This window comes from Callospermophilus lateralis, chromosome 4 (genome assembly GCF_048772815.1).
Source record: "Callospermophilus lateralis isolate mCalLat2 chromosome 4, mCalLat2.hap1, whole genome shotgun sequence".
Lineage (NCBI taxonomy): Eukaryota > Metazoa > Chordata > Mammalia > Rodentia > Sciuridae > Callospermophilus > Callospermophilus lateralis.
The window spans coordinates 23,723,085-23,795,173 of record NC_135308.1 but is presented as its reverse complement, the minus strand read 5'-3'; the positions used below and the strand labels follow the sequence as shown (position 1 = coordinate 23,795,173).

Genomic DNA, 72,089 nt, shown 5'->3' with positions numbered 1-72,089 from the left:
ATCAATGAGATATCACCACATCCCTGTTAGAATGGCCAAAATCTGGAAAAATGTTAACAACAAATGCTGGTAATAATGAGGACCCACACGAATACTTATTCATCGCTTACAAGGACGCAAAATGGTTCCGCCACTTTGGAAGACAGTTCTGCAGCAACTTGCAGAACTAAGTGCACTTTTTACCATGTAGTTCTGTAATCTTGATCCTTGTTATTTACCTGAAAGGATTGAAAACACATCCACACAAAAACTGCACATAGATGTTTATAGCAGTTTTATGTTTAATCACCAAAACTTAGAAGCAACTAAGACTCTCTTTGGTTAGATGAATGGATGAATAAACTCTGGTATATTCATGCAAAATAATCTTCAGCCCTAAAAGGAAATGAGATACCAAGCCATGAAGAAACATAGAAAAACCTAAAGTGCATCTTACTAGCCAATATTGAAAATATTTGTATTGTGTGGTTTCTAATATATGACATTCCAGAAAGGGTAAAATTATGATGACTATAAAATAATCAGTGGTTTCATGGGGTTGGGAGTTGTCAGGAAGAATGGATGAATAAGGGGAGCACAGAAGATTTTTAAGGAAGTGAAAGAACACAAAGTTATAATGATGAATACATGCCACCATATATTCATCTGAATTCCTTACACAACACCAAGAGTGGACTGTAATGTTAAACTGGGGTCTTTGGATGATTGTTATGTGTCAAAGGAGGCTCATCAATTATAAAAAATGTAGCATGCTGGTGAGAAGAGATTTTGATGATGGAGGAGGTGATGGATGTATGGAGACAGTAATATGAGGCAAATCTCTATATTCTCTTCTTAGCTTTATTTTGAACTTACATCTGTTTTAAAATAGAATATTTAATAAAAATAATATTTTAAAAACTTATATAGGCCCCAATCTTACCTATGTTCCAAATTTCTCATCCATAAATGTGGAATAAAGTAATCCACTTCATAAAGCAATTTGAATGATTAAATCTAAAAATAAATGTAAATAACTAAGAGCATTGCTTCTTGCCTGACTCATAGTAAGTGCCGTATGTTGTTGGTTATCATGATCGGGATGTCCTAGCACATGAAGCTACAGGATAAGCTTACATTTCTGTATCATCAAAGAAAACAATTGCTCTGGATGGAGGTTAAACAGGTTATTCAAACTCCTGAAATAGAGGTCAAGATTATTGCTATAGAGAACAAAGACTGAACACCAGGAGAGATTTTAAGTACTAGTGTTGGAAGCTGTGTACCAACTATGAATTTTGTTTGAGCCATTAAGGCAGAGAAGCTGCTTTTCTGGAAACCCGTGGGTGAAATTCCCTGGTTTGAGAAAGCCCAGATCACGCTGGTGCCCTGTCTTAGCTCAGGATCAAGCACAGCAACCCAGGGATGGGCGTAACCTGCCAACCACCAAATAACTTGTTTTTCCTCCAGGAGCCTGCCACACGGAAACCTTTGAAGTATTTCCCTTATAAATAAAAAAGACTGGGGTCTTTTTCCGTTGTTCAATTCCAGTTCCTATCAGGGCTGAAAGACTTTTTAACTCAAACTTCTGTCTTTATCTTTTATTCCTTACTGATTATTTTCAAACTTTTTATTTACCCAGGCAGTTCACACCTCCAAGCAGGACTCTGCTCCCCAGCAAATATTAGGGTGTAGAGTAGTTGAAAAGTACAGGCAAATGTTAAGGGGAGGTTAGTCAATGTGATGAAATCATCTGTTTTTGCTAATTGACACTCAGAAGTCAGGCTGTCCGATTACTGCTCTCTGCAGAGACTTGGACAGAGGAGCCCTATTTTTCTTGATTACATTTCAGAGGGATGACTCCCAAGTCCTTGGGAAGACATTCCTGCCAAAAGGTGAGAGAAGATTTACTTCTTAAAGGAGCAGTGATAGGATTTACAATTACATGTTTTCTAAAGCAGATGCTCTAAGATAAGAAGGTCAGAAGACTGCCATTGTCAGGAAGGCCCTTTACAGTTCCATCAGGCTGAGAGAAGCTTTGGAGTCCACCTTGGGCAGCAACTGTATTGCACATATTCTTTATATCTGATTGTTTTTCAAAGAAAATTATTTCCTCAGATTACTGAAGATTCCAAACTCTTTACTATATCTTCATTCTTAACCAAAATTCCTCTCCTAAACAAAAAACTTTCTTTTTAAATTTTCTATCATTCTTCCAAGTTTATGATAGAACTGTGTTCAATTTCTTCTCTATATTTCTTTAGCTTGGTCCATACAAAATTATTTTCTTTTTTTATTTGATCTGATTTTTATTTTTGTATCAGCAGCTCAACCTCAGTTTTTACTTTCCCTCACTCTTATCTGAATACCAACCTCTCCTTTTAATGGTTTTCAAAATCTTGTAATTTACACCTCAGAGTACCTCACACACAGCTCCTCCCTTGCCATTTTAATATCATTACCTTAGTTCAGATTCAGTTTCCCCCTCCAGGCTCCACAAAGCTGTTGCCCTCCTTTCCTGATCCCCTGTCTATTTCGCCACAACACTATTAAGCTAAACTTGCAAACATCATATCCAATATTGTCATGCCTTTTCAAAACCTTTAATAGCTCCTTTGCTCAATTATTAAATAATTATCGCATAACATACTGCTTACAAAAGGTGGTTTTATTTTTCTAATCCTTTACTTCTTCCTTTTTTAACATAGTTTCTTCCTTTCCTCTTTTCTTTCTTGCTTTCTTCTTCAAGAACTTTACTTTTTTTGCTTTTGTGCCTGTCTAATATGGTATAGTGTGGGAAACATATCTGATAATAGAGACATGGTCCAGTCCTGTCCTCTTGTATAGTAGAGAAGGAAGCAGATTATATTAAGACTTAAAGCAATGCACGATGAATGCTGAGTCAGTCAAAGCACAGATGTCAAAGGAGTATTTTAACTAATTATAGCAAGATTTTCGTAGATGTCCCTAATAAAATTATTTAGAATTAGAGCTTAAGAATGCTTAATATAGGGGGTTGGAGCTGTTGCTCAGTGGTAGAACACTTGACTACCATGTGTGAGGCCCTGTGTTCCATTCTCAGTACCATATATAAATAAATGAAACAAACGTCCATCAACAACATTAAATTTTTTTTTAATAAAGAATGCTTACTATAGAATCACATAATGATAAAAAACAAACATGAAGAAAATTCTAGAAGGAGAGCATATGGTTCATAAGCAATAGGACAAAAAATAAAAGAGAACATACAGTATCTTATTATTTGAGAGATACTTCTGTGATTAGATATTGAAGGGAAGGGAGGAAGACATAAGGAATAAAGACTCAAAATTGTGCAGGGGGAGATGTAAGGAGTAAAGATTAAAAATTGTGCAGAGAAAAGACAATAAAAGACCTGTTAAGCCATATCTAGATTTTTGAGTTTTACTTTTTAAGGGATATTGGATGATACAGTTTAGATCTTGAGTATCCTCTGAAGTTCATGTACTAAAGACTGGGTGTCCAGGGTGGTGCTAATGGGAAGAGGTAGGACTTTTAAGAGGTGGGGCCTGGTTGGGGTCTTTAGGTCACTGGAGACATGTCTCTGAAAGAGATTGTGAGACCCCAGTCACTGCTTTTTTGTTTCTGGCTCCTGATTTGAGTGGTTTTACTTTACCAAATATTCCCACCATTATATGCTATCTCACTACCGGCCCGAAGCAAAAGGACCGATCAACCATGGACTGGAGCCTCTAACCTGTGAGACCAAATAATTTTTTTTTCTCTTTATATGTACATCATTTGAAGTATTTTGTTATAGTAATGGAATGTTGGCAAAAATGTTAGGAATAAATAAAGGATTTTAAATAAATGACTTATGTTCTAACCTACTTATGTTCTCACCTATGTAGCTTAGAAAAGCAGCATGACAAATGGATTGATTATGCAGCATTCATATACAAATTAGAAATGCATCTCGGATACCTGGCCTTGTTGTGCACATTTGTAATCATAGTCACTCACTCCAGCAGCTGAGGCTTGAGTATCACAAATATGAGGCCAGCTGGGCAACTTACTATGACCTGGATGAAAATTTTTTTAAAAAAAGGAAATAAACAAGGCCAGAGATATAGTTTAGTGGTAAAACACCATTGGGTTCAATGGGAACAGGGAAAAAAATAAGAAAAGTAAAACCCAACCAGGAGTCTATTATATGCCATAAAAGATTCTGGTGACCTAGATTTGGTTGCCATCCAGTACAGCAGACATATGCTAGAAGTGATTTAAAGGAGAGTGTATATGCCTTGCTAACTATCTAGTTCTGGGAAAAGGAAGAGGAAAGAGTCATAGATTTGCCTTAAGAGCACCTGTGAGTTGGTGGTATCACTTATTCAGAAGACACTCATTGGAGAATTAATTTTGGCATGTTGATTTTGAGTTGCTTTTAGACCTTGTAATATGTGCTGTTAAATGTCTTGGTCTCAGGACAGAAAACTTGACTGGAAAATTAAGAAATAAATTAAGAAAAAATGTACATGTGAAATCATTATGAAGAATATTTAAGAAAGGCAAGTATGCCCAAAGCATATAAATATTTAAAGTGTAAAGAAAATAACATTGAGAAATATTCACATTCAATGTGTTTTTGAGGTCTATTTGCTCCATACGTTAGGCAGAATCTCACAACTCACTTGGAACCACAAAATGAGGATTAAGCCACTTTGTACTTAACTTATTCATTAATAGGATTACTATTGGATCTTCAAGTATAGAAATCTGTGTGCAATCCCTGGATCATGCACCCTATAGCCCTGTGTTTTTTGAATCTGATCTATGTACTTTTCCACACACAAATTCAGCCTCTTCCACAATTTCTTGCTGGGTAGCAGAATTTAGGCCCATTGCCCTAACAGAATTGCAAGATCTCATTCATTATGAGGTCGTTACTGTCATCCATTTGCCTGTCTCTATAAGACAACTATGAAAACCACATCAATGGGTCTGTGCCTTAAAAACATTTAAGAAAAAGTGTCACTCACAATATAGTGAACAGAATGTCCAAATTATCTAAAATTGAAATAATAAATTATATTATAAATTATATGTTATTAAGTTCTCTAAAATGAGATTTAAACCTTTTAAATTTGTTCTGTGCATTTTATGAATTGAAATTATAACTATTCCTGGTTCTTTAACAGACAAAAATGAATTTAGAGAATGATACTCAAGGAGCTTAGAGCAATCCCTGGCTTATAACTGGAAAGAAAATGGATCCATCAACTCTATATTTGCGAAGAACTCAATTTTGCCAATAACCTGAGTGAACTGGGAAAGGACCCTAAACCTTCAATTAGATAACAGCCCTAATTTTTGCATGGATTTCAGCGTGGAGAAACTGAGCAGATGACCCAGTTACCTAATGCCAGGAATCCTGACCCATGGAAATTCTGATAATTTTTGTTATATTAAGATCATCTATTTGTGGTTATTTGTTACATAGCAGTAGAAAACAAACACAGATACTAAGAAAAGTTGTTTCAATCAAGTACACATTTAGAATGTCAAAGTTTAATGTACTGTGTAATTTCTTTAGAGAATCTGAGTGGATTAGTCACTTACCCCATCCCCCCCAAAGATGATAACACCATCAAATATATGAAAAGCATATAAATTCCAATTATGCTTAATCTTGTTTAAAACTATTTTTTTTTCCTGGAACAAATTCTGCTGACCGGCATCCTATGTGATGTTTTGTACTCAATACAATCCAGTCTTTGAGAGATCACTGTAATAAAATTGCAGCATCCGTATGTTCTAATAGGTGCATGCTTACAGCACAGGTGGGCATTCTACCCATTCTAAATCTAATTTGGGTTTTCAATAAGAAAATGGAAATTTTTTTATTACTTTTAACCTTATATGAAGATTCAGAACTCATCATGCCAAACAGATGACTAAGCAGCCTCATTTATCTTAATTAAAGTTCATCTTAATCAAGATACTGTCTTTCAGACAATATTTCTTGAAAAAGGGTTCTTAGTCTCATCATCATAACATCAGGCACAAGGGAAATATCATCAGGGGTACGTATTTGAATATACGGCTCAAAGTAAAAATGAAGAGTCAGTTATAACATCTTATGGAAGGAATTTTTACTTCTTGAATAAAACATGATAATCACTCAATTCAGATATGTGTAGCTTGATGTTCTAGCTCCTTTTTTTTTAATTCTCAGGGGTGAGTATGATGAGAAAAAAATCATACTCAGCTGATATATTTTGAAACTAGTTATGCTGACATTTCCCTGTTTCTCAATTTGTATTTGGGGTAAAAATGGAAAAGCATAACTCACATGAATCAAATGTATGAAAGATGAAAAAATAAAAAAATAAAAAAATAAAAAAAGAAGCATTATATAGAAAGAAATATGTAAAAGTTATTCTTGTGATATTTTAATTATTAAAAATTACTGATTAAGTCTTTGATTTGTAAAGTGCATCATTATTCTAACTCTTCACTCTTTCTGCAGTAATAGGAGTACATCATATCTTTGTCATGGCACTTGGATATATAAGTTGTTTTGCAATATGAGTGTTCACCTCAGTGAAAGTAGAAAGTATTTATATATTTACACTTATTCTCTTTGGCTTCTGTAGTCATGATAAAAATAAAATACATGCTATCCCAAACCATTGGTCCAGGGAGGAGGACCATAGACACTTGGAGCAGCATCCCCAGTTTACTCAAAGATAATCCTCAGTTTACTCAAAGCATGTTTGCAAATTGGAAATGTGGGGATGACTGTATCTCTACACAGATTTACTAAAATTGTTTGAATGTGAATCATTGAAAACTAGGGGTGAATTAAATGGTCATTTTTTTAAAGGGGGGAAAAGCAGAGCTAAGTAGTGTGTCTTAAAGGGAAGCTGAGCAAGCAAGGAGAAATGACCATTGGGCTATAATGGGAAAAGTATCCCCAGATGGGCAGCTGATTCCTGAGAGTGGCACCCATTCCATTCTGTTTTACTCTTCCTTAGTTTGGGAGCAAACTGAGTTCAGGAATGTGGGAAAGGGAGAGGTCTAATTAAAGCAGAGGGAAAAAAAAATGGGTGATCATGGAACCTCAGTCAAAATGAAGCTTTATAGTTCTTTTACCAAATGATGATTAGAAAGTGAATAACTCATTTTTAAAATGAATAACTTTTTCAGTAAATGAACACTAGTCAGGGTGTTGTTTCACATGCGCTTTGCTTGTAATAGGAATAAAATGCAACTGCAGACCTCTATCCTAAAATCTGTCAGAACATATGAATTTATACCTTATACCCAAACTAGAATTATATCAAATGGAAATCTTGCTTAATGTACTTAATGAAAATCTTGTTTTAAAAGTTGGATTGTGATTATAAAAAATCTATTAAAATATGTATTTATGCTAGAAACAGTGGCACATGCGTGTAATCCCAGGCACTCGGGAGGCTGAGGCAGGAGAATCACCAGTTCAAAGCTAACCTCAGCAAGAGCGATGTATGAAGCAACTCAGTAAGACCCTGTCTTTAAATAAAAAATACAAAATAGGCCTGAGGATGTGGTTCAGTGGTCAAGTGCCCCTGAGTTCAAACTGTGATACAAATATGTATATATATTTCCACCAGATTAGTAGGAAGCATTTAGTGACTTGTCAGACCCATCCTTAATTTTCCTCCCCTCTATCTTTCCTTTCCTCCCGTTCTTTCTTTTTTCAGTATAGGCAAGTGTTGTACAACTGAGTTACACTCAGTTCTAATTTTGTGCTCAAATATTAAAATGATACAGCTCTGCAACTATCAGTGAGAATCAGCTTTTTCTTCATATTTGTTTTGGAATATCAGCAGGTGATTCCATTAAACAAGAACAATGTTGATAGTCAAACACATAAAGGAACACAGCATGTTGCAACTTTTATTGGAATTAATCTACAAAATTTCCTGTGAAATATAACGTATCCTCATAGTATATTTCAATAAGTGAAATAATCATTGAATTTCAAACAATGTTTCATATAAGATAAAGCCAGAAGTAAGAAATATTTAACTAACATTATTGATTCAAGTTGGTGTCAATTTATTTTTTCATTCTTAGAAAATTGATGCAAACATAGAGAAATACATTTGAAATTATATTAATTTAAAACTTCTATAATATATTCAGATTAAACTTAAGTGTAGTATTATAATATGTTTATTTCAAGAAGTTTCATAGTTAAATTAATGGTTTTACCTCTTGAATGAAAAAGACCAAATCTTCCTTTGGATATCATAGCAATAGAGTACTTTAAAATTTCATCATTGTCCTAATAGAATATATTTCAAAACTAGTTAGATAATATTTTTCTTATACTTTCAAAAAGGGAGTGCCATTTAAATTATATAATGTATATTTAAATTAAGTAGACACTACTGAATACAGTTAATACTTAACAGGGATCAACTAACAACTGATTAAAATGTTTTACTCAAAACTAATTTTTTCCCAAATTCTTTAATAGCCTTTAAAATCTATTAAAATACAATACTCTTAGACAGCATATTGAATATTAGGCACAGATGCAGTTATCTTTACTTTGCATGGATAACTTTTATCCCATAGGAAATATTGACATCATTCTAATGCTGTATTTTATTTCTTAATGTATATGGTAATTTAATTTATATGTATGTAACTACTGAAAGCATCACAGTCTTTGATATTAGGATTTAAGGAGTCTATGTTTAGTCTTTGTCTCTAGCTCTTAGAACAAAACTTCCAAGACCTTTGCAACTTCTCAAGTGACAGGAGTAAAAAGAATGTCTTTTATTATTCATAACAAGCCTTTTCCAACCATATCTGGTTTTATGCTAATTAGATCACTCTTGGAGGATGGCAGTGGGTTTCTAGAGAAATCACCAGGCAGGTGATTAGCAGGTTGGAAGGTTCATTTCCATCCCCTGACCTCCAGGGAGGGAAGAAGAGCTAGAAATTGAATTCTATCAGCAGGGGCCAATGATTCAATTAATCATGCTAAGGACCTACCCTTAGTTTGTGTCCTATAAACTCTCTCCAGGAGGTAAAATGGAACAATTTTCAGACTCGAATCATGTTCTTAGGTCTAACAAATAACTGTCCTGTGCTGTCTACTGTCCAATTTCTAAAAACTCCCTTTCATGCATTTTGTCTGTGCTTTCATTTTATATAGCGAAGGGATGACTCCATCAAGGTTGAAAGCAGAAGTCTTATTGCCCAAACCAATAAGTTTTGTTGTTGTTGTTGTTATTGTTATTACAGCTTTTAATTCTGAACAGATTCAAATAACAGAGTATTTCACTGAACCTAAAATGCCATTGATTTTTAAATGTACTATTATTTTATGTACCACTAAAAATAAATAAGGCTTCCAGTTTTATTTTTATATCCCATCACTATGTGTAGATTTCAGAAGTATAAAATTTGAAAAAAAAATGAATACCAAGTTAATGAACTGTGATCACATTGACAATATATAGCAACCATATTATGAGATTAAAATTCATAAGAAAATTTTAGCTAGTTTCACCCTTTCTAGTTTTTATAATTAGATATAAATAAGTATTAATTTCTGTTAATAACTATTCTACTAAGCAAGCTCTTTTGCAGAGTAAGTCAATGCCTTTTGGGAACTGAAGACTATATAAAAACTCAGAGTTCATGGCATTAATTGGGTGTTTAAAAGCTTATGATATATCTCTCTGCAACAATGACAAACTGAGAATCTCTATAAATTTCTTATACAATTAGAGACTTTAAATGGCACTGTAGTGTTTCCTTAATCAAGTTTTATTGAAAGAAAATATGAAAAGGGAATAAAGATTATGATGAAACATAACTTTTAAAATCTTTCGGGCAAATGCTTATCATATCACTATTCTGAAATTGAATATTCACATTATTATATTTCCAGCTCAGTAATCCCTTACTGGGTGAGTGATGACATTCCAAGCTGAAATTCAAGTTTGAAATCTAGGCCAGTTCACAGGATCTTCTATAAACAAACTAAACTAACTTTCACAATTCCATGAAGCTTGGTTGTCTAAGGATATGTATTTAGTCTGTAACAAATAATTATCTGATACAAAATACAACAAATGAAAATGATGATTGAGACATCTATGTGAAGTTGACAAGTGCAAAAGAAAAACTACATTCTGATACTGTTTAAGTGTTAAGGGATTATCACGGCAGGTGGCAGGACTATCTCAACAAGGGAGAATAATCAGGTTCAACACAAGAACAAGTGAAGGTTTATAGCCAAGAAGCTGAGCAAGGAGGTATCAACAGATTAAAAATTACTCAGGGCTGTCAAATATCACTGATGGGGAAATAAATAATCTGATGAGTTACTGAAAGGGATCAGATATCACGGATGCATAATTCTCTCTAAATAGATTTAGCAGGAGTCTTGCTAAAATAGAGTGATATAAAGATGGACATAGAACCCCAAAATGGAAATTAAGGGCAGAAAAGGGCTTAGAGGATCCAAACCAAAGCCTGTTTAGGGAGAAAAATCTTATCACTCTCCTCTTTTTCATCCAGTCACTTTTTAAACTAAAGATTAAGCTGAATTATCTGTTGAGACTTGGTCATAAACAGTATTTCTAGAATAGTGCAAGCCATCAGGCACATAAATAATGGTCAATTTCTATAATAACAAATAAAAGCAAAATTTAATGGACCCAGTTTCTAGTCCAGAGGATCCCCAGTCAGAGCATATGGATATCTGTATACTGGCTTGCAGCACCTTCAAATGGTAGCATGAAGACAGCAGCAGCAACCTTACAGATTTCCTGGTTTTCAATTTGAATGTCTTTGCTGATGTCATAGACATCAGCATCAAAGTCAGGTTATTTCTCATAGCAGAGCCCAGAAGTGTCCAGCTTCAGCTGGAAGCGCCTTATTAGATTATCCCAGTAAGGATTGGAGCAGCCAGGTTTTAGTTCTCAGCAGGGTCAAGTCAAAAGAGTAGGAGAAAAAGTGAAAACATTAGTTTGGAGAGTTATAGCTAGCTATTGAAGAAAACTAGACCTGAGCAACTGGTAAGGACTGTCAAAATATGAAAAGACGCAGGATCCAGCTTACAAATAGATAACAAAGTAAAAGATAAAATAGCAATTCTAAGAAGTAAAAATAGGTCAAAGAATATGAAGAGAGGACCATAATGTAATAACCCACTAGGTTGCACTACAGTTTCTATTGAAACATAAAATTTCTATCTACTATCACATTGTTTAATTCTTGCTTACACAAAAAATGAAAGGTCTTATTAGGTTTGGACAAACTATTGATGTGAATATAGAATAGTTATTGACCATGTAGACCTTCTAAAATTTGCTTAACTGAAACTTTCATAAATTATCTCAGATTGGACGTTTAACATCTTGATGCTGGGAAGCAAAGCCAAGAACTGACCATCAGATTTCACCATCAGCTCCTACACATGCTTGGAATTCTTCTTTTCCTGAGGTCCTAAAATATACCAAGATTTCTAGGTTTGCCAGGAAGTAACTTTCTTAACTCATTGGTATCATATGTAAATAATATGAGTTTCTGAATTTTAGAAGGTCTATTAGGAAAACCAAATCAAACTTCATTTTTTTAAAAAAAAAAAAACCTTATAAACAAATACATTGAATATCAGCCAATATATTGACTACAGAAAATATTCCTTTTCCACAATCCTTCTAGAGTTTTCTCTAGCCATTTAGTTTTTGTCCTATCTCTTTTCTCCTCCTCTTTCTGGATCTCCTTCTCTTTTTCTGCTTCCTGTAACACAAAATTTTACTCTTTTCTCTTAACAAATAAGTCTTTTATTATACATTATGTATTTTTCTTTGTTGATAATATATCCTGCTTTACTTTACATTTTTTATAAAATGTTGTTTTTCTTACCATATTTCAGAACTTTACTTCATATATTGGTTATAATTTTATTTTATTTATGTTTTTTTGTGTGTGTGGTAGTGGGAAGTGAACCCAAGATCATGCTACCACTGAGCAACAGCGAGTTGCTCTCCCTGAACTTGCAATCCTACTGCCTCAGCCTCCTGAGTAGCTGAGATTATAAACATATGTCACCACACTTGGCTTATTGGTATAATTTTAAATCATTAGTATTTTTTTCTCTTACAGGAAATAAATAATTATGAATATATGTTATATCTCAGCATTCTATAGCAGCAGAGCAAATTTGCAAATATGCTATCTCATAATTTTGTGCTTCCTTACAGTACAGTTTTTCAGTATGTTAAAAAGAACAATTATTAATGAAACTTAATATCTTTAAGAAGTTTATGATATATAAAAATAGAAAGACAAAATTAGAGAAACTAAAACTTGTCCTTAATAATTAAGGTTTCTGTAGTTCATCTCAGACATTATCAGGAAATTATTGTCAGGCATATTATAACATTAAACAAAGGTAATCATCATCTCAAAATATTTAGCTGTTGATTTTTTATAAACAAATGCATATTAGACAAATATCACAAGATCTCAAAAGAACAAAAACTGAATATGTTAAGTACATTTTTAGTTTTAATACTATGCTTAATACACAAAGTAATCCATTTTGATGAATCTTTACTTGCATATTTATTCTTGGGTTGAACTTATAATTTTATAAAATTAACATGTAGCAGTTATAATTTATTATCACTTTTGGCTAATAAAACTAAATAGAATAAAAATGTATGCTCATATTAAACATAATATTGATAACAAAATGCAGAGTTGTTTCTATGAAATGAACATTATTAAACTTATCATGGAAGATTTACCCAAATTCTATAAAATCTAAAGTGATTTAGATTACTTTCTGGAGGTTTTAGAAATATTTAACTTACATGAACACTAATTTCTAAACCAACTTCAATAGACCTAATTAAGGCAATTTATAAATTAGTTTTTCTATACAGTCCAGAGGCAGAAAAATCCACATATATGAATTGCAAATATACATATAAATCACACATACATAGAGTCAGATACATATAGATTCCATGTAGCTCCCATTCAAAAATTTTAGCCATGAATCACATAAACAAACTAGTATAGCTCACTAGTTTATATGAAGTAGTTGACTCATCCTTTCTGCACTCTGTATTTCTTATCTGAATTATATTTCTTGAAGAGAGAACAAATTCAGTTTACCTACCTAATATAAGGTCTAATTCTTACCACCAATATTTACAGAGGAGACTTTTAGGATTTTCTTTGCCCTAATGTGTACTCTCACAGAGGTAGTGGACCACATTTAACTGAGAGGGTAAGGGCACATCAAGCAACTTTCTTGTCTTCTGCAAAGTTCACCTAACACCTAAGTGGACAAAACATCAAATCAATTTCCAATACCTTTTTATTTATTTATTTTTTATTTTTTGGCCTCAGGTGGTTACTTTTGTGGGTCCTTGAGCTCTCTTAGGAGCTCTGGTGGGGCAAGGGCCCGAAGATCAAGTGACTACAAGGAGATGAGGAGCTGATTAAGAAGGGAAAAGTCTGGCAGGGTGGACAGAGGATTGGAGGAGGTAGAGGTTCAAGGAGAGACATACCGAAGGATTATAGGAAATTGAAGGGAACACTGAATGTAGAAAAAAAAGAGAGAAAAGTGGAGATGAGAAGAAGAGAAGGTCTTAGAGGAGCCATCCAGAGATGGTGGTTTGAGTTGACTAAGAAGTTCCCACTTGTTGAACAAGTGGTAACTTTAAGCTATGAACAAGAAAACCCAGGACCCTAACTCAGCCTCTGATCCTTATTACCAGGCTCTTAAACACAGAAACCCTGAACCTTAAACTAGTCTGTTTGTCTGGGACTCCAACTGAGTTTCCAGGATTTAGTCAGAATCTTAAGAATCACAATCCATCCTTGTTATGCTTCAATGGACTCTCTGTCTTCCATTGCACGGGCTCAGGAGTCAGAACCACCAATGGATCACTCATCAATTGTTCAGAGCAAAGAAAAACCCTTTGCAGGTGCCAACTTACTTCCTGGGGTTCATCATGAGACCCTTGAAGTTGATCCTGTCAGTGACAACACCATAAACTGCTAAATAAAACCAGAGATGAACTGAACTTAAGGAAGTAAAAGTAGCTTTTACTCTGAAGCTATCTCAATGGGGGAATTGAGTTCATTTCTATCTTGAGGTATTTTTTCCTTATTATGATTATTCCTTAATAAAATCTGTTTTTACTGCTTTAGTTAGTGTCTAATGCTGGTTTTATTTGACACAAAATACTTTAAAAATGTATGTCCAGTCTACCACCATTACTAATAATCTTTAAAGTTAAGTACAAATGAATTGGGCCTTCAATAAGTATCATACCAAATCTGTGAACTCATAAAAGAGAATCACTGTGTTTTTAGCTTCCTTTATGATATTTGGATCATTCTAAGCACTTAAATAGTAGTACAACTGAGTCATCAATGAGCTGTAGAAAGGTAAACCTCTAATATCTGATAGCCACAGTCAAATTCAATGTTCACTAATGAGAAAACAGTAGGCTCCTGACTCTATTTATCTGGGATTGTGCACTTTCATAAAATGTTGAAATAAACAAATAGGCAATCATTACAGAGACAATTTATGATGTGGTGGAACATTTTATATCATGTTGAGGCTTCATCACTAAGCATTTTTGTTAATGAGGTAACTTAGAGTGGTTTAACTATAGTTTGTAGAAAGGTCACCATGAACACATTTGTGTGTATCATAAAATAAGGATTGCACAGTAATTAATTTTATGGTCCATAACTATGCAATTAAAGATATGAAGCTATCAAATTAAGTGTAACTTCAAGTGATCATCCCTAGTGACCATTTAAATTAAATACATTATTGTGCAGCTCTCTTGTATGACTGAGTGATAGTTTGGGGCTTTACCATAAATACACAGCCAAGTCTATATAGCTCCTTGCTAAGTGCATCACATTCCCATTTTTATGAGGGACAGAAACTTAAAATATTCAGAAATCAAAGTGGATTGCTCAGTATCAGAAGTAGAACATCAAGAGGGAACAGTACACAATTCATTAATTTATATTACATGATCTAACACATGGATTTGTAAATTTAAAGAGAACAAAAATTCTTAATACTTCTGTAATGTCAAATGTTCAAAAATCAACTCCTTATTCATATGAGAATATTCAATAAGTATCTGTGTTAGAATTCACCATTATTGTTGTTATTGTTGTCATCATTAAGCACACATGGAATAACAAAATACACTCCTTTCCTTGCAGAATATAATAGACTTGGGCATTCCTTGAATCTATTTACTGAAGGAAATAAAATTCTATCAAATTTGATATTGATATTCTAAAGGTTTCAATGGCAGTGAAGCAAATATCTGAAGATTTATGGAGTCATGACCATCATAATATATAATTATTAAAAAGGAATTCATATTGGAAGAAAAAAGTTAAAAAAGGTTCTCTAGCAAATCATCCCCCAAATCATGAAAGACAGATGGAATAGTACTCACTGCCAGAAATGGTCTTTTAAGATTTGGGGGTAAGAGACAATGACCTACCTGCCTGAAGTGGAAGTGCAGCAGATTTTAATTCACTAATGGTTATTTTTATCCTAGGTATCCACACATTTAGTAATAGTCATTGAATTTCAACTACAATCAATTTATTGCTACAGAAAAACTTTTTGGGAAAGAAAAGTATATAAATAATTAGTAAGTAACCAAAAGCTCCTCCAAGTGTTTTGCAGAGGAAGAGGCTTAAAATAGGAAAATTAAAGCTGAAGGGCTAGGGAGCTGGAATGCAGGTCAGAGACCCTGGAATTGCAGGAGTAGCAGGGATGGTCTTGGAGGTTAGCAGCACCCTTTTGAGACGTTTCCAGAGTATGCAGAACTGTTGGAAGTCAGAAATGATAGCATCCGCTACCAACATTATCAACATGAATAGTTAAGACACCATCCAAAAATGGCAGATCCATCACAATGTCTAACATCTTATGTTCTCCACTTGACTTCCCAAAGTCTCCACACAGAGATATTGGTCTGTCTTCCATATCTTTCCACTCTGCATTTTGCCATGCATTGATGGATACTGACAAGAGCTCTCCTGGCAGGGGAGTTGGGGAAATTAAATTTTCAGGCTGTCTGCCTTCATGGAGAAGGAGAGAAGCTTTGGAAATGGCACCAAATATGAACAAATATCTAGGTGCCGCAGTCTGGCTGGGCACAAAATAACCGAGCCACCACAAAAACTTGTAGATTCCAACAGCAACTCTTTATTCCTGAACTCTCACCAGCACTCTACACGCACGTTCAGGGAAAATATACTACCTCCACCGGGCTCTGCATACCAATTCTCTCAGAACCCCAGGAGAACTCAATGGGAACTCAAGGAGCGGGCGCCTGAGGCAGCAGGATACGCCCTATTCCAAGCAGGATCCACCCTAAACCTGGAGCCACCCTAATCCAGCAGGATCCACCCTAATCCTGGAGCCACCCTAATCCAGCAGGATCCACCCTAAACCTGGAGCCACCCTAATCCCTGAGCAGGGTCACCTTTCAACAAAAAAATGCCATGCATCATTCTTACTTGCTTATGGCTCTCAGCATCTAGGCTCTCCTTTTACCATGCTTTCATATCTGCCTTGTTAAATCAAGTAATTATATCTTGGTGTAGTCCCTTACATAATTATGAATGTTTGTAAAGTATGCATCTTTGACAGCAGTGTCTTGGGGTGATACACTCACTCTTCTTCCATTCCAGCAGCTGGATGCAGACCCCCTATTAAAATTCTTCCTGCTAATGGCAACAGCCTAGTTGGCAATGCTCATGGCACCTTTAAAATTCTTGTTACATTTTCCTCATCATGGTATTTGTAATTGTTCACAACCTTGAAGACCCAGACCCGTTCACTTGATCTTTGCTTACTTGACCTTTATTATTGACCTTGTTCCGATTCAGATTTCTATTACAACTACTGCTTTTGCCTCTTTGTGGCTCTGCTTCTTTTACCAATACTGTATTTTTTTCCCGAATCTTGTTTTCTTCTTTTTCAACTCTATAGATTATCTCTGTACTATCAATCCACCCCATGATCTCAGTGATGGTTATAATTCACACAAGTTTCTATATATACATACTCTCAAACTCTGACCTAAATAGAGATTCATAAATTTAGCTTTATACAGAATAACTCTGTTCAAATATAACACAAAATTTATAATAATCTTTACACAACAACTTCAGAACAGTTTTTTTTTAAAATCTTCTTTTCCTCCAGTGCCTGATTTGGTTAATAACTTCGTTATTTATTCAGGGAATTAAATTATAAATCTAATTACCTCATGGTCAGAGGCAAAGATGAGAAGTCTGTGTTACTTGTCACCATGGTTCAGAACACAGAACAATGGTGGCTAGGAAAATAAAATGAGATATTTCTCTAAACAAGACTACAAAAGATAGTATAAATGAAGTTGAGCAAATGACATGGCAGTAAAAATGTTCAAAGCATCATTTGATAGTAATCATTCCCCAAATCAGATCAACTCATTCTGATAGAAGTGCATGATGATGATGATCAAGATGGGAATACCCAGGGGTTCACATTACTGAATATGTCTTTGTACATGGATGAGTAATGTACATTTTTTTATCAAAGGGATATGCTTATCTCAAAAGTGCTTATATTAATAAAAGGAAATTGGCAGATTATCAAATGCTTGCAGAAAGAACATGGAGAAGACAAGTCACCTAGTTGAGTTGGTAAAGGGATAACTGAAAAAAGGTTGCAGATCAGGAAGCATACATGCAACTTGTATTTTCCATTTGCAGGAGACTCATATTAGTATCCTTAATTCAGACTTAGGGATTATAGACAACAGCATATCTATTCTAGCAGTCCGAAGTTAATATTCTTTAATATTTAAAGGCTCACCTTTCTTGACACACCAAATATGGATTGAGTGTTTCATGTCACTTAAACAAATCATGGTACATTGTCATAAATCAAACACCAGTTTTACCACCTACTGTACATTGAAATTACCTGGTTACTTGTGTGCCTTCATGTGTACAGGAGAATGTGCTCAATTTTGTTAGTTTCAGATAAATGTATATTGAAGCCACAACAGGAGGTTGCCATGCACTTACTAGAATGGCTTAAAAAATGGCAATATTTAGTGTAGGTATTGGAGAAACTGGATTTCTCATCATTCCTATCAATAATCTATGGTACCTCATTTTGATTTAGATTGACATTTCCATAATAAGACTAATATTTTGAGCTTCTTCTCTTCTGTTTTTGGTTATCTATGTATCATCTTGGAGAGATGTCTAGTCAAGTTTTTGCCATTTTATTAAAATAGCATTATTTGTCCTTTTGTAGCTACATTTTAAGTTATTTATGTATCCTGTATACTCTCTTTCTGTGAGATATATGCCAATATTTTCTCCCATTAATTTTTTTTATTTTTGTATATTTACTTTTTCATAATGTCCTTTTCTGCACAAAATTATTGAATTTTGATGAAGTCCTACTTATCATTTTTTTTTCTTTTTCTTCTAGTGCTCTACTATTATATCTAAGAATCCATTGCCAAACCTGGTGTCTGGATACTTGTCCTTGTGTTTCTTTTAAGAGTTTTATGGTTTCAGCTTTTATATTTAAGTTGTTGAATGATTTTGGGTAAGTATTTTATGTGGCATGAAATTAGGGTCAAAATTATTCTTTTATATGTGACTCACTAGTTGGCCGAGCACCATTTGTTGAAAACACTATTTTTTTCCTCAGTGAATAGTCTTGAAGCCCTTGTCAAAAATAACTGGCCATAGATGTGTATGTTTACTTTTAGATACTCCGTTCCGTTGCATTGTACCATATGTTTATCTTTATGCTAATACCAAAAATCTTTTGATCACCATATCTATGATGTAAGTTTCGAAATCAGGAAATATGAGTCTTTCAAATTTATCATTTTTCAAGATTATTTGGGTATTTGGGACACTTCCAATTACCTATAAATTTGAGGATGGGTTTACTCTTTGTCAAAAGAAAAAGGCCATTGGAATTTTGATAGGAATTTATATTAATCGTTAGGTTGCTTTGCTAGTATCAACCTGCTGAGTCTTCCTATACATGAACACTAAACGTCTTCTCATTTACTTAGGTCTCCTTTTGGCAATGTTGTATACTTTTTTAGTGTTCAGGTTTTATACCCCTTGATTAAATGCATTCCTAGGCATATTATTCTTTTGGATGTACCTGTAAATTGAATAGCTTTCTTAATTTTCTTTTGGGGCATTTATTGTTACTTTAAAGAAAAGTAACTGATTTTTTATGTATAGATCTTGTGTCTTGAGCCTTGTGGAATTTAGTAACTCTAGTAGTTTTCTTCTTCTTTTTTTTTAATGGGTTCTTTATGATTTTATCTATACAGGTTCATAGCTTCTTGAAACAAATAATTTTACTTCTTTCTTTCTAATTTGGACACATTTTATTCCTTCCCTTTCTCCTCATTGCTCTGAAAATGTACTCAATAAAAATGTTAAACAGTAGTAGTGGAAGTAGGATCTTTATTTTGTATTCTATCTTAAGGGGAGTTATTCAATATTTTACCAGGGAGAATGTTAACTGTGAGATTTTTGTTTAAAAATGTTCTTTATTATTTTGAAAAATTTACCTCCGAGGGTACTAAACACCATAATCATTATTTACGAACAAAATTTCACCTGTAATTTTCTTTCCTTTTGATGTCTTAATCTGGGTTTAGTAATTGTTATGGTTTGAATATGAGATGTGCCCCCAAACTCCTGTTAATGCAGGGATATTCAGAGGTGAAATGATTGGATTGTGAGAGCTGAGACTGTCCTAGTCTGTCCTAGTTTGAATGAACTGGGAGATGACTGTAGGCAGGTGGGGTGAGGTATGGAGGAGGTCACTGGGAGTGTACCCTGGAAAGTTTGTTCTTCTTGTGGCCCCTTCTCCACACCTCCTCTGCTCTTACTGACAAGAGCTGAGCAGAGTTCCTCCATTGGGCCTTTCCCCCATGATGTGCTCCTTCACTTGGGGCCCAGAGCAATGGAGTTGACCTTGTATAGACTAGACCTCTGAAACTTTTGAGTCACAAATAAAACTTTTCATCCTTTAAGTTTTTCTTGTCAGATATTTCGGTCAGAGCAGTGCAACAGTGGACTAAAACAATAGAAGTAATGTGACTTTGTCTTCCCTCCTCTTTTATATTTGGAGTGGTTTGAAGAGATTTGTGTTAACTATGTAAATGCTTGGTGATATTTACCAGTGAAGCCATCTTGTCTTGGAGTTTTCTTTGTTGGAAATTTTTTTGGTACCCTTGCTTTGTTTCATTGTTGCTATTATTGTTTGTCTTTCTCTAAAAGTTGCGTCTTCTAGCTTCTGGCAATTTGTTTTTTCATTGCTTGTTTTGGTAAGGAGTTGGGTTGGATGAAGAATTTTAGAGTTTCTAGATCCAGTCATTTCACTATTGTCACCTAGTAGTTTCTTAAATGTGATTCATTCATTATGTTTAAACTAACCTCATGGCAACAAACTATAAGCTCTAGGAAATGAAATTCGTTGGTTATCCAGCATCAAAATTTTGATTTCCAATGCTACTCTTTTGAAATAGGAAATTGGAATCCTTGAGGAAATCATTATTTCCGGGGATGCTTGAGGGGCTACCCACGATGAGCCTGGACTATCTTGCAGTGTCGGTAAGTACACACAGGTATGTACACACATTCACACAATGACATGTGTATGTTAAAGTGATCTAGGAACCAATTCAATTGTTGTTGTTGTTATGATTATTATTTTTGTGATGGAGATTGAACCCTGGGATTCTCATATGCTTAGCAGACATTCCAGGAGTGAACTAAAACTCCTACCTCAGAAACCTATTTCAAAGAGTTCCCAATGGCCAAAATTGGAATAATTTGAAGAATAAAATCAATAAGGGAGTGTCATTTCCTAATCTAAATTATGAAACAAAAATTTATGAGTCCACATGCATATCAATAATTGAGTAAGTAAATAAATTCCAACAAAGACAAAATTCTTATGTAGAGGGATTTCAAATAATTTATTTAGATATTAACCCTAAGATTAAGGGTGTAAATAATATTTCTTTTGTGATAGTATGTTTGGAAAGGAAGAAGAAAGGGTAACTTTACAGTGAAGAAATCTATAAACATCCCAGTCAGGTCTGTATCCTTGAAATGACTTAATGAAAATGGTGCTTGACCTTTGAGGTTTATCCATTTCCTGTCCTCCCACAAAGTTTCCTCCACCATAATTGATGTCTAACCCCCAGAAAAACATCACACCCACACTGAAATTACAGAACAATCTATAAAGTGTCTGGTAGAATTCTTCAAAACTATTGAGAAATTTTGAGAAACTGTCACAGTCTAAAAGCGCCTAATGACACACCACAAATTAAATACACTGTGGCATCCTGGAGGGGTCCTGGAACAGAAAGTCATAGTAAATAAAGACCATAGCAGTATGAATAAAGTTTGCCTTTTACTTAATAGTGGTATACAATACCGTTATTCCTGGGTGACCCTGAGGGATGGATTATAGAATCCTCCTTGTATAACAAAGTCCATGGGTGCACATGTCCTTTATATAAAATGGTATATAGTTTATACATAGAATCTACACATATTCTTCTGTATATGTTAATCTCCTCTAGGTTACTTACAAAATCTAATATGATGTAAAGAAAAGTAATATCTAAGACACCTAAATATCATATGAATTTAAAATGTTAACATCCACAAATAAATTTTATTAGCATGTATACACAACTAAGTTCATTAGTTTGTTTTGCACTTGGTTTTTTATCCATGCATGATAGTTAGCATTATATACTAATAATTAAGCTTTTTTCGCATACATTGCCATATTTCGTATGTAACTATAAAACTCTTGGATTAATTTTACCATGGATAGTATTAGAACATTTTTTCATTGAAGCAACCATTGTATAACTATGGTAGCTGAAGAGTTTTATATATGCTTCAATTCTCCTCTTAAAGAATATCAAACCTACGTAGATATAAGAGTTAACATTTTTTAAATAAATAATATTATACTCAATTAAGTAGAACGTTTGCCAAGGTCACCCGGGAATGTTCCACCCTGTTCAGAGAAGACCCACCCTCCCAGCAATGAGCTCATTTAAATCCTGCTCCTGACTTCATCCTTTGTCACTGGCTAAGACTCCACAAAAGATTTCATAGTTTAACAACTGGGGCCTCCAGTCAGAGATCTGAGACACACAGTCTCATGGCTGCAAACATCAAGAGCATTTTTAGGGAAAACTGGAATTATTTTTGTCTTTCATGCAAGTGTTTAATAGTCATGAGTACCATGTCTAACAGTACACTTATTACAACCAAAACCAACACATTTTTCTGCCAAGGCATTGTTTTACCTCCTAAGTACAAATATCAACACAATGAAAATCACGAAGAATGTCTTAACATTATTATGAAAAAAGATTTATCTTGAGAACTCCCAGAAAAATCTTGTAAATTGTCTCCTCCTTGTTCCTTACTCTAGAGATTTTGAGAACTGGTGTGTTAGATCAAGATAAGGAAATATGTGGCCACATTAAATTCCATTTCATTCCTTTTTATTGCTGAGCAGTATTGCATGGCATGGATATACCACAGCTTGTTCATTTATCCTCCAGTGATACTTAGATATTTTTAGAGTTTTGAAAAAATATGTGTATTGCTGCTATAAACATATGTGTAAACATATTTTTTTTATTTTCTCTATGTTAAACTTGTAGGAATAGAATTGTTGTAGGTCTATTATACTTAATGTTTCAATTTCTGAGGAATTACCAAACTGCAACATATTTTTAATTTTAATTAAAGCAACATCTGAAAACTGTAGTGAAAAAGAATATATCAGTCATGGTCAGTGATTCAGAAATTATAGATGTAAAAGGCACCATTTTGGTGATAGTTTGGGGTGATGACCTGTTTTGTATTCTGATTATGGTATGTTATATAAATATGCCTAGGCAAAAAAAAAATTCAATGAACTGTGTGTAATAAAAGAATCAACTTTATTGTATGTTGACATAAAAAAAATTAAAGCAAAACTAACTGATTGTGGGGGAGGAATTGAAAAACAAAACCAAGTGAAAAACAAAACCAAGACTTGTTTTAATAATGTTTTGTTTCTATTTGCATTGTTACTTCTTTGTTGTGGCATTACATAGAAAAATGCAATATATTTTATGATTATATAGAAACCAAAAATCAGTGTTTCAAAGTCCAACCTCAAATATATGTTTCTTTGAACTGAAACAGAAACAAGTGGATACAGGCATACTGCCATCTAAACAGATGGGCTTGATTCTCTGTCAGGCATTTAGATATGTGTTCATGTATATCAAACAGACAAGCATCCCTGTTCTTAAAGTCAGAATTTATGTTACTTTAAAATTACCCATATATTTTATTGTATATGTTACTGATGTAGTTATAAAAAAGTAAAGAAAATAATATTGTAAAGCCAGTTGATAGCTAGTATTTCCAGCAAAACCCGAAAATCTTTTCATTTTCTCCTTTCTTGGTATCCATCACTGCTTTATTTTCTGTATTAAAAATAGTCTGCAACAATACTGTATTTTGTTTTGTGACCTACAAATGTCCTTTCTCAATATGTTCTGAATATAATTTTAAGGGAATAAAAAAGCCCAGCCCAGGCTGAGATGCAGTATTATCAAATGTATATGAATCTCAGCCTTGAAATCAATTGACATAATGACTCAAACATAAAAATATTTCCTATAATAAAGAGAAATAAACAAAGTAGAACAACAGAATGGGTTTTCCTATAGTAAATGATACCTTTAGTGATTGCATAAAAGTGTCCTATAAATTATCTCGTTTGAGCTTAATGGCCAACCATGGAAATAAGTGAAAAGGTATATGATTTTCCCAATTCTAAAAGATAATGTAGTAGAAAGGAAAATGCCTGCTGCTCAATGATACCAAGGCCTAGTTTATGGAAACTTGTTTCATACCTTGCTTTGTGAAAGGGACTTTGGAAATATGGTTTTATGGATTCACTGTGCACCATCCCCCCAGGCCGCGGTATAGCTTCTGGGGTGGACAGAGCCTCATGCATGTACACAGGCCCTACCTGTACTGAAGTTGAGCAACACCCCAAAGCAGGCTGCCCTGGGTTTTCTGCCCAGTGTCACTTGGTGTGCTGGTCTAAGATGTTGAAGATGCTCTAGGCTGGTGCTGCAACAGAGTCCTTATTTATCTAGGAATATTGCAGTCCAGATGTTCTACAGCTATTCTTGAGAACTGTAAGTGAGAAAAAGAGAGTGAGGAATTGAGTCACTCTTAGGTCACCAGAACCATCATGCAAGTCAAATGGAGTTTTTTTTTTTTTTTTTTTTTTTAAAGACAGAAGAATTGCCTGTAAAGTAGATTGGCCTAAACTTTTAAATTCAGTATCTTTCTCTCATTCTCTCTGCATAGAGAGGCCTTCTAAGCTGACCCTATCCTTGACTGTATCTTTCCACTGGAAAATGGATTTGAGTGGAGATGTGGGAAAGTCTCATTTCATGTTGTGTTAAGTGCTGCATATCTGTGCGTTGTGTAAATACAATCAAAAAGACTTCACATTTGCTCATCATTTAACTTCCTCTAAAACTATTTCTTACTGAAATGTTTTAAGATGATATTTTGTTACCAACTTAATCTCTACTGTCTTGGGCATAGCAAAAATGTTGAAGTTTTTTAACTGAGAGGGCAATGTTGAATTCTTTGAGGTCTTTCGATCTTGATGAACCTCATCTGACATTCATTATCTGTACCCAGTTATAACTCATTGATAGAAATAGCTTCTCAATATTCCTCCTGGTTTTACTGCCCCAGTCTTCATCTATCACTTCTGCTCTGTTGTTCTTCAAGGGGGTTAAGTAGAAAGGAGATGTCTTACTTTTCTGTAAAAGTCTATTCAACGTGTATGGAAGCTATCCAAACTATGCACCTCAGAACAATGTCTTATATAAATTGTACTCCCTTCCTACTTCTACTTTACATAGTATATATATTTCCATATTATATAATGTTGGTTAGACTGTGGTTTTAAAACTAGATGAAATTGTCTTCTTCTGCATCTGTTCATCCTTCAAACCTCAACCCAAGATTCTTTACCCACCTATACTTGTCTGGATTCTCTAGAGGAACAGACTCAATAGGAAATAAAATTATGATTATTTAAAAGGGATTTATTCAATTGGCTTATACCATCAGAAGCTGGATAGTTCACAATGGCTGTCTGTAGGCTGGAGAGCCAGAGGAACAAGTAGCTGCACAATCCAAGATGCTAACACCTCAGAACAAATGGAAGCAATGATTCTACTCCAGTCCAAAATTTTCCTATTAAAATTTTAATAGGAAACTCCCTGAAGAATCAGAGTTTGCTTTGGAAGAGGAAAGGAGTGAAAGTCTGAGGTCTTAAGGTGATCCCAGCAACAATCAAGAACCCATTCAAGAAGAATCTAGCTTGTATCTTCAGCTGCTTTTTTGTTCTTCCAACTTTTTATTCTATCCAAGCCTCCATTCTTTTGGATGCCTATATGTAGGGAGGGTCTCCACTTCAATTCACAGTCTCACATGGCAATCATTCCTAAACACACCCCATTGACACACCCAGAAGGTTCTTTATCTTAAGCATTTCTTAATCCAATCAAGTTGACAGTTCAAATTAACTATTACCCTAACTTTGTCTGAGTCACATTTTTTAAACTTCTAGATTCATGGCATCAGTGGTTAGTAAATGCTCTTATTTTCACCAACAATCATAATTGATTGTGTGTATTTATTTCTCTCTATAAGACTATGAGTACTTTAAGCTCAGTGACTAGTACATCATCCAATTTCAATGGCTTGTGCCTAGAATTTCATACTATAGGGATTCAAGTGACAAATTAATTAAATTGTTATTTTTTCCTAAAATAAACAAAACCATTTTTACCTCATGCTCAGAAATGGTATCACAATTATAAATTGGTCAAGGTAACTGTAATTAATTAATAAAAAACGTTTGAAAGTTCACATGCTCAATCTAATTTTAGTATTATATTATTTTCAAGGTACATATTTTTGGAAGCAAACTACCTTGCTCATTAATAGATTTCTTTTTCTGGAAGAAATTAGTTTGTTTGCCCAGCAACATATACTTTTCACTTTGTTTTCAATTGGCAAAACTGCCACAGGGAAGAATTGACATTTTCCATCAATTTCTGGAAAGTGCAGTAATACCAAATGTCATCAGACTCGAGGTATACTGGGAATTATTTTGAACCACTCATGTACATGCCTGCAAATTTTAATGTCAATCCTAGAGGCATAACAAGTAGGGCAATCTAGTGTCTAGAGCACCAGATGAGCTCTAATGACTGAGTACTACATTCAGTTCAATCAATCAAGAACTTTTGGACACATTTTATGATGCTAATGTTGGACTAAACTCAGTGGGAATCAAAAAGAAGTTGGGGATATAGTCTTTACTGACAAAAATCATCAGTCTAGATAAGAGGCCAAAATAATCCACGTATAAAGAGTACTAAATAAAAAGTCCGAAATCTATTCTGTATAGCTAGGAAAAATGTGTAGTCCTACAGTAAGTGACAAATTTTTAAGGACAGGTGGTATTTTATAAATTATTGGATGAGTAGTTCAGAGAGTAACAGCATATGTTCTGGAAAAGTTTTGGATTCAAGTCCTTTGGAAGAATCATGTGGTTTTTTGGCTCAGATGAGAGGTTTGGGAATATAGGGTAAATATTACATGGGGTGGAGGATAGGAAATGGAAACAACATAATCAAAAAGATAGAAATAGGATTCAGCATAGAGTAGGCAAAAGGGGACCCATCTTCTTTTCCTACTAGCTAGTGTCAGGTTGAAGTTGAATCAGAAAACAGGCCTGGGCTACCATTTCTTCAGGTGTTGTAGAGGGAGAGGTCACCAACAATCTGAAGGCCAGTTTTACCTACCATGTCTCCAGCTTAGCTATTTCACTCTCTTGTGCAACAGTGACCTAAACTTTCAATTCTTGTTTTCTTTTTTTTTTTTAATATGTAAAGTAGAAATGACCACAAACTCTCAGTTTTACCTGGGGAATAAAAGGAAAGCAAGCATGCAAATTTCCCTGGCATAGTTCCTGAGACATACTATACAATTAACTATTTCCTTCTTGTCATGCAAGAAAAAAAAAAAAAAAAAACAAGAAACAAAACAAAATCAACAGTCAGTCAGAAGGGAAAGCCACCTTTTAATTGATTAGTTACTTTTACAAAAGCAAAAACAAATTACTTCAGGATCCCAGAAGACAATAGCATCTGTATAATATTTTAAATACATATATGCATACATACTGAAATATATATATATATATATATATATATATATATATATATATATATACTTGATAAATATATAAATACTTGATAAATATATTTATCAAGTATTTATACCTATAAACAATTCAATATGTGACATCAAGTGAATATACATTTTTAATTTTTTCCTTAAGTAGAATTAACCATGTTATTCCATTTTGTAAGAAGGTGACCTGACATATGTAAAGATCCAACTGTGAAAAGATAGGTCCAATTTGGATGGATTAATCTAAAATGTTATATAGCTATCTTGCCTAAAATTGATATTTTAATCTCTTAAACGCACAAATACAAAAATGTAGGCATTTAAAGAGAATTTGTTTTTAATTCTGCAGTGAGGTCGAGCGTATGCAGTGAGACATGAATACCTTCCCTTGAGACAACTATTTTCTTTTGAAATCTATGATTCCTACATGTCAGGGCAAGTGCTGCTTGGAAAGTGCCCTTCTTACCTGTAATTAGGGCAGTACACAGGAAGCACAGCACCTAATTTTCTTTGGCAGCAGCATGACAGCAGGTCACCACTTAGTATTCTCTGGACAAATGAAAGGGTGATGAAGCACAGCTATTCTAAAAGGCAACCCAAACTGGAAACTGAATGGGACAAATCTACAACACGTCAAAGAATAACTCAAGGAACACAGTGAAACTGTGTCAAGCATAAAGGGCTAGTAGAAACTCATAAAAAGCAAAAGAAGCTTGTGGAAAACAGTCTTTAAAGGTTTTTATTCAAAAGGTTTTGTGGGATAAGTTTTAGATTGCTCAGAACTTGTTTCTCATTTAGGAACACATTTGATTTGCTTTTACAAAAGAACCACAGGGTATGTTTTCTAAAGCTCTCTAACATATTGGAACAGTAAAATCTCACTCTAGGTTATGCAAGAAGATACAGGTTAATATATTTTTAAAAAAGCACTGTACAAATATTTTTAAAATATTACAAACTTATAGGTCATATTAGCTCTATCAATGCTCACAAATGTTTTTCATCTTAATTTCTATCTATGATTAATTAGTACCATCTTCCTGCTACTGTGTTGATGATTTTGATGCTACATTTAAGATCAGAGAGAGATGTGATGTATTAACAATGTCTGAATTGACATCAGATAAGAATGGTTTCAAACATATTATACATTTGGAGATCTCATTTTAATTGTAATGTATTAGAATTTCTCAATTCCAAAAAAAAAAAATTTTAAGAAACTGATAGGTTTCTTTTATTTAATAAAATTTTAATGAATATATATCACTATAAATCATACTATTAACAAAAAAAAGTGTTAGAATAAAGCAATCACAACAAGAAAACAATTTGCCAGTAGAGGTATTGCATTTCATAATTCCACCACACTGTGTCTTTGTATTACAACTTGCCATACTAGATTTTCTACTCAAAAAGGATTGTGAGTTCTTTGGGCTCATTGTATCATTTTCCATATATGTTAATATATTTTCTGTGATATGATTTGTCCTCTCAAATTTTGTTGACAGAAACTTGAAATGATAGAAGGATAGAAAGTGCCTTTCTTCTTCATTTTGGTCTCTTTGGGCCCCAAGCTCATTGGATGACACTTCCCTAAATTCAAGGGTGGATCTTTCCCACTCAGTCTACAGACACATATAAAAATCTCGTCTTGAAATGCCCTCACAGACACATTCAAAAATAATGCTTTACCAATTTTCTAGGCATTCGTTAATCCAGTCAATGTGAACCTAAAATTAGCCATACAAGTAGATTTAGAAACTGAGGTCCATAATATATTTAAACATCTTAGAAAACATATCAGAGGTAAATGAAGAGAGAACAAAACTATAACATTTTGTTTTCTTATTTATTTATTTATTTTTGCTACTCTACTATTTATTGTGCTACTCTACTATACTTGTGGAAGTATAATCCATCCATTTTTCCTTTGATGATTAGTATTTTATTCCAAACCAAGTTTGGCATCAGTGTAGGTATTACAAGAGCAACCAAAGTCCAAAGACTTGCCATTAAATATCCAGTTTGGGGAACTACTAGAGATTTGCATTAAAATATTCCAGGACATAATATATTATATGCATACATATATTTGCTTTAATATACAACTGAAGGATAGTTAAGTAGAATGTGAGATAACTGAATTAGGAATCCATGCTCTCGAGTGTGTTTTACTTCAATCAGGAATCCATGGAATAGCCATCAATGGAATCAGTGCAAACTGTTGTTTAAAATTTAGTTTGTTTCTTAGCAAAAAGGATGCAAAAGTTTGTTGTTTTTGTTTGTTTGTTTGTTTGTTTTTAATTGTGGAATGAATGTCCTGGCCTTGAACTGGTAGGAATTGCAATGGTAACTCAAACTGAACATAGAAAAGACATACAATCTCACCAAACCAAGGTTACTAGAGCACTACTCAAGTACATAGTCATGTCTTTCCTGCATCCCACCTTTGCAGGAAGGATCTGCTACTTCTCCCAGTTACAGCTCTGGCTAATCCTTCTGTCTCCATAGTCTCTCATCTCACAATAAGTTGTCCTGATGCAAAGTGTTGATTATAATGCCTTGGTCAACAAATGGAAATTCTCAGAGGTTTCAAACAGGAATATGCCTGTTTTTCCTGTTCTTAATGTTTGAATTCTTAGAGAAATTTGACCTTAGTTTTACCTTTATAGTGTATTTTCACCTGGATATTTAGCCCCCAAAATATCTATCTTTATCAGCTAACAATATTTACAAAAAACACCTTTTACATATTGAATCACCATATTGGCCTAAGTGAGTTCATAGCAATCAGGTTTTCATTGAATGTTTTCTTTGCCAACAAACTATAATTATTACCATCAATATCATTCTTTTGCCCAAAGAAGTATGCATCCTAAGAAAGTAGGATTTATTTTTTATTCACATTCTAATGTATAATATAGGCTTATTCCCCAACTTTTGTCCCCAATTTTTTTTTCTTTTAGGAATCATTTCTGTTGGGATTGAATGGAGGGGCTCTCTTTCACTGAGTTATACCCCCATATATTTTAATTTTATTGTGAGACTTGTTCTCACTAAATTCCAGATGTTATTCTTGAATTTGTGATCCTCTTACCTCAGCTTCACAAGTCACTGGAATTATAGGCTTATGCTACCACACTCGACTGTACATGGCCTCAAATAAATAATTTTATAAAGAATAAATGGGTAGAAATCTTGAATCATTCAGATAGGAACATAAATACTCAAAAGTAAAAGTCATCCCTGTTGGTTAAAAGAAAAAAGTAAAAGTCATCAGACTTTGATGATTCCTAATAGAATATAAAATAATATTTACAATGGGATATCAACAAGGTTATATAAGCAATACTTCTTCAGTGGTCACATTATGGTTGTAAAATTAGTAATAATCCTCCTATTAATTTACTATTTCTTTTATTACCAGTGATGTCTCAGCCCTAATTTATTTCTCTTTTCTCCTGAACAAATTGACTGAGTTATTCACACAGTGTACTTGCTACTTGTCTGTACCTAGTACAGAGTTGTTCCTCACTTTTCCTTTTTTAGAATCATTTTTCAAAAGCCAAATCCTTAAAAAACTTTACCCCACTCTAATTAAGCCATTTCCAAGACACCCTCTACAAGGTATTTTCCCTTATTGCAACAGGCTAGGCATACATCATTTACTTTACTATGGACATGTCTCAGAGGTGCTTTGGTTGATGGGCTTAGAATGTTTACTATGATGAAAATATGTATTTTTTATTAAAAAATAAAAATAGAATTTTTTTGTAAGTCTAAATTGTATTTTTTAAACTGCAATTTTAATCTCTAATAATTGTAGATTTTTAAATTACACAGAGTATATGAGGAAATATATTAAATACTATTTATAAATATAATTCTCAATTTTCAATGTTTAACTTATTATTTGAAGGTCATAAACACTTTGGTGTCTCAGCATCTGTGACTCTTCAGACTTGATTTTGCATAGTATGTGTAATCACCACTAAAACCCCACTATAATAATTACATATTACATGAATTGTTTTTTGATAATTTATGTCCATGTATTTATGTTCTTTATTATGTAATAAGCAAATTATGTGAAGGTTAAGGAAAAAGAACAAAATATGTTGTGCCCTAACCAGGAATGTATTTTCCAGTTGTCATTTTAAGGACCCTGGATAGTTTTCTCCCTTCCAACAAAAATTACTAAAGTTACATTACCTAATATGCACAAAGGAGCAATAAATTAAAAAAAAATATGTTAGAAATTCATTTTCATGGAAGAATCAACAAATTCCACAGATATTTGGACTTCTTATAAATAAACTAGTATTTTCATACTGGAATGGAGAAAAGTGTCTGAGTTTAGGGAATTTTATAGCATACACCACTATAATGGTAGTTCAGGATTGGAGAGGACCCTTGGAAGCATGTATATTCTAATATCATATGAATTTAGCTGCTATATACGGACCAAAATATCATTACCATTTTTTAAGTGCACTTTTCATGCAAGATATTTGTCTCATGATAGAGGAACAGGAAGTTAAAATTTCAGTGGGGCTATCTGATAGAGAAAATATGACTATCTGACAACCTGGAGTTTGTTTGACAAAAATATTATTTATGGTGGCATAATCAATTCAGAAACTTGCTTTCATAATATACCATTTGATAATCAGATTATGAGGGATAAAAGTTAGAAGATCCACCTAATTATTAGTCTAAGAAATTTTATTCATACCAGTGAGAAATTTTCCTGAGATCAGACAAACTGACTTAAGTCAATTCACAGTGTTCCCTTTCAATATTCTAAACATCAGAAATTTTCTTGAGCACACCAGATCCTGATATTATGAAAAGTGAAAAGCTGGTATGTTAAAGAGAGGCATCTTCTCTCCTATATCGTCCTTCACTGGGTTGCTATGGCAAGAAGCACTGTGCAGAGAAGGTGGATGTTAATGGCCAAGTTCATGTGGCTGCCAGCAGGAGAAGAAATAAAAGGACAAATGTGGAAAAGAGAGTAGTGTAGAGAAAGAAGTAACTGGCTGAGAAGCTATTAGAGGAGCAATTCAGCAACAAAGTTAAGTCACCTTTTCTTCCATATAATATAAAGTATGGGTACCCTTGAAAGAGAGAAGACAGACCTGAGTTAGTGAAGTAGAGTTTATCTTTTACATCCAAAACTCTGTGTGTGCGTGTGTGTTTGAGAGAGAGAGAAGAAAAGCAATATTTAAGAAATAATTCATATACTGAGTCAGTGTCTTTTAGAACAAAATATTTGAACCAGAAGGTGCTCTATACATCACCTTATCTCTCATACTACAGACAAGAATTTCAAAGGAGGGAAGGTATAAATGGTTCATCACAATACCATAGTGATTAAAAAGTAGAACCAGGAATATAGCAAAGAATTTAGTTGAGAATATAAGTTTAAACCTGTGTTTGATTCGATCCTATTTTGGCCACTTCCACTTATTTAAATTCAGTGTTCTTCAGTTTTCCAATGCATAAAAAGAAAATAATCATACTAACCTGTAAAGTATGTTTTGAGAATTAAATGTGATTTAAAAGCATTTCACATAATATATATTATGTGTGTATATAATATATATAATACCTGTATTTATAATATATAATAAACATATATGCATATATAAACTATAAATGCAATATATTTTTAACATATATATTTAAAAATATATATGTTATATATACACACACACACAAACACACACACACATTTGTTTTTCTTTCACTGCTGGGCAATCAAAGCCAAGGCCTAATACATGATAAGCAGGCACTCTACCTCTGAGCTCTGAGCTACATCCCCAAACTTTACATTATGTTATTATATTGGAATACTTTGACAAAGATATTTGAAGGACAAATTTAATAAAAATTTATTTTAAGAATTTATTTTAATCAAACACTGAATATTATCAATTTAGTTTTAACAGCTTTGGGTAAGAGGAATCTGAATAAAAAAGGGTTCCAACATTTATGTTTACTTTGAATATTTTCATTTTACTTTAAAAAATCCTTATGTCCATTTACACATGAAGAAATGAAATTCCACAGCTGATAATTTGTCTTAATTTTACAACAAATAACTAGAGGAATGAGCTGTCTTTTTGATCTTGAGTTTGATATACCAACACAGCCTCTGTGTTGGAATAAAAACAGCTCAAAATATGATGGTGACTAGGTAACTTGTTAAATAAACAAAAAGACAGCATTGAAAAGGCCATGATGTTTACAGCTAATGATTTCACAATTTATCTTTGTGTGTACTACAGCCAACCCTACCTACTGTTCAAAACAATAATGACCAAAACTGAAAAAGAAAATTTACTTCTTCTATACTACATAATTCTTATTATGCAGTGCTTAAGGACATTTAAGTTTCTCCTACACAAATAATAAAAACTGTCACAGAATTTAAAAAATCATAAAGGGCACTGCTTTTGAAGTATAAATACCGATTTTTATAGTGAACATAAAAGCAAATACCATTGAATCATTAATCTGAAAAGAATTTCAAAAGAACATTTAATCCATCTCTTGCCTCAAGATAGCACCGCACCAAAACTATTTCTGTGAGATGCTAAATGCATCCAGAGAAATATTTCTTAAACTTTCCAATAGTTCAGAATTGTAGTCAGCCTGAAAGAAGGCTACATATTATGTACTGTATATGAAATTTATTCTGCCAACTCATGGGTACAAGAATGATTTTTTTCCTATAATTTAATATTTATTTTCAGCCTGACCCCCATTGCTTTTAATAAATTTTCTCAGAGTTGTGAATTGAATCATTGAAAAGGTATTTGGTGATTGAGCTAGGAACTGATCTTTGGACCACCAGTGTGAACAGGAATTTGCTGAGATGCTGATTTTGTTTTTCAGCATGACACCTTTCATCCCACGGTTTCTGTGTATTCTTTCACTTAGCTACTTTATTTCCAGACCCTTTCAGAATAGAGGCAGCACACTTATCTTCTTTTTGAGGTCTTGTCTCCTCACTGCCCCCGTGCAGAAAGCCACTGTCATTCCCCGCAGCTGTATAAAAAGCATTGGATTCTCATTCCTTCCCCACCTCAGATTTGCTTTCTTCTAACTTACCTGTATTCCTAGGTCTTTCTCATTATCTTCACCAAATTGATTGTGGTGGAGAGAGCCATTCTCTTTTGTATATTACTGTGCAACCTGCATGCTAGTAGATGGGGGAAAAAAGATATTTCCTGAAATAAAATAAAAATTCTTCATTTCACACTTGGGTACAGACATTATAGGAAAGTACTGTGTTTTGGAAATTACTTCTTTATCATTGATGTCAACCATAAGAATGAATCCACAAAAGGAAATATCAAACTAAGAAATTCTTTTCAATGTGTGACTATTTCTGTTCCTATTGCTAAAAAAGGAGGAGTAAGTGCTATCTAACCAACTGTTCAACAAGTATCTTGGGGTAGGAAAGTACATACTGATAGCAATAAATCTCACTCAAGGCTGGGACCTTGAATGGGGCATGACTTGGGGCTTTTGTTGAAATTCATCAATGCCTTGAACAACCTCTTCTCTGAGATAACTATGTGCTCAATGACCAAAACTTAAAGATGAAAACAAATTATTCCAAAGGAAAAATTCATAAATTTTTAATAAGAATAAACAATTGTCTCCAAATAATTCAAAAAAATGATTTACAGAGAGATGAAAAAATAGAAATAAGTATTTATTTACAATTGTATTTTAAAATTTAGAAATTTTTCTGAAGTATGTATTTGAAAGGAGCAGATCAAGAATAAGCTATAAAGAATTTGGGCAACATCATTGTATAAAATGACAATATTTTATACATATAATAAGTCCAGAAAAAAGGACTTGGCTAGATAAATTTATACAACTAACAAAATATACCAATTCAATAAAAATATGGTTTCTAAATATTTATTAGCCTAAAATGGGTTTACATTATCATGTTAAATATACGGTGTTTAAATTTGTAAGTAACAGCTTTGATGACAACTTTATCAAAAGTAATATGCATCTGAGAATGTATTTCTATGTGTAGGAAAAAATAAGAAGTCTACATACGTGACAAATTATTAACAGTTTCCTCTAGGTGAAGGTAATAAGTTATTTAATTTTCTTTGATTACTTTATATTTTTATTTCTCTATATAATCATAAAATATTATTTTTAGCTTTATAATGAAACACCACAAATATCAACTGAAGGTTATTTTGAAGTCACAAGGCCCCCCCACTCAAAAATAGAATATTCTTTATCTAGATTGGGTATTTATTCTTAAAATTAGATAATTGAATTTTTATTATTTGAACATTTAAAGTCTTACATTAAATGTCAGGGAAGAATTCCTGCTAATAAAGTGGAATATAAAATGATGAATAGGGGAACTAAGGTATCAGGAGGCAGATAAAAGGCAAAAAAAAAAAAACAGGGATATAAGGAAAGAAAATATTCATTTTCTACCCATTTTGCTTAGATGACAAAATCATCACTAAAATTTGTCTATGATCTATTTGTCAGAAAGTGTTGTAAAATAGGCATGATATCCATACAGATAACTTTTCAACTCAATTTAAGAATGAATAATTTATATTTCTAAGTAAAGTTTAAAGTACTTTCAATTGGAACTTTCAATTTAAAGTTATGATTCTCAAAGATTTAAAAGGTGAATAAGACCACACTGGGCAAATATCAAAACAATCAACTTTTCTTATTCTTGTGAAGATGTAGTGAGATTGAGAGGACGTTTCCTCATTGCAATAGAGGTTACATATACTCATCAAAGAAGGACTGTAAGATTGATTTTCAAATATCAATCCTCATACCTCTCAAACACATACATAAATTCCATTAAAATAAAATTACATTGCTCAGAACTACATTAACTGTAAGATAGTTTAAAGTTTTCCTATTGCTGAGGAACTATGTTCAAAAATACATTGAAATATTTTTTCATTTATGTATTTTTGTTCCCAGTGACTCCCATTTAGTTACTAGATTTTTACCTCTAATTTCCAATAAGTTTGTTGAGTCTGTCTTTCCCTACATCATTATAAATATTTTTCTAGATGTGGGCAGAGGTGGTTACTTTTTAACAGAAAATTCCACAGGATTTAAAGTTAAGTCCAAGATATATATATATATATATATATATATATATATATATATATATTGCAATGGAGTGCATAAGTTCCCTGAAATATCTCATTTGCAGAAGAGAAACATAATTATGTGACTGAAGTGTATGAGCTAAAATGGGCCTGCAGTAAGTATTTTACAACAGAATCAGAAAATAGTTTTCCTTATATGGAAACAATAGGAATCTAATTTAATATACATACCTATAGAGTTCTAATAATTCAGCTAGATTTTTTTTTAGAAAACTTTTTCCCTTAAACAAGCATTTTATATTTCTAGCAATGAGCATTTAATAAAATTTATTAAATGGAAGTCTAAAATTGCTTTTCTACTGTTTTGAACATATATGTATATATGTTTAAATATATATATATATATATATATATATATATATATATATATACATATACATATATGTTTATATATATATTATATATGACGGAATAAAGAAAGCAATGAAGGAAAGAAAGAAAAGATGGCATGTTGGGAAAAATCATCCAAGTATCATGCTATTTAATAAAATATTAATTTGAATGACTGAAATTTCCACATGGATTAAGATAGAGATTAATCAATTGATAAAATATTGGAAAAATGAATAAAAATCCTGAGGGAAAATATGTTAACAAATTCCATTGGTTTAAAAACTTGAGATCTGTCATATAGAAAGGCGACTATAGTCAATAATAAAGTATTGCATGTTTCAAAATCATTCAAAGAATTAATTTCAAATATCACCATGAAGCAGGATAAGAGAGCTAATTGACATGCCAATCAAGATGAGTTAATTATTACAAATTGCATACATCACTATCAAATCATATTGCACCCTATAAATGCATACAATTATGATTTGCCAATTAAAATAATATTTGCCAAAAAATTACAAGTGGAAATATATTTAACTGATCATTAGAATGCAAACAAATATTCAGAGATAACTTCAGGAATATAGTGATCAGAAAACCGGGAGGGCAAGAGAGTGAGCAGCACAGAGAAGTGGTAGATGGACAGACACCATGGAGGGAGAGAGAGAGTCAGGGGTGGGCATCAGGCTCTGGAGAGCAGCAGGGATTCCTCAGATCCCTCTTGCCTGCTCCCTGTTGTCTATAGCACCTCTTGTCTCTACAGAAGAGCAGAAACAGCCTGGCCTGACTATGGCCTCATTTTTTGTAGGGGGATCAAGGTGTAGAGTTCAAGGTTGATTCTTCACAAGTGAGGCAGAAGACTTGATGGGAAGTATTTCTCAAAGTTGTTAGAACTTGACGTTTTTTTTCTTTTTATAGTAATCAAGCCTGAACATCTAGGACTTACTTTCCATCCACTGAGACACAAATTTCCTAGTACCTGGCCTCATTCTTTGCACCAATAGCACAATGGACTGGATGTCCCACTTAAGAGAATTGAATTTTGGGTGGTTATGAAGTGGCCTTTCAAAGGACTAAGGTATTAATGAAGCCCAGCAGAATGCTAAAAAGCTACCACTAGCTGGTGGGTATAATGGAGAAAGTGAAATCTGAGATATGATTGTTAATTAATCAATGTGTCAAGGCTAAATGTGAATAGAGTTCTTGATTACCAGGATAAAAGATGAAAACAACTTCAGAATGTCCACTTGGAAGGTACAGTTGCAGAACTAAGAACTATTGAGAGCATGCATCTTACCTGAGCCAGATTTCTAGATATTATTTTGCACGAGCCAAACTAGTTTCTAAAATTGATATCCCCATGTGAAAGACTATCATCACACTGTGACAGTGATTGATGAAAAAAATACATCAGCCTTCATATCATCATACTGGAGCAAAGAAAACAATATGTCACTCTAACATGAACTGATCTTGAAAAATATCAAGTTCAAAAGGCCTCAGAACAGCAATGCAGAGACATGATACAGAAACCAGTCCCAGGACTAGGGGCTCTGTGGGACTGGCTCAAGATTGACATTGTCATGATTGTGACCTGACTGACCTCCTTAGCTAGACATAATAACCTCACCTCTGTGTCTTTAGGTCAAATCTGAAGAAATTCTTATCTAGTTATTATATATATATGATGATTGGATCTATAATCTGGAAGTATTTTTATATGTTTCACTAATGTGAATATTGGTGAATAATACATTTTAGCATAATATTTTCTTGCCCCTACACTATTTTTTGTTTGTTGTTTTTATGTTAGATATGGTAAATTTCCTATAAGTCATGTTATAACTGATATCACTAATATCAACAAGAATGATTTTATAATATTGTTTGTATTTTTATCATCGATCATGACATTTTTCAAGGAGAGGATAAAGGATCTGGATGAAGAGTCTATTTCACCAGGCAGTAAAAAGTAGAGTAGATATAGGAGGTTGACACAATTTGCAAATATCATTAACATATTATAGTTATTTCAAAATTATCAATGACATTCTTAATATTTGCTATAAAGTCCTTTCTGATATTTTTTCTAACTTAAGAAATCATGGTTGAATTTTAACTTACATAAAGATGGAAGTGTTATATGAGAATAGTCACTATCTGATAAAACTTTAGGCATATTTTACTTTGTAATAACTTAAAAGAAAATTCTCTGTAATACTCTAGCCATCTCTAATGTAAGGGAGAAGCAGTTGGACAGCAAATTAGCTGTTCTGTGGCAATATGGTCTGAGCAGCGATGTAAACAAAGAAATCTGCTAATCAAAAGCAATTTCTCATGAAACAAAGACAGCAGCTAATTGAGAGCATCTGAGGCTAAAATAAGATTAACTTCAAAATGAAAACCCTTGCAGCTTCTTGTAGGAAAGCTCTAGGGATAATAGGGAAACTTATTAGCACTTTAAAAGTAGAGACATTGGTAGAAATGCTGTTTTTCACACTGGCAAAATATTTTTACAAACCCCATAATTAACTTTTTCTCTAGTAAAACTAGAGAAGTAATACATAAGAAATAATTGACAAAAAATGAGTATCTCATGGTCAGAACAGGAATGGCATATTGTAGACAAGTCAGTGGCCTGCTTGATGTACCCTTCACAGCTGCTGTTTTTGCCTCAAGGGCAAAGGTGGGACATTCTTGCTGGCTCTGACCATTTTTGCTTCAGTGGCGGATACTACAGAGACAATAACAGCAGCAGATTGTTAGAACTGAAAGAGTCACAAGGTAGAAGGCAGGCCTGAGCGAGTGGGAGACTGAGAACAGATGAGGCATAGGTAGGTGGTAGAAAACCCATCAGCATATATTGTGCTGAGTAAAGATTACACATAACGGTGTTTCTCAGTGCCAGACCTTACTGGTTAAAAGTAGAAAATTGGTTCTAAGAAGTCATTTCATCAAAAGGAGAAGCAGAAGTTAGTGCCACTCTCACCACATTACACAGATAGGATGAAATAGGAATTCAAAGTAACAGACTTAGATTCTCACTGAAATAGGACAAAACTCAAACACATTGGTATCACTGAGTTATTGATTTCATTTTGTGTCAAAAATGAAATGCTACATCCAACCTGTTCTTAGGAATATAAATATTCCATACAGGTGTGGTGTGTATATATCCTCTCCCTCTCTCTTCTCTTTTCTTCTCTTCTCTTCTCTCTATCTCTCTCTCTATCTCTCTCTCTCTCTATATATAGAGAGAGAGAGAGAGATATAGATATAGATAGATATAATTATAGATATATACACACATATATATATGTGTATATATATGTATATACTAATATACATATGTATCAGTATTATATGATGCCATTATTTGTTAACTAATTATTAATAACACCATTACTTATACATTATTAACAACCATATAGACTCAACACTGAGATAGTGCACATTCATATATACGAACACGTGATATATAAACAGAGGGATAAATTAATAGGGGAGAGGAGAGGAGAGGGAGTAAGAGAAGAACAGAGGGAGAGAAGGAGAGAGGTATAAAAGGGGAGAATGGGAAGGATGGAAGAAGAGGATGGTAGAAATGAGAAGAACAAGCTCATTTTTTTCTACACAGAACCAAAATTGAACAGAGAGGTATAAGTTACTTAAATTTATTTCTAGAAAAGGTGTTCAAAAATTCATTTTTAATATTCAGGTAAATTCTAGTTTATAATAAACATCTTGTATGTATACCCCTAAACACAGTTTTATCTCCATAAAATTTTCCTCTGTCATTTGTTTCCTCTTACTAGATGATCCGAATTCTAGAAGACCTCACATGTCAGCCCGGTTTTAGAGGGGAGAGACTTCAGGTGTTAGGCTCTCTGTCATCAGCTCTTGGGTGTTTGTGTTTTTTCTTATGCTCTGTTTTCATAACGCAAACAATGATTGGGTGATTGAAGTGAAGTGGAGGTTTCCACTGATGACCAAGCCCTGCATCAGGTCTCTCTGGCACCACAGACTCTTCCCACAGAGGCTTATATGCTTCTACCATCTGCCACTAACCTGATCTGTCACTAGTGTAGCCTCCAGGTTGAGCTCTCCTTGGAGAGCTAGATCCAAGACCATATCTACACCACAGTCACAATAGATATAGTAAATATGGAGTTCTGAGGTCTATTGAAGGCTCGAAAGGAGTAAAAAAACTTACCTAACTGTGAGTACAGGTATAATTTGAGGAATCCTATATTTGCAATGCTGATAAGTATTATTACAGCACTCTGTTTTTCCCCTTATATCACTAGTTTCCATTATATAAATTCTGCAGTCTTTTCTTAATGTCTCTCCCCTTTGTTTTCTAAGGGGAATTAAACTGTGCCTTGCAAAATCGAATTTTATTTTTGTTTATGTGAATGAATTATGAATGGATGAACAAATAAACATTACAAGACTCATGAACATATTCTGTTACATGCGAGCTAGTTCCTATCTAAAATTATTCAAGGACACATATTCTGGTAGAGTAGATGAATTCACTGTCAGCTTTCACAAACAGTACTTTAATATGCTAATTGATTAACTAAGTTGTCAACAATAATCATCATCAAATTTTATCCAAATCTAAAAAAACTATAAGGTCAGTTTTCGAATCCACATCACCATCCAATTTTCCACTTGAAAGTCACCATTTGGGGATTTCAATCACATAATATCTATTTTTCTTATAAATACCAACCCAACTGCTCTCTAAAACTTAGAATATCATCTTGTTGCCATGACTTGAGATGATGTCACTGTTTAAATATAAATATCCTTTAATGGTTGATATTTTAAACCCTACAACTTGGCTTACTTATTTCCATTTTAAAATATCTAGTTTAATCCATTATTCATTAAGGAAGACTTGAAAAGGAGTGTTATTTCATATATCAATGTTATTGTCAGCTAATGGATACTACATAATGCTTTCTGAATTTTGAATACTTATACTGGAGCATGGTTTCAGGGTGGGGAGAAGAGACATCATAAAGCCATGAGCAAGGCAAAGTGAAGCAGCCTCCTTCAGGGTGATTTTGCAGAGAAGTTAAGTACACAGAATGGGAAGAACTGACAGCATAAACTTTGGATGTGATTTTACACTCTGGCCCTCCTGTGTGCTTTCTTTCAAGTTCCAATCAGAAAACACTTAAAAGTAGAAGGTTCATGTGCTCAATTCAAACATTTCACTAAAAATAATACCACATATCACAATTTAATAGGAGACTTATTAAGAGTTAACAAAAAAACCAGTTCTCTGCAGTAAAAAAGAACAATACTGACTTTTTTTGGAAAAGAATTGCCTACACAGCCCATAAGAAATGCTCTGTGAGCCAGAAGGGCAAGTCAATATGCTCAGATGACTTTTTAAAATAGAGAAAATGAATTCTAAGTACTTAAAACCATCTAGAAACCAGTGAGAAAAAGAATGGTAGCAACTAATATTAATCCATTCTGTTACCAGAAATTGATTAACAATCATATTCCTGGAAGAGAGGCTCTTTCAGTATCTTATATGATTTTAATAATACAACCTTACTTTCTGCAGTGAGAAATTATTTCCCTCAATGACTACTTCTTAGTATCATACTTCAATATATGTTAAAGCTTCTTAGGGTACAAAGAAAATGCCTCACCTCAATCCATTACTGTAATCAATAAGAAATTCATCACTTTTAAATGATGACTACAATTATTTCAATATTTCATGCTGTGGGCATTACTGTGGTTTCTACAAATCACTACATTCATATTTTTCAACTTCAGTGGGTATGTATGGAATAAGTTATTTTGTCCTAAAGACAATTTCCAAAAAACTTTTGTTGGTTAAGAGAAGCTATTCGTGTAAAACATAAGAGTATTTTCAGAAAGGAATTTTCTTTTAACTTACCAAGAATGCACAGGATACACACAGGGGGCTAAGGAGAATGAGTGGCAGAACACAAAACAAACAAAAAACTTGAAGAAAACTCAACTTGGCTTTAAAAAGATGCTTATCTGAACTACATGAGGCTAAGATGTTTAACAATGATTTTTATTTTACAGCTTATTATTTGCACTCCTATGTGAAAAAAATAAGCAGAATGTATTGTTTCCCTAGAAGAATTAACGTGGCAATGACTTATCTATCTTGTCCCTATTTACCAAAGCAGCACAAATGTAGCTGCTCCAGGAGACAGAATGTCCTCAAAGGCAAAAGTTAAATCAAGAAACATTGACCCATTTGTACTCTTCAACTAGACTAGAAATTTCCAAAATTTATAATTCTCTGCATTCTCCCACCTTGGGTGGAGCACAGTGAGGACACTGCTCATGGTAGATAAGAAAAGAATGATTTCTTTTTAGAAGAGATGCTACAGTCAGTTTTTTTACCCACAGAAATCCTGTATTGACCGTTAGACTCGCCTCAAAATCAAACTCCCTCATTTAATCTCATTTATTTTTTTTTAAACAGAAGAAATAATTTGACTCAGAGATTTAAAAAGAAAATAATAGTTAGGAGAGGAATATTTCCTAGTTGAATTGAATGATTTGCTTTCTCTGTTCTTATTTCTCCCTAGCCTACGACAAAAATTTAAAAGAAGATTTGATGGTGTCATTAAGCATGTATAGGGATTCCAGTGTGTCACTGGTCTTTCATGATTGCATGTGGAACTGAAATCAAAGTCCCCAAGGCTCCTGCTCTTAAAAATATACTTGAGAACCCTTCTGCCTGGGAAGCACACAGCAGGGAGCCATTCTCTTTCCTGCATCTTTATTTTCCTTCTACTGCCAGCAATATGTTCCCATTTCTCTTCTGAAAGTCTCTAGGTAACCAAAGTACAGATTAGCTCTTCCTGGAATGGCACTCTTGCTTCTCTCAATCTTTAATTTCCTGGATATAGACTTTACTGTATAGGTATATTTTTAAAGTGTTCCAGTCTTCATCCCTCCCCCTGCCTTTCCAGTTCCCTTTTCATCTAGACATATGCTGGCCTGTATTCATGCCTTGACCAAGGAGTCATCTTCCTTGGCTATTCTCGTGCATCTCTAACCCAAAATGTCCCCTGGTATCATGAGTTTGTTGTGTTCGCCTTGTGTTTTTTTACAGTTTTTACTTAAAACTGCAGCTCATTTTCTATACCTATACACTCTGGCATGTACACTTCAGTGATCCTCACATTGTTTCTTTTTCCTGGCTTGGTGAAGTACAGCAGCTTAAGTTTGGGGAAAAGGAAACGTAATATCCTTCTGCATGGTACTCTGGTCAATCTAACCTCCCCAGGAAAGAGGTGGGTGGGAGGGAGGATAGGATTGGTGGTTCTGAGAATTGTGATCACTGTCACCTAAACATAAAACTTCAGTCGTTCAGCCATGTGACTGAGGACTGGAAACGGCTCCTCCATCAAGAGCTGAAGTGGGTCAGCCATAAGTAGTATATGAAAGAAAAAAAAATGAGGACACTGTGAAGCACAACTTCCAATAATGTGGCCCTGCTAGGAAACCAGAGCATTAACAACAGAGTCCTGGCTACCGCAATCAAAGATGAAGTGGGTGTTTTTGATGTATGGCCACAGCCTGGATTTGAGGGAGAAAGGGAAGCTTTCAAAGACTCTCAGGTTCTTCCTGCACTAGCTGCAGTTTCAAATCTAAGAAAAATCTTGAGAGACAATACAGTAATTGTGTCAGCTATTTCAGTGCAGAAAGGCCAGTATATGGGTTCACAACTAAAATATTAAACCCGAAAATCGGTGTTCTCTCTTTAGTTGTATTCACTTGATGAATATTTCATGTTAAGGAGAATACATTTATTTCTATAAAATTATTTATAATATGAGCTATAATTGTATTCTCAATGTGGACTGCATAACATATATATCATAAAGATAACATACAGATACATGTATATATTATGATAAATTTTTTTAAAATGAGCCAAGTGTGGTGGTGCATGCCTGTAATCCCAAAGGCTTGGAAGGGTGAAGCAGGAGAGTTGCAAGTTTAAAGACAGCTTCAGCAATTTAAAGAGGCTATAAGCAATTAGCAAGACTCTGTCTCAAAATTAAAAAAAAAAAAAAGAAAGAAAGAAAAGAAAAGAAAGAAGAGAAAAGAAAAAGATCTGGGGTTGTGGCTCAGTGGTTAAGTGCCCCTGGGTGGGTGGGGGTGGGAATTAATGTTTAACAGAAATGAAAGAACTCTTTTCAGCACTTTGTATTTAATGTAGGTGATAATGACCAGCAGACAAAAAAACTTGAAATGAAAAGCATTTCTTCACTGATTTAACTTTATATAATTTTGTTGATTTTCTCATTACGGTTTTCTTCCTCAAAAGCAATCATTTTTGAAAAATAAATACACACTATGGCCCAAAACCAAGGTTCAAAGCACAAAACATAATACACTTAAATAAAAAGATCACCATCTGTAAAATTCTATGTGGGAACAGTCTCTCACTTAAGACTTCCCTGAATGACATACCTATTTGTGAAGAGACACAAAGACCAGCAACCTACCTCAAACCCTACTGCAAGACATCAAAGCACTTTCTTTAGGGCCATTAAGCATAATTGCTTTGCCTGAATGTTATTTTGCTTTTTTTGAATTTTGAGCACTACTGGCTTACTGGAATCTCACATAATTTAAGGGGCATACGTTTTATGATGGCAGAGGAACCAGATGAAATTCTCATTCACTTTCATAGTTCTTGGAAATCTCAATATGTCAGTGTGACAAGTAGTTAATATACTTGCCTTTCAAACTTAGGGTAATTAAAAATAACCATTCTTCATAATACTCTTTAGTAAAAATTATAGATGATGTAATATAATCAGACTTAAACTGATTTTATTCTCCACTGAGGACAGAAAATTAAAGAGCAGGTTTATTGGTACACAAACTATTGATTTTATAACTGATACTTAAAAAGAATTTTAAGACTCATTTAAAAATAAGTATCATCTAAATCTTTTCTGATACATGTTTTAATTAAAGTTTAATATATATACAGAAAAGCTCAATAAATTGTCATTAAGTCAGCCCACCCCTGTAACCAACAACATCTACATAAAGAATATTCAATATTTACATCCAGAGAGTTTCTCCCAATAATCACCCACTGGTTTTTCCAAGATTACCACTATCCTGATGTACAGTTTCTATATAACTATGGACTTTTTTTTTTACATTAAAGTCAATGGAATTGTAGAGTCAGAATTGATTACATAAGTTTGGGGGAGGGCATGCAAAATGAGTATGATAAAACCATCCTTCAAAAGTTATTGAGAATTTCAAAATGGTGACAGTAGAATATTAAATCAACTGGACTCCCTGTGCAACTGTATAGATTGCAGACACATACTATCTACCTACATATATACATACATATATATGTATGTATGTATGTATGTATATATATATATATATATATATATATATATATATATATGTGTGTGTATGTGTGTGTGTGTGTGTGTGTGTTATGAAAGTATTGTTGCTTTAAATTCTATGCTTCTATTCTTTTGTGAGCAATACAGCATTGTTTACCATTACTTGAAACCATCAATTTTTTTTTGTCTGTCAATCTTTTTGTGATGGAAATTTGATTTTTTTCAATAGGAATGATTATGAATAATGCTTACATCAATATCCTTGGGTGTGGTTTGGGTAAATATATCCTTTGGATTTGTAAATATTAAGTTCAAAACCTCTTCCTCACACTCAAGTACTAATCTTTGATAAAGTAAGCCAAACTAATCTACCATGATGTGTGGGAAGCCACCCTGCCCATGAGCTAAGCATCTTCTCTCAACCTTGAGTAAAGGGAGTGTTGGTCTGGCATTGGAAGCCACGCCCTGTGCAGGCCCTTTGCTGGGCGAAGAAGTTTGCTTCAGATCTGGACTTGAGCATTACCAAATGGGATTGGGCAACCTGCCTTTAAACCTTATCCCCTGCCTTATTTGGTGTAGAATATTCTATGGAAAATCCTGTGTTGTTTTTTCCCCATAAATAAAGCGATTCTGGGTGTACTCTCTCTCTTGCCTTCCAGCATGGAAGAGGAACCTTGAGGTTGCAAGAGCAGTTCCACTCAATATGAAAATTATTTATGTGTCCTGTGCCATTTTCTTAGCTTAATGTTACTGCCAGCTCTTTTGAACCCAGTTTATCTCGTCAGTGCAGGTCGCTGGTGAGAATGATGGAAATCATAATGGTGTTTCCCTCTGGCCTAGAGATGGGTAAATTTACATGGTGTAGGGGGATTATCTTGGCTTGGTCAAGAAAGAATTTATTGGGGCATTGGAAATATTCCACTGATAATATGATTTTTACAGATATAAAACACATGAAACTGCATTTAAAAAATCTACAAATTTTATTGTATCTCTGCTATACCTTCCATACCCTCTGGTGATAGGTAGCATGTAATCATCAGTCATTGGATAAAAATATGAATCTATTGGTTTTGCTATACTTACCCAGAGCTGTGGTTATTTACATTGAGGGATAGAAGTATTGATTATATGGAGGGCAGAAAGGCAATACAGTAGAACCAATGCCTCTTTAATTCTCAAGAACACTTTTAGTCATAGATGAGTGCTCAGTGGTTTGAAGTAAGAATTGTTGTCAGCCAATGAACTAAAAATTAGTTTCCTAACTTGTGTGCAATAATAAAAAACAAAAATTGAAATGATAAATAAAAAAACTGACAAAATTTTTATCTTTCAAATTCTCTTCCAAAGTGAAATCTGTAAAAGAAGATGGGTAATTTTTAGGCTATTCTTCAGCATTAATTTCTATTTTAAATGTCTCTACTTGATTTGTAAAATTATTAAAATTCAGTAATATTATAGGTTAATTTGATTCAGGTAACTAGTTATAAAGCCATCCTAAAGCATTACAGTATTGTCAATGCTTTTAAAACATCTAATAACAAAAGTAGATATTTTTGAAGCACAGTCTGTAAGTGAAATGTAAATGTCTAAGGTATACCTTGCATATGGTAAGTCATTTAAGGAAAAGAGATGTCCTGATTACTGTAGCAATAATGTCAAGAAGAAACTTCATATTATTATTATATTCACAGCTAGATAAACCCTATTTTCCTCTTCTGTTCCATGGTTAATATATCTGGTAATGAATTTATCTCCATACACATTTTTCAATTTTAATACAAATGGTTGTTGCAATTATTTTCTGAGATGAAGTATGTAGAGATTAGATCACAAAGATGAGCCAAAACTTGGAAGTAGAACTGTAATAAACCCCTCTTTCTCTACCCTAGACTACATCACCCTTTTTGCCATGCTTCGTCAATCATCATGCAGAATTGATTATTAAACCCCAATTCATGATAAGTGTAGCTTTTTAACCCAAGATATCTAGTTAGAAATGACTTGTGCCATATGCCTTCAAAACTGCCTTCACAAATTCCCACTAACTGGTTTGATTTTAAAGATTAATGGAAAGTTTAGGAATTTGTATTTGCAATATTCACCTTTTAATATTGAAAAAGTACTAAAAGCAAAGGCAGGCAAAAATGCCTAAATTTATGAAAGAAATATGAACAAAGAATATAGACTATCTTCATTTTGCATGAAGATAGTCTTTCCTAATGCTCTTTTGCCCCAAATTCTTCCTTAACTCCTGGTGCCAATGATTTGTACTCCATTCCTAAACCTGTTCATTTAAAAAAATATCATGTAAATGGAATTATATAGTATGTAATCTGTTTAGATTAGAATTTTGCAGGTGGCTTAATTCTCTGAAATTTATACAGGTGTTTTGCAGGGCAATAATATGTTCATGGCATGAATGCACAATTTGTTTATTTATCCATTGAAAGACATCTGGTTGATCTTCAGTTTGGGTTATTATAAAAATCACTGCAAACATTTGAATACAGGTTTTTCTGTGAGCTATGTATCTTCATTTCTCTTGGGAATATGCCAAAGAATGCAATGAGATTGCTTGGTAACAATATATTTGTATTTTTTTAAAAATCCAATTTTCCAGAATATATGTATCCTCCTCAACAGTAATGTATGAGTGATTAGGCTGCTCTGTATCCTTGCTAGCATTTGGTGTTATTAGTATTTTATTTTAGCCATTCTTATAGGTATATCATTATGCCCCTGTGTGATTTTATTGCATTTTCTAAATAGATGATAGCATTTGAATTTTTTTGTATACTTAGTTGCTATCTGTGTATACATATCATTGAAATGCCATTATCTCTTGCCTATTTATGATTGATTTTAGAAGTTTCATTTCATAGCTCTTCACATATTTGAGATACTAGTTTTCCCAGTATGTAGCTTGTCTTTGTGTCTGCTTATTATAATTTTTCATACAACTAAAATTTGTTCATTGGTTTCAATGAAGTATACATTTTTAATTGATACCATGTATACATTTTAATTGATGATTCTTTCAGTATAAAGTTTAAGAACTCTTTAGCCTTCCCATATGAAGATTTCTGTCCAATATCATTTTCTATAAGTTTGATAGTTGTAGATTTTACATTTCAGTTTGTGGACCATTTTTAGTTAATTTTTCAATCAACAAATTGAGGATTTTATAGTCATTTTTTATCTTTTTTTGTTTGTTTGTTTTGCCTGTGAATATCTAATTTACCCAATAGTATTTGTTATTGAAGTTTTCCCTCTTCCATTGAATTGCTTACCAAAAATCAATTTAGCATATTTATGTGGGTTTATTTTTTGGTTTTCTTTACTGTTCCATTGGTCTATGTAATTCCCCTTCTGATGAGTCACATGTTTTTGATTATTATCACTATATAAGACTGATATCTATAATAACATCTTGCAATTGGGTAGATCGCCTTCTCATATATTCAAATAAAATTTTTAAATTTTAAAACATTCCTGTCCTATTTAATGAAAAATCTTTGAGAAGTTAATAGCAGTTATATTACTATACTATTACTTTGGGGAGAAATCAGTTTTATTAATATTGTCTTACAAATTTAAAAAATATCCAATGTGTCTCCATTTTCAAAGATATCCTTTACATCAGCATTTTGTAATTTTCAGCTCAAAACTCCTGTACATCTTCATAGATTTTATAGTATTTAAAAATATATAAATGGTATTGATTTTAAATTTCAGAATACACCTACTCATTGATAGTATATTCTTGATTTTTTTATTGTTGATCTTGTAACCTAGGCTGTTATGGAAATCAGTTAAGAGTTCTGGATGATTTTTTACAAACTTTTATTTTAGGATTTTCTAGGTAGATCATTGTGTTATCTTCACATAAGGATTGTTTTATTTCTTCTTTTCCAATATGCATATGTTACATCTCCTCACTGCAGCAGCTATAACTTCCAATATGATGTTTAATAAGAATAGTAAAAAGGCATACCATGGCCTTATTTCTGAGCTTTGGTGGTAGGGGGAGTGAGTGTTCAGTCTTTTTTCCTTAACGTGTAACTTAAGTGTAACTGTTAAGTTAACTTAGGTGTAACTGTTGTTACTATTTTACTTGTTTATAGGTCTGTTCAGTTTTTGCCGACTTATTTTCTCTAATATGTTCTCATTCTTTGATTTCTATTGCTTTATCTTCCAATTGTCCTTTCATTTTCTTGGTCTCATTCTGCTATTGGTCTTATTCATGAGGTTTTTATTTTGATTATTTTGTTTTTCAACACTAATATTTGTATATTTTTCTTTATGTGTTCTATATCTATATGAGCAAATCATATTACCTTTTTTTAAAAAAATTCATTCTTTACTTTCAAATGTGTTTGTAATCGCTTTTGGTAGCATTTTTACAATGGCTACTTGAAAATATTTCCTTTAAGATAATACACACAATCATACAAACACATATATTCTTTTTAGGCTGCCTTTATTTAAATATTTATGTTCTGTATATCTTACCATTTTATTGATGACCAGTAATATTTTCTTTTAATATTGTTTCCTGAACTTCCTAGGGCCTTATAAATCCAACCACACAGTGATTTTCAAATGTCAGATGCATGAATAAGGAAGAAATTAAAATCAATCATTTTTAATTAAAATTTTTATTTAATATTTATTTTGACTTTAATTTATAAAAATAGTTTTCAATATTTAAGAAATGTTTTTTCTTAATTTTCCATTATCATATTATTGATATTATCTTTTAATGATTGCCCTGAGGTGTTAATGTTTTCATGATATTACACGTATTAAGTTAGCTTTTTTATTGCTTCTATTAATCTAAAGTACATTTAAATTCTAAGTCACTGTTAAGAGGCAAGGAAAACATCTTCCCATATAATCAATTTATTTATTTATTTTTATTAGTTGCTCAAAACTTTACAATGATCTTGACATATCATACATTTGATTCAAATGGGGTATGAATTCTTATTTTTCCACACGTACAGATTACAGGATCACATTGTTTATATAGCCAATTTAATTGTTCATTCTTACCAAAAATTATTGTATACGTATATGTTACTTTCAGAGAAAGTGTGTGGGGGGGAAATCCCCAAACTGTACTGACTACATTGCTTTGGTAATAGCTTCAGAATGTGACAGAATTTTGTTATTCTTTCATTAAAGTTTATTTATGATACTCACTGGTTAATTTTAGACATTTTTTTACTTTAGGTTTTCACTATAAAGATAGGTTTTATGTGATTTTTCTCTTTAGATTTCCATTTTACAATTTTAAATTGAATGATCATTTTTCCCTGAGAAATTGTGTACATTCTCAAAAAGAACCCATCAGTGGAAAATAATGATATTCCTCAAAATGGCAATCCCACAGATTCAGAATGTACTTAGTAAATATGAAACTATTGACTGAATTGCTTTTCAGGTCATATAAAATACAACAACAAAAAAAAATATTCTGAAATGAATTCTAAGAGAATGAAAACATGACTAGAGATGTTCATTAGTTGAAAAAAATGTATCATCATTAATGATTTGGAAATATGCTTATTTATGTTACTACAAAGTTGCTTATGGCAAGTTCAAGAAGATGAGAATATCCAAAATTCTATGAAGTAATTTTTTTCAGGCAAATCTCTCCTGATTGTGGCTACTATAGCATAGCTGGACTAACCTCAGTGGACTATAGAAACAGAAGAAATAAAGATGGTTTCCAAAAGCATTTAAAAGTAAAACAGGATTTAAAAGTAAACCAAAATGCAATCATTTTCCATTTATTTATGTCATTCTTTTGAAAAACACTTGGTTACTTCAAAATAAAATTATTTTTCTTTCAGTCAAAACCACGAATAATAAGCATTTCAATTTAAACAATTCTTATTACACTAAAATCACTGTTTACTAAATTCACCCACTAATCCATCTTATCTACAAAAGTGTTACTTTTGAAATGGATTGGAAGCTTGAGGGCAATCTATGTCCAAAATCAAAACAATACTTGGTTGATGGAAAAAAAAATTTAGTATTGGAGAAATTATATTATTTAGGCCTTGCCACAGTACTATAATTTTTTTCCATTTCCTTCATCAGGAAGTTTAATATCACAAATTTATGTAGTCTGCCTTCCCAAGATTACAGTAAATTAATGAGGTATTTGAATCCATATTTGCTTTATTTTTAAATAAATATTCTTTTTAAAAGTATTTTTTTAGTTGTAGTTGGACACAATATCTTTATTTATTTTTATGTGGTGCTGAGGATCAAACCAAGTGCCTCACACATGGGAAGCGGGCGCTCTACCACTGAGCCACAACCCCAGCCCTAAATACATATTCTTTACCACTTAATTGATGTTGCTTCTCCATATGAAAAGTCTCACTACCTTTTCATATATTTATTATCCTCCTAAATTTATGTGTTCTAAAAAAAGTGTGTGATATGATAAAATAGCATCAAAGCCTGGTTTGAACCATTAAAATCTTCAAACTGCTTTACCATCCAAATGTAAAAAGTAGTTCTAATTGTGAAATTTCCTAAAACTACTCAAAATTCTTCATGTCACTCAGAACAAGATTGAACGGAGTATCTTAGCAATTAACAGGAATGCATAAAGACCAGTATTGAAATAATTTTGTAATCAAAGTATTTATGACTGACAGAAAATGAACATACAATTATGTCTCTATTGGATTTTAAAAGTACCACAAAATTAGCAAGTACTTTTATTTATGTGATAAAACTGGCTAAAAAATATTCTATTTATTTCTCATATATTGGATCTCTTCTTTTTTTCTAGCATGGAGGAAAGGGAAACCAAATGAAAATCAAAAGGAATGTGAGCACCATATTTGCATAATGAAAATTTCCATAATAGACTCTCTATATTAAGGACTTTTCTATGCATTAAGCACTCTATTTCCTTTGTTGTTTCTCATTCTGTTTCAACTCTTTCATTTACTTCATGACTTTCAAAACACTGAGCTTCCCCTCTCCTTTTATTAAATCCTGATCATCAAATAAGGACATTTGAGAGCAGCAGAGAGAATTTCCGATACCATCTAACTGAACAATTTGCTACTTTCACATCTGATATCACACCTGATATATTTTTTAAAAAATAAAATCAATTTGGAGAATACACACTTTCTAGTTTGTCTCATCTTTCTGAATCATGAAGAATTGTCTATAGATAAGAATATTTTCTATATTTCAGAAAACCCAAAAGTGATTGTTAGGCACATAATTTTAATTTAAAATATATGAACATATTACACAGGAAATATTAGCATTAAGTTAGTTTATGGCATTTACCTGGTTAACAGACAATACAGATAGAAAATGAAAAAATAAAGAGAGAAAGCAGACTGGCTTCAAGAAGGTTACAGGCTATTGAATCAGACTGACCTTAATAAGAGACCCATGGAACAGTTCACCTACTGGTAATGAAAATGAAATCTCTGCTTAGCAAGGTTGACAGCTGTCACCTCACTTTGAGCTTTAACAAGTCTACTGATATACATGTGACCCATACTATGAGGAGGAGAGTCTGACTTCACTGAAAGATATCCCATCCAGAAAATTGCTCGGAGAGATAGCAGTCAAACAGCCAATGTACTCTTGGTTTAAAGGGGATTCTGACTAAGGCTGTAAAGCCATGACAGTGTGTTATAGCAGCTCATTATGCACACCTCACATCATCTATGAGGAGACTGTCTTCGATGCTGGGATGAGTCTCTTAGTTTATTTCTTTTTTTTGAAATAAATTAGGGGCAAACAACATTAATAAGGGGAGTAATTCAATGTTTAGGGATATGGGAACTAATTTGTACCAAGTAATTATTGTGTGACTATTTTTACAGAAAACTTATGGAAACAGTTTAGAAAGGGATAGTTTAAAAGTAAACAATCGGATCCCTGCAGAGAATAACTGCTTTCTTACTTCTTCCTCAAACTGAAACACCCTTCTTTCAAAAATAAATTGGTAATGACCAGATTTCCTGGTAGTCATGAAAAACATTACTGATTTTGAATGAACATAAAAGTCATTTATTTTAAAAATGTATCATTCAAATGTGTGTAAAGCATACACACATACTCACACACACATACACAGATTGTTTATAAATATTTCTTTATTCAGTTGTGAAACAAACCCAGAAAAGCAGCTCAGATTTGTTGCCCCAAGCTATCCTCCCTCAAACTTAAGTTCTTAAAGATATAAATAAATTTTAGAAATCAGATTTCTGAAAATGTTTCTCCCAAAACTTTGAAGAAATGAAAACCTGAAAATATTAATTCTCTCTGTACCCATCTACTGGAAGAGATAAATTCAGTGTTGATTAGTTACGCTTGGGAAAGAAATGAAGCTGGCTGTATTTATGTGTGTGCGTTTTATGTCCCCACCTATAGAGATTACATTTATATGTATACGGACTGATTTATGCCCTACACAATTCCTATGTTGAAGCCTGAGCCTCCAGTGTGACAGCATTAGAAAGGCCATTGAGTAATTAGAATGAGAAGAGAATATGATGGCTGGGCTCTGCAAAGAACATATTTGGACAGTGTGTTCCAATATGTTCCCACAACTATCAGTGGGGAGTATGCTAGACCTTGGAATATATCCCTGCAGATGACCAGAAACACCCATGGAAGCAACCAAATACACCCATCGGACCAATGAATGTTGAGCTTAGCACCAATTTAAACTGTGGCAGCATTTGAGGACACCCCAAGGAGACTGATCACCCTGTCATCATAGGAAGACACTGACCCCCTCCCCCAATTCTCTCATCAGAAATAGGCTGGAAGGAACCACTGGACAACTTCTGCCTTTTCGGCTAAGAGAAGTCTTGTGGACTCTGAGGTACACTGGGACTTGTGGTTATCTCTAGGGTTGACTCTAATTATTGGCTGAAGTGTTCATCTGTGTGATTGTATTGAAATTATTGCTGTGTAAAGTTAGTGTGATCTTAATATATTCATTGCATGGAAAGACAATCTGTCTCCCAGTTATCATTCAATAAATCAATTGTGACAGGCTTTCATGAGGGGACTGGACTGGTGTCCTTATAAGAAAAGACACTTCTGGATCTTTCTCCCTCCACTATGTGAAGAGAGGAGGCAACCTCTGCAAGCCAGAAGAGATTCCTCACCAGACCACGGCAATGTCAAAACCCTAATATTGGTCCGTTCAGTCTTGAGAACTGTGAAAAACCTCTGAGTATGTAAGCCAGTCAATTTGTGGTGTTTTGTTATGCTAACCTGAGCAGACAAATTATATGTAAAAAAGGGAAGCATTTGCTAGGTGGTTCCGTTTTATGTGTCTATGTGACTGTGTGTGTGTGTGTGTGTGTGTGTAAAATATTCCTTCTTGCTTATAACTCAAAACAGTGCCTTACTATTTGAGACATTAAAATCTGCTGTAATAAAACACATGCATTTTCAGGTTTTATATAGTTATAAATCAAAATATCAAAAAGGATAATATTGTAGTTAATGACAGGAGCCATATAAGATCACTAGATTGGTGTTTGTCACACAATCCTTGGCACATGTCTTCCAAAAATTGTTATTTAATGATTATCTTTTTGGCAAAAGAATATTAACAGAACTTTCACAATTGACCTCCATATAATCTTATATTTTCTATTAAAATATAGAGATCTAAACATATACATATGTTTAGATTATTACTAATTCTAAGTATCAAATATAGTGCTATCAAAAAATCCATTTGGATCATGTAAAATATGTATTCAGAATTTACAGTATGCATTCACTATTTCAAAATTGTACTTTAAATGAATGAGACTCATGTAACAAAACTGTAGCAAATGATCTCATTTTGCATTTTTGATTAATGTCCATAACAGATGTAAACTGTGGGACAAAGGAAGTGCTTTACATTTGTGAATTTATTTCCACCTGCATTGTAAAGGTAATTTAAACTAGGAAATATTTCTTTTATCAGATCCTCCATTTCTTTACATGATCATTTAGAAAAAGAAATACACATGCACACACATTCCATTTAAATTGAACTGTGAATTTTGTTATTTCATGTATTAAATGTTATTAATAACTATTAAAAATAAATGCAGTTAATCTTGGTAACCATAAGGGATTGTTTCTAGAACCCTCAGTGAATATCAAAATATGTAAATGCTTGAAAATGGCATAGTATTTGCATATAACTTGGGCACATTCTCTTGTATACTTTAAATCTCTCTAGATTACAAACAACATCTAATATAATAATATACATTATGTAAATGATTACAAGTATTTTTTAGAAATGACAAGAAAAAAAATCTATACATGTTCAGTACAAATGCGATTCCCCCCCCCCAAATATTTGCAATCTGTAGTTGATTGAACCTGCAAATGTCAAACTCGAGGATGTGGTGCACCAACTATATGCTGACTTTTACCATATATCAACAATCCACTAGTTTCTAATGACTTACAATCTCACCTTCAATTTTATTGCTGTCATCATTACAAATTCCTACTTAATAATTGTTTTTTATAACAGAATTGTTATAATTTCAAAAAGTATATTTATCAATTGTAAGAATTCTGGCTGTGGAAATGTACAAGACAGTGTTCCTCTGGAGAGCAAAATCCTGGGGGATAATGGGTGTATTGTTTTCCACATTTGGAATATTCTGCAGTTTCCTCCAGGAACTAGTAATGTGCAATGCCTAGCTATCGTGGCAATGCCCTACATGAGGAAACTCTGTGCTAGAATCTTATTAGCCTGGACCTTGATCTCAGACACTTAGCTCCTGGGAATAAAGGAACTCTCTTTTTAGACAACCACAATGTTTCACCAAGCCCAGCTGAGCCTGAATCTATCCACATAACAGTAACTTTAAACAATGGACTTTCTTGAGAGCTACACAAAACTCCTAACATTGCACATTAGAACTATAGTATGTAACTGAGAAATAAGTTGCATTATGTTGTTAACTCTGTAACCTGCCTAATGACACATTGAACAATAATGTACTACTACTGCCAGTGACCTAACATAACCTATTGATATAAATAAATCTGGCAATTGGACAAAGGGCTTTCTGCCATCCTGCTATTTTGCAACTTTGCCTCTGTACTTTGCTTCTGTCTCCTTTTGATTTTCTTACAATCAGTTTTCTGAGTAATTGAAATATTCACATAAATTCCCAAATCAGATAAATATAAGAGTAAGAAAAAGCAAAGTGAATATACTTCAAACACTGTTCTAGTCAATACAACTATAACTATAACTATATATACACACAAATATATATTTGTAGCCAAACACAATACCTCTATTTTATATTATTTTTTTTTATGTGGGGCTGAGGATTGAACCCAGTACCTCACATGTGCTAGACACGTACTCTACCACTGAGCTAAAACTTGAGCTCTATTTTTTATTTGTTATTATTCTTTTTGCCAGTAAATGGATGGATCTGGAGATTATCATCAAGAGAAATAAGCCAGTCCCCAAATGGCAAAGGTTGAATGTTTCCCTGACATAAGAAAGCTACCCACAAGAAAGGTATGGAATAAAAGTTCAGTAGATTAGACAAAGGGGAATGAAGGGAAGGGAGAAGGGATAGAAAAAAGACAATAGAATGAATTCAAAATAATTTTTGTATGTATAAATATGAATACACCAGAGTGAATCCCACTATCAGGTGCTTCCACAAAAATCAGTTCCTAATAAGAATAAGACATACTCCATGCTTGTATAATTATATCAAAATGAATTCTACTGTCAGGTATAATTAAAAAGAACCAATTACAAAAGAAGAAGAAGGAGAAGGAAAAGAAAAAGGAGGAGAAGGAAAGAAAGAAAAGAAAAACAACAACAGAAGAAAACCAGAATGCCTCCCTGAATATTGAAATTCTCAGCCCTCATCAAATGGTGGACTAAAAGTTACAGCAGATGGATTGCAAATATAAGTTTAAAGGAAGGTTTCCTTACTTTTCTAGAAAGATTTAAGATATTTTCATAAAATGATGCAACTTCACTTGCTAAATCATTTGTAGTATGATTTGATTCCTAGTCTTTTCCTTAAAGTAAATATTCCGTGAACCATTTGCTATGTTTTAGCATATTAACTCAATTTTCATATTTTTGTAACACATTACTTTTATGAGAAAGGGTACCACATTTATTAAAGTGTGTTGAATATTACTGTGTTTTGTAATCACTAATAAAATGCATTGAGTTTTCAGAGACAATTAAAGGTTAATTTAAGAAAATAAAATATTATAAATTAATATGTTGGGTTTTTGTCAAGTAGTTTATCCATACTTATTTTTTCAATAACCTAACAATTTAAAAATTTGAGCTGTGGTTAAATAAAAATAAAACTACATACAAAAAATTAATGACTTTAGATTGACAAGAAAGAAATTTCTAAATGAGGCATTCATTGTGATGCTATTTTTAAAGAATTCTACTCCTTAAATTCAAGAAAATACACTAACTATACCTAAGCACTGATTTAGGTATGTCTAGATAAATAAAAGTCTATTTTCACCTATGCTTTTAAAATTAATTTAAAACTAAAGAAATTATAACTAATTCTCTATAATTGATGCTGATGAATTTTCAAAAACAAGAACCACTCAACTGGCAAAATCCAATTTTCAAACAGTATTATAATTTTTTTGCTTTAATCTATTTATAAGAGGCAGAACTCTACAGGTATTGTAAACTTTGTTAAGGATTCCACATTTTGCTTGGCCCAATGGCTTACACCTGTAATACCAGTGACTTGGAGGCTGAGGCAAGAGGAATGCAAGTTCAAGACCAGCCTCAGCAATTTAGCATGACTCCAAGTAACTTATTGAGACTTTAACTCAAAGCAAAAAATAAACAGTGCTGGGGGTGTAGCTCAGTGATAGAGTGTTCTTGGGTTCAATCCCAAGTACCAAAACAAACAAAAGAAGTTTACATTTTGCTTAAAAAATATTTAAACTCTTTCATACAAGTATACAGTGCATAGTATAATCATTGTACTTAAAAATTAAAAATCTTAGCCTGGCACTTTGTAATACACCTGTAATCTAGTGCTTTGGGAGACAGAAGCAGAAGAATCACAAGTACAAGTCTAGTCTCAGCAACTTAGCCAGATCCTCAGCAACTTTGCAAGACCCTCTTTCAAAAAAAGGGCTGGAGATGTGGCTAAGTGGTTAACTGGCCTGGATTCAATCCCTAGTACCAAAATAAAAAATAAAACTTTACAATATGAAAAAAAAAATCAAGACTGGCATGAAAAACGATAAAAATATGGTAGTCAAATTAAGAGGCTCTAAAAGTATATTAGGTAGGTGATGTAGGAAGCATGAACTAAACTCCTAAATTCTCAACTATTTTAGTTGCAAGGGACAAATGTATGTGGAAGATATTTAGAGAGAGAGAAGGAGGCAGGTCCAGGGTAAAATAAAAAGAAAGGAAAACATGACACTTTGGGTTATCTAGATTTAGTTCCATAAGCCTAGTGATTTATTATTATTCGAGATACATAATAATAAACCTGAATGAATGCCAAGTTAGTAATTGGGTTTGACTTGGATATGCAGGTTAAGCAGTCATCCAGATGGATTTTGTAAACAGACTGACAGGTGTGAGTCAAGTCCCCATTATTTGCTAAAGGTGTGACTTAATCAAGTGCTACCCTCAAGTCCTTCCTTTGGAAAATGGGGCTAAAAATGTATGTACTTTAAAGATTAATTGAAAGAATTAATGACATTAGTGTGTTTAAAGCACTTAACCAATGCTCAATAATATTAGCTATTGCGATAATGCTATTCATTCAGATAGGAAAAGCAGATTTGAATAGGAAGAGCCTGTGGTGATTTTATTTTTAAATATGCATGGTGGATTGCTCTGGGATATCCTCCTGGATGTGTCCTGAAGGCTCTTGCATGTGCTACTCTAATCCCTGAAGGAGGTATCTTACTTGGAGAGATATTGAGATGTGAAATTGACAGTAAGGAGATGATAGCTCTATTCATAGAAGAATAAGAATTCATTATAAGATGTATGAATAAGAAAAGAGAAAAGAAGGGGGCTTGGTCAGAACACCAGGGAAAACAGAAATGTAAGTGACAGAATGAGGACAGTGCAAAGTAGAATAAAGCCAACCAGAGTAGGTACCCAGGATGAGACATCTCTGAACATGAGGATCATCTTAACTAAGATCTAATAAAAAGCTGGACAAGGCGAGGGCTGAGGGGTGAACATTAAACTTGGCTGAAAATATCTGGAGAAAGGGTGTCTTTGAGAGGAAGTTTCCATGGGATTAAGGTGAAGGGGCAGGAGGCCCGTGGGGGTGGGTTGAGAAGTGAATGAGAGAAAGTGAGGACTAACGCCATTCAAGAAGTTGGGTAGATTGAATATGAAACAGGAAAGGAGATAGAGGAGGAGAAATGATTTTGTTTTTCTATGCTTAATATGTTTTGAAGATTTAAATATTCATATACCTTATGGATAGTTAGTGTATTTTCTTAAATTAAAGGAGTAGAATTCTTTAAAAATAGTATCAGAGTGAACGCCTCATTTAGAAATTTCTTTCTTGTCAATCTAAAGTCACTAATTTTTTTTATATGTAGTTTTATTTTTATTTAACCACAGCTCAAATTTTTAAATTATTAGGTTATTGAAAAAATAAGTATGGATAAATTACTTGACAAAATCAAATGGGAGTTAACTTGTGAAGAAATGGAAGCCGAATACAAAGAAAAGAGAAAGGGGAGTAGAAAGAAATCTTTGCGGTTGGAAGAGTGTTTAGGTCAAGACACAAGTGCAAAGATCAGGCATAGGCAGAAAATGGATTCTATTTCCACTGTGACTGAAGACAACGCAACAAGGATCAGTGTAAAACTGGAATGAGTTCCAGTCTGCTGCCTTCTGTCTTCCTGATGAGGGAGAAGGGAGAAAATGACACTTCTGGAGAATGAGACCCGAGAGGTGGAACTGAAGGTGTGAGGTTTTAAACAGTCCAATGGAAAGACATGGCAGGTTTACTCATGAAAAACAATAACTTGTTAAAACAACAGACTGACTGGAGCTTGCCCACAGAGCTTATGAATGACTCAGGATGCTAGGTCACAAAAACAAACACCTCCTTCACAAAACAATTAAAACCAGGTACCTCCCTGAGCAAAGGAATCCTTAAAGAGCTTGTCTAAACACACACAATAGAACAAGACGCTACTATCTCTACTGACACCTTTATACTCCAGGGTTTATGGAGGAGCAGCCTCCATAAACCAGTCATTACCAGGAATGACCATCAGGGACATCAGCACCTTAGGGTCCTACTAGCCTCCAGTAGCTGGAGACCTTTATGCACTGACCAAACTTCATGGTATTTAATAAAATCCTCAAAGGACTCCACACTTTATTCACTCTAGTGGCTAAAAATCCCCAGTTTCTTAAAGCAGGCTTCAGCCAAGATGCCAATCCACCTTCTTGACTGATTCACATTTTATCCAGGCTATTTTCTGTCAAAATCAATCTACTTTACTGGTCATCTGGTCACCAAATTCAATCTATTCTATGTGATAAATAACTCTTGGAATGGAGAGGTTGATTTCATGTTAACATAAGATTTTTCACTACTGACAGGAAACCAGTGCTAAAGATTTTCAATATGTCATCTCCCTTGTAATATGGCTAATAAAACAGAGCTTGACCTAATATGTTTAATCATAGTTTAGTGGTTGACAGTTTTTGGTATCAACTTCAGATTCTTATTTCTCAGGATACATTCTCAATATTTCTTAATACTAGCTTTCATTTTTTGTTTGAAAAGATTGATGGGATATTCACTCTTACAGCATAACATGAATAACTACATTTGTTTCATATCTAATACTTTAATTTTACATAATAAAAACATTTTCATGTATAATTTCTTTTTCCATTGTTCTTTACATTTTAATGTGTTATTTTTCTTATTTTGCTCCTTTTGTAATTTTTACATTTAAGTCATTTTTTCTTATGTTATTTTCATTTTGATTTTGGCAGTTAAGTATGGAAATTGACAGAACAAAATATAGTATCTTTTAAAATATATTTGATCTATTAAGGGAACATAAAATCATCTTCAAAGCATGTTAAGTTGTAAAAAAAGTTAAAGGATTTTTTTTTCAAAATCTAGAATGTTCAAAATCTTTTTTTTAGAAAAGGACATAAGATAGAATATTAAATAAACAAACATACTATAAGTCAATCCAAATTTGAGGGTGTTTACAGTATACTGAGAGACTGTTGAAGTTTGGGAAGGATTTAAGCCATATTCATTGAAAGTAGAGAGATACAATGATTAGAAATTTTGAGAGGTGGAAGATTTGTATAATCATGAGATAATTAAGAAAATACACTGTCATATAGGATAATGTGGAGTGAAATGGTCCATATATAAGATATAAGAACAGGACATTTTCCTCAACAGAATTATCTTATGCCATAAATATGGACAGTGTTTTTCACAAAGCCAAGAGGCATCCTTTATCTTAATGAGGAAGATATTGTTTGTAATAAACATTAAAATACAGCCTAACTTATAGGTTCAGTGTTCAAAATAAAGATGAGTTGAATCCAGAAATTCAGCTTATTTAGGATGCTTGAACAAGCCTAGGTAAGTTTCTGGGAGAAATTAAAGAGAAAATCAAGAAAAAGCGATTAGATTTATAACCATGGCTTTCTTTGTTCAATGCTGTTTGTGCTTTTTGTTTCTTACCATGGTGGGGGCCACATAAGGTCTATGTTGTGTGTCTAAATATGATGGTTGAGGGCTACTGCAGGAAGAGCAAGGATCTGATGGCTATGTTTTCTTCCACAAAGACTGGGGACTTATGCAAGCTGAATAATGAAAACATTTAATATATTAGTACTTTTAAAAGCTCTTACCAATTGAGTCTTTAATTGATATGCTTGAACAAACATTATTTACTTATAAATTGCTAAACATGGCATACAATAGCAGAAGGGGAAATGCTTAATATTAAGACCATATGGGACTATAATATTGGGATGAGAAAAAGAAGACACAAACTAAAAAGTAAAAGAATGTTAGTTGCTAAAAAAAAGTGACTCAAATATTAGTTTACTCTGAAGATGAAAAACATGTTCCATTCAAAACAGATTTATTTTTCTTTTCAGATTAAACACATGCTCACATGCATGCCAGACAAGCAAGCACTTTACCACTGAACAACAGTCCCAACCATTTTTAAGACCAATAAGTAAAAGAATTTCATTGCTTTTTCCTCTTTTAGCCTAACTTCATATCCAAATTCAAATGGATTTTTCTCATTTGGAGATTTTCAGCACTTAACATAAAAAATACTCATTATTGTACAGTTAATAAGTGGCATGTGACTTGTTTCTAACAAAACTTGATTTAGAGGTTAAATAATTATAGCAATCTGTAGAATGCAAATGTCATACTGAGTGTGTTGTTTTATAAAAACACCCCTAAGGAAATTTAAGCAATTACATTAAATTATAAGAGTTGGTTTTCCTTACAAAGTCTTTATTTCTTATTATCCCTGAGCTTATTTGTATTTTATACATTCAACAATGGATTGCAACTGGTTGAAGATGCTAGGACATGAAACCCCAAGTCATGTAATGGTAATCCCATACCAAATAATTCTCTTATTGTTCATTATATTTTGCTTTCAACTTGGGTTCAACACCTTCACTATCTACACCCCTAAGTTTTCTACCAGCATGTATTACCAGATCTTTTAATTCTTTTAGCCTGCTTATTTTCTGCTAAAGAAAGGAGTGAATTTTCCCGCTTTCTTATGCTGAGACTTGACCCTGCTGATTGTAAAATGGAGTCAGGGATAGATTTTGAGAAAGAGGAACATGGCTTAAGTCACTGAACTACCTGCTTCAAATAAGATATTTGCAGGGTCTTGAGTACAGAATGATCTGGAGCAATTCTCTCAGCCTCAAGGATGCAGATAATCTGAGGTTCAAAATCCTCAGGCTTTTTTGTTTGTTTGTTTTAATCTTTTTATTGCTTTAGTTCTCTATTTCATTGATCTCTATTCTTTTTTATGTAATTTTTTATTTATATATGGCAGCAGAATGCATTATAATTCTTATTATATAGAGAAAGCACAATTTTCATATCTCTGGTTGTATACATAGTATATTCACAACAATTCACGTCTTCACACGTGTACTTTGGATAGTAATGATCATCACATTCCACCATCATAAATCACCCCATGCTCCCTCTTCCCTTCCAACCCCTCTGCTCTATCTTGAGTTCGTCTATTCCTCCCACACTCCCACTCCCTATCCCACTCTGAATCAGCTCCTTACATCAATGAAAACATTTGGCATTTTTTTGGGGGGGTGGGAAATTGGCTAATTTCACTTAGCATTATCTTCTCTATCTCCATCCATTTACCTGAAAATGACATGATTTTATTCTCTTTTACTGCTGAGTAATATTCCATTGTGTATATCAGGCCTTTTTAAACAAAATATATGTTGAATGTGCAAAATCCCAAAATATTCCCGCAAGCTTCCTCATATTTAGCATAGGAGACTTCTCAACCCTAATCACTTAGGCTTCTTTGCAGTTCTAACAATTAAACACTAGGAGTCATTTTCAGTTGTTTGTGCTACAAATAAAAATGATATAGGCTTATTTAAATACTGTTCTGGAGGCATTCTGGCTTTGTATGACTTGAATTGGTGTTTGGGTGATAAAAAGTCAGGCACTGTATACCCATGTTTTGATCAACCATGGACTACATATACACTGGGGGTTTTGTCAGTTTGCTCAGTGACATTGTAGCCATCTCAGCTCATATAAGCACATCCTATGATGTTTATATAATGACAAAAATCACACAACTCTGCATTTCTCAGAATCCACCCCAGTCATTAAGCAACCCATGTATACATGACTATCTCTATCTAAAGCTGTACAAAAGTATTGAACTAGCAAACAACTTCAGCTTTTGTACCTAATGTTACTTCTGAAGTATTCTGTCATATAGCTCTATCACAGCTCTCAGTTCCATCTTTTATCTATGTCAGTGAATTTCATAAAATTTGAGACACTGCATGACAAGAGTTATTACCATTGGACTTACTACCCGCAATGGACTTCCTGTCCAGCGAGTTGTCCAGTTCCAAGATCTATATAATGGTATATTTTCTAGGATCATTAAATTTACCAAGTGGATCTGCACTACAGATACAAGTACCCTGAGAAATGGAAGTCTGCCACACAGACTTTTAGTAGAAACATAATTGAGGACATATCTAAAGGCAGCTGGAATAACCCTGCTTGGAGATTTCAGGGAAGTTCATAGATTAGCCTCCAGAATGCTTAGGAAAGAGTTACCTTGCTTGGTGAAGGGTTTTCCCTGGATTGTTAATGTCTTCATAAAGATCTGTACAGGCATATCCGATAAGAGTTTCTGCCCAAGGTGAGAGGTCCCAAGAGAGAAGGTAAAGTTACAAGGGGCCTGTGCTTGAAGTAAAATGTTTATGAACTATCCCCTGCAGCCAGAGCTAAAGTTAGAGGTCAAGACTAAGGAGTGGAAGTGAAAGCACCAGAAACATTCTATGCACCTCAATGGCCTGCACTGGCTGTGAACACCATCTAACAAGGCTTTTAGATGGGCTGTTAATAGGGTAGTATTGCTCTTTGTGCAGTATTTCATTATTAGCATCTTACCCAGTTCTTGAGGCTAGACAGTTATAAGATCTTGAAAAAACACAAATGAAGTAAGCAATTTGTACACATCCAAGCTGTTCTTCTCTCACATCCTGAGGTCGGCCTATTTCCATCCATCATCCTCAAGAAAGTACCTACCCATTCATCCCCTGCTTTTTATCAACTTGTAGTACATTTCCTACCATGTGGGTTGGATGCATCATCAAATTAAGTGTCAGTGTTTAGGAAAACAAAAACAATAGAAAATAATATCATATAAATAGAACTGGACCCTATTACCGGTCTGTAGTAATAGTCTGCAAGCTCCTTGTGTTTACTCTTCGAAATATCAACTACTTTAAATGGTAAAGGAGGCATTGGCAACATAGGAATAACCTACAACATCCCTTCAAACCATAGTCTAACTCTCCATGTTCTAACATTGCAAAACTAGCAAATCCTTTTCAAAAGTAACATATACTTTCACACTTCTTGTCATCATTGTCAACTGTCTAGGACAGTTTTCTCTTCCTTCTTAGTGTCAAAATCACTACTTAAGAATCCTCATTTCAAAGCTACTTTCTTTGTGAAGTGTTCTCTTAAGTTTCTTTAAGAACAGTTATTCATGCCACTGGATTTTCCATAAGTCTTATTTTCTATGGGATTCACATGCAATTTACAATAGCACAAGTCTTCCTGAGACCCAGAGCATATTTATCCTGATATCCTTAAAATTATGCCAACTCATAGGAGAAACACAGTTCTTGATATAATGGAAAGAGAGGAGGAAGGTAGTGAGTGAGTTAGGGAGACAGGAAGCAGGAAGGAAGGATGGTGGGAAAACTGTAAGCTTCCTGTAAATATCCAAAGGTCACAGAAGCAATCTGTATGTGGCTACCTCATTCACACATCATTTTAAATCTTTCCATTTTTTCACTTCAAAAGAAAGGTCTCACAAAGACTTCTTTTGGCCTGGATTTGATACATGCCTATAATCCTAGCAATACTGTAGGTTTAGGTAGGAAGATTGTAAATTTATAAGGTAAGCACCACTGAGTTCAACCCATGGTCCAAAAAAATAAAATTGTTTTACTCAAAGGTAAAACAAGTCACCCTCTATATTTTCCAACTAATGGAAATGGAGGCAGATGGTCAGGACTGGAAATTCTAGCCTTCAACTCAAGTCATGGATTAATGGAAAGCTTACAGCAAGTCTTAGGAAAAAAGGGGCCTGGCTGTCCTTATTCTCCTGAGCATTGCTCTGAGCACCATTGTGAACATATGGTGTAGAATGTAAAAGAAAAAAAAATGCCTTAGTTGCCTTTGTCTTGTGTCTGTGCTCTGTAGACACAGGAATACACACACACACACACACACACACACACACACACACACACTCACACCCTTCTGCACACTTGTCAACTCTCATTCACCCTCCCAAGAAAAAATGCTTAATAAGAAAGCTGTGCTCTATGGTGTTCCATTATAATCTTGAAGCACCTGATTCCAAGATGCTTTATCTTAATTCCCTCTCTGCTGTGATCTCTAAATTGTCCCTTATCCTAGATTGAGTGTTGAAGTGCATCTCTTAGTGTATACCAAGACTTTACTTCTATTTGTTACACTTAGCTCACTCTGGATCTATTAGGACTAATCTCAGACTGAAAATTGGCACCATATATTTTTCTGGCCGAATATCTTAGTTGTGCTCCTTACCTATCTATCTTGTCTTGCTTACTCTGACTGCACTAGCTTTCTCTTTCTCTGAATTAACCTACAATCACATTGGCCTTCTAAATCTCACCATGACCACCACTGTCATTCTAACTGGCCAGTCAGTCTCACACCTCTGAAAATGTGGACATCTTCCTAAAACCCCATATACCAATGATCAGAATTTTGTTATTAATTCTACATGCTAAATAATTGGTAACTTTTTTACTGTTACTGCTTTTATTAAAGTTCTTTCTGAAAAGTTGGTTTTTAATTCACCTGGTACCTCACGCACTCTAAGCACACAATAAATATTTGACAAAAGAACTGATGAATAACACCCAAGTTGAAAAATTTGTTTTTATGGCTCCAGTCTCACCTCCTCAAATGTGGTATGCTATCTGTTTGCCAGAGTGTTAGTTTAAAATGAAAAATAGTATATTTCTGTATGAGCCATTTCCACTAAATATCAATCCAAACTCTTTTAATGATATATAGGTCACATGCCAACTGAGCGCAACTTGCACGGTCTTCTGACAACTCTGTATAACAGCAACTTCCCTTTCTTCTTTTAGGGATTCTATTTGCTTCTCTAACCTGGTAGGGTCTACTTGTTCTTCAAGAATTTTTTCATATAAGACTTTTTGCAGTTTTAAAATAATAATAATAATATAAGGAATTGTCCTTATTTCTCTCTTTAGCTAGAAATGAACTCATTGAAGCAAGGATTGCCAGCACAATGCTTGCCATGGAGCAAGTATTTGAGATTTTTTTAAACAAACTGTATTCATATTTTTCCTCTTTATGTTCTATTATTTTCCTTCAACCATATCTTAATGAATATGGTGCAGTCTGTACCATACTCCTGCACTTTGCTTGCTTGTAGCTTGGCATGTCACACTGCAGGGTTATGATGATCCAGTCATTAAAGAATCCAAGATTTGAGATTTTTCTAGTTTCTACAAACCTCCATCATTCTCATTGCTCAATTCTTTTGCTTTGGCATGAGGGTGTACGCTGGAAGGGAGGTCAGGTTTCTTTCATAGAGCTTTAAAAGTTTGCTTTTAAATCTTACTTCAGGTTTAATATTGTCTTGTATGAATATAATACCAAAAAATAACTTAAAATTAGTCCACTTGCAGATTATAAAGATAAGCATATTGTTTTGAAACAACAAAGGTTTAATTAAGACCTTTTCAATTTAATTCAGATTATTTGCCATGAACACATATTTTCTTTGTTATTATTTATTTATTATTTTTTACTTGTTCTTTTTATTTACACATGACTATAGAATGTATTTCGACATACCCTACATACATGGAATGAAACTTCTCATTTTCATAGCAGTTACACTGATTGTGTATTCATGTATGAACTTAGGAAAATTGTGTCTGATTCATTCAGCTCTCCTTCTTCTTCTCATCTCTGTTCCCTTCCCTTCATTCCCCATTGGATAATCCAATGAATTTATGTTCTTCCCTCTCACACAACCCCATTTATTGTGAGATATCATCCAAATATGAGAAAACATTTGGCCTTTGGATGTGGGGGATTGGCTTATTTCACTTAACAAGCTAGTCCTCAGTTCCATCTGTTTACAGGCAAATATCATAATTTTGCTCTTCTTTATGGCTAAGTAATTGTGTTTATATATACAACATTTTCTTTATCCAGTCATCTGTTAAAGGGCACCTAGATTAGTTCCATAATTTATTGTGAATTGAGCTGGTATAAACATTGATGTGGCTTCGTCACTGTAGTATGCTGATTTTAAGTACGTTGGGTATAAACCAAGGAGTGGGATAACTGGGTTAAATGGTAATTCCATTGCAAGTTTCTGAGGAATCTCCATAATACTTTCCATATTGGTTGTACCAATTTGCAGTCCCACCAGCAATGTATCAAAGTATATCTCTCCTCACATTCTTGCCAACATTTATTATTGCTTATATTCTTGATAATTGCCATTCTGACTGGAGTGAGATAAAATCTCAGTATAGTTTTTCATTTGCATTTCTCTAATTGCTAGAGCTGCTGATCATGTTTCATATATTTGGTGACTGAACATATTTCTTCTTGTGTGAAGTGTCTGTTCAGTTTCTTTACCCATGTACTGATTAAGGTATTACTACTACTACTACTACTACTATTATTATTATTATTATTATTATTATTATTATCTGGTGTTAGGTTATTTCAGTTCTTTATATATCCTGGAGATTAATGCTCTATCTGAGGTGCAGGTGGCAAAGACTTTCTCCCTTTCTGTAGGCTCTCTCCTCACATTCTTGATTATTTCCTTTGCTATGAAGAAACTTTTTAGTTTGTTTCCATCCAATTTGTTGATCCTTGATTCTAATTCTTGTGCTTTAGAAGTCTTCTTAAAGAACTCAGTTCTAAGCCAACGTGATGTAAATTTGGGCCTACGTTTTCTTCTATTAGGTGCAGGTTCTATGTTCTAATTCATAAGTCCTTGATCCACTTTGAGTTAAGTTTTGTGCATGGTGATAGGGGTTTAAATTCATTTTGCTACATATGGATTTCTAGTTTTCCTGGCACCATTTGTGGAAGAGGATATCTTTTCTCCAGTGTATGTTTTTGTATTGTATGAGATAATTGCATTTATATTGGTTTGTCTCTGTGTCTTCTATTCTATACTATGGGTCTACATGTCGTTTATGGTGCCAATACCCATGCCATCTCTGTTATTCTAGCTCAGTAGTTTAGCTCTCGTGTTGTGATGCCTACTGCTTCACTTTTCTTGTGAAGTATTGTTTTGGCTATTCTAGGTCTCTCCTTTTTCCAAATGAATTTGTGACCACTTTTTCTATTTCTATGAAGATTGTCATTAGGATTTTAATAAAAATTGCATTAAATCTTTATAGCCCTTTTGGTAGCATGACATTTTTGGCAATGCTATATCTGACTATCCAAGAGCATGGGAATCTTTCCATCTTCTAATTTCTCTTCAATTTCTTTCTTTAGTGTTCTGTAGTTTTAATTGTAGAGCTCTTTCACTTTTTTTTTGTTAGATCGATTTCCAATTTTTTGTTGTTTGAGGCTATTGTGAATGGGGTAGTTTTTCTCATTTTTCTTTCAGTTGATTTATTAATGATATATCTGAACATAATTGATTTATGGGCATTGATTTTATAACCTGCTATTTTCCTGAATTAATTTATGAGTTCTAGAAGTTTTCTGGTGGAATTTTGTGAGTCTTTTCAATATAGAATGATTTAGCTAATAGGGATAGTTTGAGTTATTCTTTTCCCATTTATATGCCTTAAATTTCTTTCTTTTGTCTAATTGCTCTAGCTAGAGTTTCCAAGACTATATGGAATAGGAGTGGTGAAAGAGGGCATCCTTGTCTTGTTCCAGTTTTTAGAGGGAATCCTTTCAATTTTTCATCATTTAGAATTACGCTGGCCTTGGGATTAACATAAATAGCTTTTACAATGTTGAAGTATGTTCCTATGATCTCTAGATTTTCTAATGTTTTGAACATAAATGAATGTGGTATTTCGACAAATGCTTTTTCTGCATCTGTTGAGATAATTATGTGATTCTTTTCTTTAAGTCTACTGACATGGTGCATTACATTTATTAATTTCCATATATTGAACCAACTTTGCATTCTTGGGATAAATCCCACTTGATCATGGTAAGCTATCTTTTAAGTAGATTTTTGAATGAAATTTGCCAGGATTTTTGGATCTATGTTCATTAGGGATATTTGTCTGAAATTTTCTTTCCTTGAAGTATCTTTGTCTGTTTTTGGTAGTAGGGTGATATGAGCTTCATAGAATTCGTGTGGAAGGGTTTCCTCCTTTTCTACTTCGTGAAATAATTTGAGAAGGATTGGTGCTAGTTCTTCTTTGAAGGTTTTGTAGAACTTACCTGACAAGCCATCTGGTCCTTGGCTTTTCTTTCTTGGTAGGCTTTTGATGGTGTCTTCAATTTTATCACTTGAAATTGATATGTTTAAATTTTCTATGTCCTCCTGATTCAATTTGAGTAGGTCATATGTCTCTATAAATTTGCCAATGTCTTCAAGATTTTCTATTTAATCAGAGTAAAAATTTTCCAAATACTTTCTGATTATCATCTGTATGTCAGTATTGCCTTCTTGATATTTCCATTATCATCACAAATTTTGGTAATTTGAGTTTTCTTTTCTTTTTCTCTTCATTAGTTTGGATAAGGATTTATCAAGTGTATTTATTTTTTCAAAGAACAAACTTTTTGTTTCATTGATTTTTAGGAATATTTTCTGATTGTTGGTTCATGTGTTT

General features: G+C 33.4%; 1 pseudogene; it reads left to right on the top strand.

Annotated features, from left to right (window-relative positions):
* The first annotated feature begins 20,655 nt into the window (after positions 1 to 20,655).
* On the top strand, positions 20,656 to 38,477 carry LOC143398179 (proteasome activator complex subunit 3 pseudogene; annotated as a pseudogene).
* Positions 38,478 to 72,089: the final 33,612 nt, after the last annotated feature.